This window comes from Lontra canadensis, unplaced genomic scaffold (assembly GCF_010015895.1).
Source record: "Lontra canadensis isolate GAN:19392208 unplaced genomic scaffold, GSC_riverotter_1.0 scaffold133, whole genome shotgun sequence".
Lineage (NCBI taxonomy): Eukaryota > Metazoa > Chordata > Mammalia > Carnivora > Mustelidae > Lontra > Lontra canadensis.
Genome location: NW_022631127.1, coordinates 669,527 through 739,429, shown reverse-complemented (window position 1 = coordinate 739,429; position 69,903 = coordinate 669,527). Strand labels below are relative to the sequence as shown.

Below are 69,903 nucleotides of genomic sequence, written 5' to 3'. Positions count from 1 at the left end.
TGGGTACGAGAAAGTGGGGAAGTGTTGAGAAATAATACAGCCCACCTCGGTTTCCTCCCGCAGCAGGCCTGGGGCTTCTGGGGCCAGAGAGCTTCAACTCTTCCTCTGTTTATAAATTACCCAAGAGCAGGAACAGGTCGGGGTAGGGTGTGGGAGAGGAGGCAGGGGACAGAGGGCGTGGAAGTGTCCCTGCAGCCAGCAGGCCCGGGGAGAGCACTGGTCGGGGGTGCGGCCAGTGTGACACAGGCTGAAGAGCAAGAAGACAAGGGACACGGATCATGATTACCGAACCGGAGAGGTGGGGCCCTGTCCTTCCAGAAGAGGGGTTCGAGGACGTCAGGCCCCAGAAGGCACGGAGCTGGAGGAAGCTCCTAATTCATATTGAATTCAGTTACTCTTTCCCAGGAGGGCTGCCAGGGCTGGGGCCTCGGACGCTCCACACCCCGCTGGCCTGGACCGCTGGGCCGTGGGGAGGGCCTCCGCTAAGCCCAAGGATGCCATTTGCATTGGGGGGGATTTTTCACATTTCCTATTTATGATACATAAATCTTTATAGCAAATCTATTTTTTTTGAAACATGGAAAAGTTGCCTTTATGGAAACGGCAGAGCCAGAATGTACACATTCCTAAACCATTAAACAGATTTCTGCAAAGAGCCGATGGTGCCCAAGACTGGTTCTCTCCACCGCTGAGCCTAGAGCTGGCCCAGGTGGCCATGTCTCCACAGATGGTTCCACTGGCCCAGCGGGCTTCCCTGACTAGTCTCCAGGCCCAGAGTGAGGGTGGGGTGGGGTGGGGTGGGTACTGTACTTGGTCTCTACTCGGCCTGTCACGCCCCGCTCTATGACAAACGGACATCGTAGAGGTCAGACCAACCTCCAGCCAAATCCCAGGTCTGCTGTGACTAGTTGCGTGACCTTGGGCCTTGGGCCTCGGTTTTCTCAGATATGGGACACTCATTCCTGTACTGCCTGCATCCCAGCAAGCCACTGTAAGACCCCAGCTGGGACAGGCTCTGGACACAGTGGGGCTGGAGCAGGGGCTCTAGTGTCTGGCTCTGTCCCAGGGGTTAGAAGCCTGGTAATTCCACTGACTGAGGGATGGAGGCCTGGAGCCTGGGCCTTCCAGAAGGGTCACACTCCAAGCATTTCCAGTCACCTTTTCCAGGGAGAAGAAATGCCTGCGGTTTGGATTTCCTGCTGTCCTAGAATGCAGGGCAGCCCCCAAGCCTACATGTGCCCTTTGGAAGAAAAACCCCCAAGGGAGTGGTCTGAGCCAGGCCGCCACACAGCCCAAAGAGGCTGTGATGAGGGCCCTCGCTTGCCTCTGCCTGCACAGTAGCACTGCCGGACCCTGGGACAAAGTCCTGGGCTTTAAAATAGAGAAACTAAGGCCAGGGGCCTAGGTCCCAGAGCTGAGCCTGGCCCTGCCCCTCCCCTGGGGGTTCCCAAAGCTGCAACCCCACCTCCCCCCTGCTCCCTGCACACATTCACCCAGGGGCTCAGCTGAGGGGGGACAAGCCAGCCCTTCCTTGAGGGAAGCCAGGAGGCAAGGTACCCCCACCCCAGTCACACCCCCTCTCCTCACCCTCCGTTGCCTTTCCCGTGCAGCCACTCCCTCCCCAGCCAGCCTCTGCCCGCCCTGCCTCCTGCCTCCTGTCTCCACATGGGGCTCCATGCACTTTCCTAAGGCAGGTCACACATTGCTCAGCTCAGCTCCTTGCTTGGATCTGCATAACTCCCTGCTGCCTTCAGGCTCCCTCAAGGGGCCTGTCCTGGCCCACCATGGCCTGGCTAGCCTCTCCCCTGACACTTAGCCAGCCCCAGCCACATGGGGCTCTGCTGTTCCCTGACCCTGCTGCTCCCCTGACAGGCAGACCCCCAGACCCACCCAAAAAGCCCAACTCCCCACTGTGTCACAGGCTTCCCCAAGCAGGGCCTCCCTTTGACACACAGTCCGAGTTGGGGCCCAGACCCAAAGGACAGCCCCCTAGTCCTGACGCTGACTCCCAGACCCTCCCAGGATCCCTACAGAGTACATGGAGCCCCCCACCCCGACACACACACAGCCCCAGAGACTGCTGTGTCCCATCTCTACTGGAAAGAGCAGACCCAGCCCAGAGGGCAGGCTTGGCCCTGACTGTTGCTTCCTGGGCATCCGTGGTGTGCTCTGACCAGGGCCACCTTGGGGGCCTCCCCAGCCTCTGCCCTGAGAGGGAGTCCGGGATGGGTCCCATCCCTCCTGCACCCGGGCCACGTGCTTCAGACCTTTGGCCCCAGCGGGGACTCTGCACCTGGCATCCCGCTGCGACCATTGCCTCAGTGCGCTTCCAGGGAACAAGCTGCAGACATGGAGCTTCCCAGTTCCCAGTTCAAAGCTGCTTACTCATCAGTGCAGGGTCAACAGTACTTACAAGGGAGCTGGAGGGTCTGGTGCAGTGCTGAGGGGACGTCAGGAGATGCGGATCTGGCGGAGTAGGTCCGGAGAGAGGGCGGACAGGGGGCTGGTGAGTTAGGTCCTGGAAGCTGGGTGAGTGGGGCCAGCATGCTCCAGGCTTCTGCTCGACGTGTAGTCGTCTAGCAGCCCGGTGTCCTCCAGGAGCTGGTTAGAAAGGCAGGATCTCGGTGTCCATGCCAGAGGTCCTGATTCAGAATCTGGATTATAGTAAGATCCGCAAGGTTATAGTTGGAAGAATGCTGGTCTACACAGCCTGCCCACTGGTGGCCCCTGGGCAGGCCTTCCTGTCTCAGAAGTTTCTAGGTTCTTCCTAGAAAAGAAAGCATGAAGGTTCTTGCCCATTCACCCCTGAAGTGTGTTTTCCATCCTCCGGAGGGTTGTGCCTTAATCCCCTGAAGTCCTGGGAGGGACCTTGGATTCCGTGGGGTGGGAATGTGGCTGGACTGACAGGTATGCATTTGACAAAAGGGACCCGATTCTAAGTGGACGTTTCTGAAAATAATAGAAGTCTTATGGCTATTTATCTCCAGGAATGAATCTTAAAAACAATAAAACCTCTATGCGCAGGAATGTCCACAACAGCCTTATTTCTATACAAGGGGAAACTGGGAGGCAGCCATCCCTTGCTGCAGAGTATTTTAGACCATATGTCTGAGCGTTGGAGGTAGAGGACAATCTCAACGAAGGACTGGGGAACTTGGATCTTCCTTCTGCCTTTCCACACTTTCCAGTCTTCTATGATCAACACCGACTACACTTGTCATAGAAGGACACAGTGTACTTCAGAAAAGTCATGAAAACAATGTAACATTCGAAACCGTGATGCCAGTCACAGACGGGATGCGTTTCACCCATTCTGGTCACTGTGAATCTAAAAACAAGCAAACAAGCAGAACCTTAAGGCCATTACCCCACCCAACAAAAGTAATCATAATTCCAAGTCCTCCTGGATCTGTCCATATGCAAATTCACCAATTGCTCAAAAAAAGAAAAAAAGTCTTCTAATTTTGTCTTCGGTTGTTGTTGCTAGTTATCAGATTTGGGTGTGTATCTCTTTTTAGGTCTTTTTTAACCTAGAGTAGCATTACCTTTTTTAATTTTTTCATGTCACTCACTCGGCGAAACTGGGTCATTTGCCTGTAGCATCCCCTCTCACGTTTTGAATTTGGCGGATTACACCCCTGTTGGATTCTTTAGTATGATTTTTTCTCTCCCGTACTTTCTGGAAATGGGTGGTTCAGTTGGCTTCTTGGCAAGAATAAGGGTGATGCTATTTGTGCTTTTGATCATGCCAGGAAGCACGTAATGGCAGGGTGTTTCCCTTTCAGTGTGTTGAGGATTGATCAAGGGGGTCAGATGGTGCCCACTTGGGCCTTCTCGTAAGGTTCCTCATTGGCCTTTCACCTAATGTGTTTACCATCTGTTAACCATCGCTGCCTGTCTGAGTCCTTTCATCAGGGGATCGCAAAAATGGCACCATTGGGGCGCCTGGGTGGCTCAGTGGGTTAAAGCCTCTGCCTTCGGCTCAGGTCATCTTTAAATCTTTAAAAAATCTTTAAAAAAAAATGGCACCATCTAACTCCTTCTGTTCAACTTTCCCATTAAAGTCGTCCCTTCCATGTACACTAGCTGGAATTATTTGAGCCGATATGGCTTCAATGAATTAAAATATACCGAGTGTGTGTGTGTGTGTGTGTGTGTGTGTGTGTGTGTGTTTCTTTTTCTTTTTTTTTTTTAAAGGAGAAAGAGAGACTATTTGCTTGGTCCTTGGTCTTTTTTTTTTTTTTTTTTTTAAGATTCTATTTATTTACTTGACAGAGAGATGGAGAGAAAGAGAGAGAGCACACATGGGCAGAGCGGCAGGCAGAGGGAGAGGGAGAAGCAGACTTCCCACTGAGCAGGGAGCCTGATGCAGGGCTCAGTCCCAGGTCCCTGGGATCACGGCCCGAGCCGAAGGCAGCCGCTTTAACTGACTGAGCCAGTCAGGCACCCCACTTTTTTTTTTTTTTTTAAGATTTTATTTATCTATCAGACAGACAGAGATCGCAAGTAGGTAGAGAGGCAGGCAAAGGAAGAGAGAGGAAAAAGAAGGCTCCCCGCTGAGCAGAGAGCCCGATGCGGGGCTCGATCCCAGGACCCTGAGATCATGACCCGAGCTGAAGGCAGACGCTTAACCCGCTGAGCCACCGAGGCACCCTGTGTGTGTGTTTCAGTGAAGGAACACATTCAGTGGGTTAATCCACTGAAGTCATCGTTCTTTTCAGTGCTCTCTTTATTCCATCTCTGGACACCGAGATTCCTTTCAAGCAGGCTCCCGAGTTCTTTGCCATGGCACATTGGTCTTGAGTGCTTCTTTGCTTTCTGGCCTATATCGTGCGTTTTCTGCCCAGACCTAGAGTCATTTATTACTTCAAGGAGCCACTGGGTGTTTTGCTGTTTCCAAAACAAGTTTTCAAGTGTTCTTCTGTTCTTTGCTCAGTGTTCTTTTCTTTCTGCCATTTGTTTTGATCATGCTGGAGGCTTTCTCAGCCTGGTCACCCCTAACTGCCCCCTGTATTGAAAGCTTCTGGGGAGCGTGGCTGAATGTGTGGGTCCCATGATGGGGTGGCTTCTTCCTATAAGGTAATTGGGGCCAATCTGGCTTTTCCACTAGGGAGGGGTCCTCAGATGTCTGTGCCTAGAAATTTTTTCTCCCAGGCCTTTCTGTTTTTGCAGTAAGGATCCTCTGTCTCCTCCCATGGATCGGTGGTCCTGCCTGTGATTCCAGGCCTGGAGTCTTTTCTCGGTGCTTCTGAAAGCACATCTCCTCTCTCCTGCAGGGTTGGGGCAAAATGATGGTCATGTCAAGGTGGAAGTTGGAGAGGGCGCCTGCCGATTCCAAATGCTCTGAGCCTGATTTTCACCCAGCGCTTGGTTCTCAGCCCCTAGCCTCCCCCATGATCGGATCTTAGAATCTGTGCACCTAGAAATAAAAGCAAATTCCTCTTTGCACAAACTGTTACCTTTTTAAAATATAAAGTGGTTGGTGCTACAAAAAACTTTTACTTCCTAATGTACGATTTTCTACACAGTTGTTAAATAAAAGGATAAGTTCTATTTTAAAAGTTCTGTGTGTTTTTCCTGGATGTGAACTATTCCGATTGCTTTGGTACAAGAGCTTGTAAACGAGGCATAACGGAAATATTTTTAGGATCTACATGATGGCTTTGGCACACTCTTGCTGCTTTAAAGAGTATCGTGTCATCAGTGTCGTTTCGCTCATTGGTGCAGTTTGTTACATTTGAATTTTGTTATCTTTTTTTTTTTAATTTTGTTATCTTAAATGAAAATAATGTAAAGTGGTGTCATCTTGCAGACCTTAAAAAATTCTTTGGTTTCCTTTCTGAATAAAAGTCATATCCCAATTGCATAAAGGGAGCATAGAGCCTCCTGGGCGTTCTGGGGGATGATGGGGCTGCCCCTCCTTGGGGTCCCTCTGCAGGTGGGGGGGGGCGCTTTTCTCACCTGCCCAGACAGCTGAGGTTCCTCTGCCGACTCTCCATCTTACAGAAGTTGTGGACATCACTTTCCTACAGTTGTCTCCTTCATTAACCTGGTCCTTGTGGGTTTATCCCTTTTTTACAATCATCTGGGTGGGGCTTGGGGCAGGGAGCGGGGACTTTCCCATGTGGTCAGTATGCCCAGTGTAAGCAGAGTCTCGGGAAGGTTCTGTATGCACCACCAATGCCTCTCCAAACAGCAGTTCTAGCTTTATCTGGCTTTCTGCTTACCTCTCTCATGAAGATCGATTAAGGAGGTTCAGGTGGTCTCGGTCTCATCCCTGATTTGTCAGGTTCTACCGCCAACATTTTGACTGGGTGAAATTGACTTTAGAGACTACTCTGGGAGGACTGAATCTTGCTGTTCACAAATGGGTACCTCTTTTCATGTTTCAGACCTTATGTCCTCGGTGACACTTTGTCATACTTTTTTTTAAAGATTTTATTTATTTATTTGACAGACAGAGATCACAAGTAGGCAGAGAGGCAGGCAGAGAGAGAGGAGGAAGCAGGCTCCCCGCTGAGCAGAGAGCCGGATGTGGGGCTCGATCCCAGGAACCTGAGATCATGACCCGAGCTGAAGGCAGAGGCTTAACCCACTGAGCCACCCAAGCGCCCCTGTCATACTTGTTTTTTTTTTTTTTTAAACTGAATTTTAATACCCGACTAGAGCTCTAGGTTGGTGTTTCATAAAGGGGCTTTTTAAGAGTCTTGAAGCTTGTCAGTAGCCCACAAAGGGCAGGGATGTAGAAGGAGGAAAGGCAGTGGTTAGATGCCCCTCCAACCAGAATGAGCCACTTTATTTCATATACCAGGTACTGCTTAAGGGTTCATGGGAAAATACGTCTCACAGCTAAAAACATTTGAAAACCATCACTCTAGACTTTAAAAACATTCTGATCAAATATACATAACATAAAATTTACTGTTTTCAGCATTTTTGAGTGTACAGTTCAGTAGTGTTAAGCATTTTCAGTGGTTGGGGAACCATCCCCAGCATCTACCTCCAGAGCTTTGAAATCTTAGTTCTTGCAAAACTAATGCTCCATACTTGTCCAACAACTCCCCATTCCCTCCATCCCCCGAGTCCCCACTCCAGACATTTTTTTAAACTTTTTAAAAAAGATTTTATTTATTTATTTGAGAGAGAGAGAGAGAGGATAAGAGAGAGAGCATGAGGAGGGGGAGGGTCAGAGGGAGAAACAGACTCCCTGCCCAGCAGGGAGCCTGATGCGGGACTTGATCCCGAGACTCCAGGATCACCACCTGAGCCGAAGACAAACGCCCAACCAAGTGAGCCACCCAGGCACCCCCAACTCTAACCTTTTAAAGACAAAATGAATGGGTGGCTTCAGTTACAGAATAAAACAGTCCACGTTTGTTGAAGGATCCTACATAAATATACAAAGACTGGGGCGCCTGGGTGGCTCAGTGGGTTAAAGCCTCTGCCTTCGGCTCAGGTCATGATCCCAGGGTTCTGGGATCGAGCCCCGCATCGGGCTGTCTGCTCAGGAGGGAGCCTGCTTCCTCCTCTCTCTCTCTGCCTGCTTCTCTGCCTACTTGTGATCTCTGTCAAATAAATAAATAAAATCTTTAAAATATATATATACAAAGACTTGGTTAAAAGACTTTATAAGGTAACCACACTTTCTGAACTCAAAGTAAGAGCTAGTTATTCAGGTTGCGATGCAGGTGTGTGGAGTCCTTTTAGAACCGAAAGTATCAAGTGCCTGTATTCCTGTTCATGCTTTTACTCACAGGTTGGCACCCTGAAGCTTTCGATAAGGAACCCAGCAGGTTGGCTGAACCTCGGCGCCCCACTTCTCCTTTCATGATGTCTTTGTAAACCTCACATTTTTTTCTACTTAGTAGGGATACACAGACCCAAAAGAAAGAAATAGGATTTTTATCTCTGTCCCTGTAAGAGTCTGAACAGAAACAGGATCATTGGGGCTGTCAAGGGCTCCATCTGGATCCTTCTGTGTGGTTGCCCTGACAACCTTGAGGTATTTTAATTTTTTTAAATTAAGAAGGTAATACAGTTTAGCTTTCCTCTCTGAATTTAACCCACTTCATTAGAGATCTAGCTAAAAAAAGACTTTCCCAAGATTTTGAGACATTTCGCGAAGTCTGAAGTGTAAGACATCACCGCCTACCACCTGTAGTGTTTGAAAATGAGGATTCCAGCCCTGGAGCTGTTTAGAAAGCTGCCAATCAGAGGCCCGGGGATGTCTCTGGATTTGGATGCTGTTCTTCAAAGATTCCCCAGGCCACGGACTCAACTGTTCCCTTACAGGGGCAGAGCTGAGCAGGGACAAGAGTCTTCTACATTCTGCCATCTCAGGCACACACACAAGGCGGGCTCAGGTTTTGTTTTGTTTTCTCTCTTTCTTTTTAAAGATTTTATTTATTTATTTGAGAGAGAGAGAGAATGAAAGCAAGCGAGCATGAGAGGGGTAAGGTCAGAGGGAGAAGCAGACTCCCTGTCGAGCAGGGAGCCTGATGCAAGCCTCGATTCCGTGATTCCAGGATCATGACCTGAACTGAAGGTGGTCACTCAGCCAAATGAGCCACCCGGGTGCCCTCTCAGGCCCTTTTCAAGAGATGGAGCGCATTCTTCTTCGCTTACCAAGGAATTAGCTCTCATCTTGTTAGATGTGTCATCTGTAGGGGCTGGAGATGGTGAAGGTCCTGGCTGGGAGACTGCGCGCATGCACTCACAGGAGGTGCAGCTGAGCGTATATGCAAAACACGTGCGCCCTGGCACTGCGTCAGTGGCTGGGTGTGGCTGCGGCTCAGGGCCAGGACTCAGTGTGTGCTCCCCCAACCCCCAGAGAGCCCACCCTTTGTAGACACCCTCTCGACACTGGGTCCGCCTTCTGATCCAGCACCATTAGCTTCACATAGACCTGTTAGGGCAGGCGCCCAGGAAGAGCACTGTGCCATGCCTCCATGTGGTTAGGGCGGGGCCGGTTCCTGGTTCTGGACAATGACTGCTTGCAAAAGCCATGGCTACCGCTTCTAGGCCTGGCCAGGAACATCCGTGCTTTCCCCTTCACTCTGTCTGCTCGCCCACTGGCCAGAGGAATGCAGAGGACTAGCATGGGGCTCCCAGTGGGCTCCAGGGAGCCATACTGAGCGGGACCCTAGAAGGCTTGCTGGTGAACAGCCCCCCTGGTGCAGTCAGTGGAGGGGTCCCTCCTGGCAAGGAGGGAATGGTGGCGGCAGCTGGTCAAAGTCGCCTCAGCAAATTCTCCCCATGTGGCTTGATTTTGAAAATGCAGTGGAGCTAGTGGTGACGGAGGCGGCAGAGGCCTGGTGGTGGGAGGCAGTGTCACCTTCCAGGGTGAGTGTTCTGTGGCCGTGGTGGAGAGGATGAGGGGAGCCAAATGTGAAGCCTGCGGGCAGGCCACATGGACTCCAATAGTGGCGGTGCTGGGGCTGGTGTTCCTGGCATCAGGAGTAGTGGGGTACTGCGGTCCTGCAGGGGACAGCGGTGGCCAGTGGGGGATGGTTGGTCGTGGTGGTAGGATCTGTGGTTGCTGGTTTGGTGGGTGGGGAGTGGGCGGGGACTGTGTACGTGGCTCTGTGGTGGCCACTTTGCTGGCCTGGGCCAAAGACCACTGGGACAATGCAGGTGGCAAATTGAATCTCCCAGTGCACCTATCTCCCTGGGGATTCTCGACTGAATCCTCCATTCACCATGGGAGATGCCTGCCCAGCTGCTGACAGTCCCTCTCCTCCCACTGCCCACGGGGACATCATCCTCGGCACTGGGGATACTGTGCTCCTCGGGCTCCTGGAAAGTTCTCACGGGACCAGCCGCTCGGCTGGAAGAATCAAGGCTTATGATTGCTATTGTGCCCAGACCTGTGGCTGCAGGTGTTGGGGTCAGGAAGGAGCACGAGCAGAATTTAGGGGCACCCCGCCCAGAGACTGGGGGGCCGAAGGTCCTTAGTCTCAGGAAGCTTTCAAGGTGGCACTTTTCAGGCACTTTTCAAGGGGAGCTGTCAGGGATCAGGCCTGTGAAGTGACTGTCAGAGGTCCTGGGCTTGTGTCCTCTGGCCAGTGTGAGGGAGCAGTACCTTCCTTCCGGGGTACGAGAAGAAGGACCCACGGCCCGTCCTTCATGCGGGGCCGCACACATCCTCAGTGTCAGCTTCTCCCGTTCTCACGAGGCAGCTGATCCGACTGCCGAAATCACTGACTCCCAGCCCGTGGACTCCATCCAGCTGATTACTGGGTTTTATTTGTGCTGTTGGTATTTCCGTAACAGGTTTTGGATTTAGTTGCTAACACTTGAGTCCGAGATGTCCTACACAGATGTAGATTTCCAACCCTCCCTGGAAGCTTGGGAAGACTTGGTGCTCAGGTCCACAGTCTGCAGGGAGCCTTAGGTAGAACGCCCGCTCACGGGTTTGCTGCAGGCTCCACCTCTCCCTAAAGCCCCTCCCCACCCCCAAATTTGGGCCTCCTGCTCCACTCTGTGCCCACCTGGCCTTCCCTGTGGGACCCTCCGAGCCACAGGTCCACTGCATGGGTCTCCTCGAGGAAAGGGCTTCAGTGTAATTATATCGGGGTTTGGGGTGGCCAGAACAGACCCAGCAATATTCTCTCACATGGTGGAGAAAAGATTATTAGCTTAACTGCTGGCATCAGAATTCCTCTGAGGGAGAGAAGTGTCTTATTTGAAGAATTTGGTGGCCATTGCTGGGGATGGAAGTAGGACTCCAGTTTGCGGCTGTCTGGTGTCAGCCGCCGGAGTTTCCATGAGAAAGGGAAGAATTTGTTGTTTGTTTCTGAAGAAGAGGGCTAGAGAAGAGGAAGAGGAGAGAAAGCTTATCGGAGAAGACGAGGAAGGATGAGACCAAGTGAGCAGGTGTCTTCATGGCCAAAAGGAAACAGCGGTGTGTGTGCCTTTCAAGGTTATGTCTGTCAGAGAAGGAAATGGCTCTCCTCCTCCCCACCCACGTTCTTCTGTGCCTCCTACTCTGCTTGCTGCTGTGGTGGGGGGAGAGCACACTTTCTGTGGAATTAAGAGAGGAGCTAAACGCTGATGTGACATTTGCGTGGCCCCTCTGGAGTGGCCCATGCAGGAAGTAGGTGCCAGGATGGAGGAGAGCGTGAGGACTGTGACAGCCTGGGACCCGGAGGAAGGGCTCGGGATGTCCACAGACTGGGATGGAGGGTAGCTGGTGTGGAGGAGATGGGACAATCCCCGCATTGGGGGACAGAGAAGCCCCAGTTGGTATCTGGTTATAACAAAATGGACCCAGTTTTCCAGAAAGAGCCAGACTTGGGTGCTGAAAGGAAAAATAACCAAAATTCTGAACTCGGATAAAATGGTCGAGCAGCCAGTTTATTTTGAGTTACTGGTGGCCCTGATGCCCAGGCCTGGCGGGGCCTGGGGAGGGGCTCAGGGTGACCCTGGGGACCTGGCCTCAGTCAAAGATCTCTGTAGCAGTGCACAGGAGGCCGGCCAGGAGAGCCAGGCCCAGCATGGCCACGACAATCAGCAGCACATCCCACCAGAGCCCTGGGTAGGTCCAGGACTCTGGGAGCTGCCAGCCGCAGCTCCCCAGCTCAAAGCCCGTGAGCTGGCCCAGGGGGCGGGCTGTGGCAAGCTCGGGGCTGGCGCAGCGTACATGCAGCAAGGCCTCGGGCGTGTGGTCCTCCAGCCAGAGACGCAGGTAGGTGAGGCTGCAGTCACAGTGCCAGGGGTTCTGCGTCACGTCGAGGATCTGCAGCTGGGGCAGGTGGTCGAAGGCGCCAGGGGGCACAGAGCTCAGGCTGTTATTAGCCAGCAGGAGGTGACGGGTGTGGACAGGCAGCGCGGGCAGGGCCGTGAGCCCCTGTCCCTGACAGTCCACCCACAGCCCCATGGTTTCCAGGGCCCGGCAGGTGCACTTGGTGGGGCAGTCGTTGGTAGCCTGTGCGGCAGCCCAGAGCAGCAACAAGGCCCCCCAGGCAGGCATTGGCAGGCTGGCTGTGGGCAGAGTGGCCGTGAGGGGATGGAGAGCCTGGCAGCCCACACCCCCTGCCAGCCAACGGCCAGTGGGACCAACCTGGGACAAAGGAAAACTCACCTCCCTTCTCACGCCTCAGCCTTCTCCTCTGTGGAATGGGGTGATAATGATGGCAGGAGGTGAAGTGTGCCCAACCCAGGCCTCGCTGAGCCTCCCAGGACACTCAGGAGGCAGGATGGTGAGTGTAGCTGTGGGGTGGGGTCGGGGAATGAGGGTAAGAAGGCTCTTGGGAAGGAGCCAGGAGGTCCAGCCCCTCCTCAGTGAGGTGGGGAGGGGTGCAAATGCTTGCCAGATGCTTCCCAGTCCCGACTTCCAGCCCCCAGGCTGCTCGCAGCCCCCATGCCCAAGCCCGGGGACAGGCTGGTGCTGCAGACTTCACAGAGCACCCTGCGCCATCGACGTCCGCAGCTGGCCTGTGGCCCGGTGATCTCTTCGGTGATACCCAATGTAGAAAACAGCAGGATGAAGACACTGAGATGGGGACCAGGAGGAGCCCCCAAAGGGGCTCCCTCTGGAAAGCCACGCATCGAGGCTAACACTCAGAGTTGGGGAAATCGAGGCCTGGAGACAGAGTGCGACCCGTGCAGGGTCACCTGGCGCTCTGTGTCACAGAACCGAGGCCAACTCAGGCCTCCTGAGCTCCAGGCTCTTGCCTGGGTCTCTGACTTGCTTCGCCTTCCTAAGACAGGCTCTCCCCTCAGGGCCTGGCCCACAGCAGGTTGTGAAAATTAGTTGAATCAACCAAGGAGCCAGTGTCTCAGAGCCGGTGCCCTCCCCCTGCCCCGTCTTCTGGAGGGGAAAGCTGAAGGGGGGACAGAGGTGGGCCGGTGGCTGGCCTCCTCTCCCACCGTCCCGCCCGGGTGAGGGCGAGCTGTGGGAGGTGGTCCTGGGTAATAAGAGTACCACTTACTTGTAGGCCTGCAGCCAGCACTCCTTTCTGTGCCCTGAATTGTCCTGGTCGAGGCTGAGATGACAGCTCTATGCAAAGCCGCTGGTGGCCGCTGCTTGAGTGGGAGGAAGGAAATGATGAAAATAGCTTGGCTTATCCCCCGCGTGCAGCCCTGGGGGGCTGTCTCCGGAGGCAGCGGGCCCTCGGGGTCCCAGAGAGTTGGGGCTTAAATGGTAGGTCAGCCCCTGTTTACAGAAGGGGGTCCTACAGGTCATCGCCGTGGACTACCAGTGCCTCGCTGGGCCTGGGGGAGAACCAAGGAGGCCCCTCATCAGGTCTCAGGAGGTGGGGAAGGCTTCCAGGAAGGTGAGGCCTTGGAGGCCTCCACATCTCCTATTTCCTTATCTGTAAAATGGGAGCAATCATCCCTGTCCTGCTTGCATATGCAGGGTGTGGCTGGGGCAGCTCCCATGGGCTGGCGGGAGAACAATGTCATTTTGGATTTTCTTTGGTTCTTTGGCATAGGTCAAGGAGAAAGTCACTTTTTGGTGTCACTGCATCTTCAGCACTTTCTAATAACCTCCTGATCTTTCTCTTTCATGGGATGCCGCAGGCCCATGGCTCCGTCTCCCTCAGTCATTGGTCTCTAGCTAGACTTTAAGATTGTTTTTTTAATCTGCATTTTATTTATTTCTGTCACTACAGGGGAGTGACATCAGTTTTCCATTTTCGTTAATGATACAGAGTTCTCTTTAGAAGATAAGTGGATTTTCAGTTTATTTATCTATTTTTAAAGATTTTGTTTATTTAATTGAGACAGAGAGAGAGAGAGGGAGCACAAGGAAGGGCAGAGGGAGAAGCAGACTCTCCACTGAGCAGGGAGCCCAGCGTGGGGCTCGATCCCAGGACCCTGAGATCATGACCTGAGCCGAGGGCAGACGCTGAACAGACTGAGCCAGCCAGGCGCCCCTCAGGGGCGCTTTCAACACCCCGTTTGCACACTACTCTAGACCACACGAGCGTGCCTTATGTTCACAGAGTGTGGGTGTTTTATTTTTTTAGCATCTCGCAACTTGGAGCTCGCTTCAAGGCATGCTCCCGTTCCTCGGTGTATCTGTCATCTTCTCCCCGACAGCACAGCAGCTCCCTGAGGGCTGTGTCCGTGGTCAAGCCACGCGCCGAGGTCAGCGCCTGCACCTCACAGGTCCTTCCTTAGTCTGCGCCGGCTGATTGCCGGGGCGAGCCAGCGATTTGACTCTGAAAGATTCCATCAGCAGGAGGACCCCGATCTTCTAACCCGACCCCTCGTTGTGCAGATGCCGGCAGACCACTCAGAGGGGAAGCCTGACTCCCTGAGAGATTCCTTTGCCCCCGTGGTCCCGTGGCCCCATGCATGGCCTGCTGCTTCTAGGACACCTGGGATTGGCTTGGGCTTGGTTTTAAGTACCCAAGGCTGTGCATTGCAGCATTGTTAATGGCAGCAAAAAGCTGGAAACGAAAGGAACAGTTACCGGTCATGCACACCATGGGATATTAGACGGACATCACACTAAATGAAATAAAACCACATGAATCATGTTGTTGGGGGAATTTCCATTGTGTTGCTGAGCAGCAAGAGTGAAATGCACACGAGTATGAAGTAATACCCTGTTCTGGTAGAACAAACTGTGATAAACTGTCCTTGCTCAGTATGACTTGAGAACGTGGGCCTCCTTATTTCTTACTGTGTGCCCTTCTCAGGCTAGCCTCTGTCCTCCCCTGTAGCCAGAAGGCTGGGGTCTCTCCTGCTGGCCCCGGAGAATGCTTGGATTCTCGCCCTCCACTCAGCCCAGCTCTGCCCTCCAGAGAAGGCGCTGGGCATTGACCTTCCTGTGATGCCCAAAGGGCCAGCCTCCCTAACCTTCTGATCCCTGGCCCAGATCAGGGCAGGGAGGGAAGGTGTCATTCGGTCCCCTGGAGTTATGACCGCTGTCGCTGGGGTCACCTGGCAGGTACTTGGTGACCACTCTCATCAGAACCTGGACCCCAGACCAGGAACCTCAGCCTCCACGGACCTTCCCTTCTCCCACTTGTGGACGCCTGGGCTTGTCCCATCTTCATCTTCCTGCATGCCTTTACAGTATGTGGGGAAGGAGTCCCGGTGAATGGGTGCCCCCCCAGCCCCCAGGTTGTGTTTCCTGACCTAGTTGGGCACACGCTCTTCCTCTTGGACCTCTGAGACTTCCCTCTTATTTTTTAGCATATACAACTTAAAAAAAAAAAAAAGACCAAACAAAAAGCAGCACACATGAAAACTCATTTTTGTGGTGGAAAAATTGAATGTTCAGATGAGCAGGAAGAAAACAGTAAAATTTTCTCTCAATTCCAATATCACGCAAGACTGCCTTTTATTATTTTTTTTTTCCAGTGTGTATTTCTTTTCTTACCCCGAATTGGGTCACTTGGGACCCACGCTCTCCTGGAACCTCCTTTTTCCACCTGCGAATACACCCACATATGTCACCAGTGTTTGCCATAGTTCCATTGTATGGACATGGCAACTTTTATTTAAGGAATTTCTGGGCATGAGGAGTGTGCCTCGCTCTCCTTATCTCGGTCAGACAGGACTTTGTGGGGGCTGAGGGTGGGAGAAGGGCAGCTCTTCGGGCTTCCTGAGGTGGGGATGCTCCTTCTTCCAGGGCTGCCCAAGTTGGCTGACCCAGTATCCTATGCCATTTTTCCTGTGGAGAAACTGAGGCATTCTCCACTCCTGCCCCTTCAGGCTCCTTACTAGGTCACCTCCCCAATCCCTATTTATGGAAGCCCACTCTGCCTGCCCCTTCCATCCTCTCAGTCTGTAAACATGCTTATGACCTCCTTTATTCTGGAAAAATCTGGTGTGTGTGCACATGTGTATGTGTGTGTGCATGTTTTGAACACCCCAGCACGCTCCCTGTTCTCTTCCCTCAGCCCCTTGGGTTGACAACGAACCCAGATACAGTTGCTACTTCCCAAGGGCACCAAGTCCCATCTCAGTCATGCACATTCTCTCTTGGCTTCCAGTACAACTGCCCCCGCTTGCCCACCCATCTCCAATGCCAGCCCAGACGTGCACATCCTGTCCTACCTGGACATCCCCTCTGAGTATTCTACAGGAGGCTCATACCCACCATGGCCTAAACCTGGGTGTCTTTCCCCCAAAAGCCAGCCCCCCTCAGTGTTTTCCACTTTAGAGAGGGCCACCTGCAACCACCCAGTCACTCAGCCGGAAACCTGGGGCACCATTAGGGATGTCCTCCCTCCCCCCACTGCCATATCCCATGAACTGCCAAGTTGGCCAACTGTCTTCTGTATATCTGTGGACTTTGTCCCCTTTGGGGTGGTTCTCTACTCACTCTATGTCCCCTTCTCTAGCCTTGTCTTCTACTTCTCTCAAGTAACCCTCACCCCCTCACTCCTCCTCTGACATCTTCCTCCACTTCTAGAATGGGAACCCAGCCCTCCCCCAGGACCCTGTCCTCTTGCCTCTTCTTGCTGTTTCCTGGGATTTCTCTTCCTCACTCAAACCCCAGCTCTTTTGATATGCATGTTGTCATCACCTGCTCCTGCCTGCTGCTCCCCATCCTGGTTACTCCTCTTCTAGGTGACCCTCACTTTGGGCACAGGGCTTTCTGTCCACCATGAACATTGTCTCCCTCTCTGTAATTCCAGCATTCATGCAGATGACTCTTAGTCACCCTGGCCTCATAGTCCGTTGACCTCTCCCGGAGCTGTGCTCCTGTCCTCAGGTCTACCACAGCCACTCACCCTCACGGTCCTACCCCAGACTGGCCATCATCAGCAACTGGTCCTCCTCAAAGTCTTGATACAAGTGCCCCACCTCTGGACTACACCTCCCCATTCCAGCACAAGTCCTTGAGCCTACCCACTCTGGTCCTTCTCCAGCCTCATTGAGGCCTCCGGGCTGGTGGCATTATCACTGTACTTTTATACTTTCAACGGCATGGCCTCACAAGCTGACCCAGGGATGACCACTGTCCTTCAGTGTCCACTCTTCCCTTCTTTCACACAAATAGAATTTTAGCTGAACATGTGGCCTTTAAGCTAAAGACTACATTTCCCAGCCTCCTTTGCCTTCAGATGTAGTCATGTGACCAAGTGTAGGCCAATAGGAAAAGAGGAAGAAGTGATGGTTCTGCTTCCCCCGGCGGAGGTGGGGGCTGGGAAAGCCATCTTGGTTCTTGGGGCGTAGCCCTGAATTGTGGATGGCAGAGCAAAAAGATAGAAGGAGCCTGGGTCCTTAATGGTTCTAGAACTGCCATCCAGCTCACGCATGCCTACTTGGGACTTTTCCAGGGAGAGAGAGAGAAAATTTTATCTCGGTGAAGCCTGTCTTCAGGTTCCTGTTACTGTCCCCCATCTTCCTCTGAGGGCAAACCCGCCAATCGGCCTGCAGTGGAGGCGTGTCCTCACACATTCTGCCTTCCCGCCTGCTACCGCACCAAAACGACCCGCTGCAATGAGACAGGCCTTAGGAATGTCCCCCATGATCCTTCACGCTAGTCCTCAGAACTGGTGAATCCGACGAGACAACCCTGCTGTGGCTGTGCTGTGTTCTTTGGCTCAGCTGACCTTTAAAAAGGGCGGTTTTCCAGCAGGACCTGATCTAGATGTGTGAGCCCGTAAGTGCAGAGAACTCTCTGCGACCGCCGGCAGAAGAGGAAGTGAGAGAGACGCCGCAGAAAGGGAAGTCGGAGAGGTCTGGACCGTGAGAGTGGGCCCTCCGCACACACGGGAAGGCGGGTGGAAACGGAGACGGGCACGCTAATGCTGCAGGGAGCTTGACTTCAACGGAACGAGGGTTTCTCTTCCGCATTCTTGCCCCCCCCACCCCTTCCCCTCACTTGTGTTTCTGGAGGATCCTTCCGTCCAGTACGGCCACTTCGTAACGAGACTCGCGCGGCCTGTGCCAGCGCCAAGTGTCAGACCGCATGGGAGACGTGACAAGCGTGGCGGGCAAACGCACCGGATTTCTAGCAAAACCTCCCAGATCGTGGACTTTCCGATAAGACCCCTCTCAGCCTTTTACCCCCGGCGGGTCTGCGGTTTTAGCCGGCTGCAGCCTCCTCCGCCTGGCAAAGTAATAAAACCGTCATTCCTCTTTATTCCCAAACTCCGTCTTCGTGTCCTACTTCGGCTCCGGAGCATAGAGGTCGGTTTTCGACAACAGGAAGGACTGGATGCGTGATTGCTGCTTGGAAGCTTCTAGAAGGCAGGAGCTGGATGGTGCCGACAGCTGCAGTAAGCCAGCGAGTGGATTCTGCCCCGGAGCCTCTGGGAAGGAGCATGGCCCGGCTGGCGCACCATCATTTCAGCCTGGAGGGACTTCAAGCAGAGAACCCACCTCCACTTTGTGCCCACTTCTGCCCCTTGAAAACTGTGAGATAAGGAATGAGTGTTGCTGTAAGACTCTAAATGTGCGGTGATTTCTTACAGCAGCGAGAGAAAACCAGTATGAGGGGCAAACGGCTCTGGGGCTCTGCCTTCTGTCCCCTTTGTGAAAACGAACGAAAGGAAGTCTAGTGTAGAACGGAGTGGGGAGGCCGTCATGGAGAGCGCTCGTGCCCTACCTCTCCGGTCACCTACCTCTCTGGTCAATGGTAGACCGGATAGGAAGAGAGGGACCTTGCACTTGGATGCTACTTTACTGTCCCAGCAGGTGGAACGAAGGTTTCTTCCCCCGCCTCTCCTCCCGCCCTGCAATAGCCCAGCCAATGAGAGACCATCACAACTCAGCCAATGAAAAGCCACTACACTTTGAGCTCCCAGTTTACTCCAATGGACTTTTTGTTTCTAACAGCCCCTCCCAGCTCCCCACCCCGCCCCCCCACCGCTTTCTCTATAAAGGAGCCTTCCTCTCCTCTATTATAAGGACTTGTTAAGGTTTTGTAGTACTTTGGTTGTGTGGCTTGCAGTGCTGTGGCTGTGCTATTCCCGAATCAACCTGTTTTTGCTGGCAAGGAAACTGGTGGTTTTATTTTTAAGGTTATCCTCTTTCACTTTCTCAAGGACGTTGCTCCCACAGCTACCCACTCTCCTGCATCATGGAATTTATCCTTTACTGGATCATTCCCATTAGGTTAAAAATGGCCTATAGTATTGTCCTTTTAAAAAACCCTTCTTAGTTCTGCATTTTCCTCCAGTTACCACTACTTTTCCTGCCTCTCTCCACAAAACTCCTCCAAAGATTTGGCTCTACCTGCTACCCAACCCATCAGCAATTCCTGTTGTCTCAGCCCCCCAAATATATTCAGAACTAACCCCCTGTTCTGCCACCGCCCTAGTCTTCTCTTAACTGCCTTGGCTTCCCATTGCAACCACAATGAATTCTACCTCCTCCATGTTTCATGAGGCCCTTTATGCCTTGACCCCCACCACCTAGTGGTGGGGGTCAAGGCATAAAGTGACCTTGTAATGCAGCAAGAGAAAATGCATGCAAGTGACCTTGTAATGCACTCTCCTCTTTGCTTGCTAATCTACAGCCACACGGACCTTCTTTCTGTCCCTCAATCACTCCAGTATCTTCCTGCCTCAGGGTCTTTGCACTTGCTGGTCCCTCTGCCCGTGGCACCCTTCCCCCAAACTCCACCATGGCTTCCTCCTGATCATCATTCATGTCTCAGGTCAAGTGACCTCCTTCTCAAAGTGCCCCCCCCCCCAGCTAAGGAAATTCTCCATTATTCACCATAGTATTCCATTTAATTCTTCCCAGCACTTAACAGGACCTAGGATTATCTTGTTTTTAAATTTTTATGCATTTAAAAAATGATTTTTAAAAGGTTTTTATTTAAGTAATCTCTATACCTAACGTGGGGCCCAAAGTCACAATCTTGATACCCCAAGATCAAGAGTCGCACGCTCCCTTGACTGAGCCAGCCAGGTGCCCCTAAATTTCCATGCATTTCTTAATGTTTGTGTTCAGTGAAAGTGAACTTCAAGAGGACAGGGTCTATGTTCCGTTAACCGCTGTTTGTAGCCACACCTATGCCTAGCACATAGTCTGAGCATAATACACATTTGTCAGTTTTGCTGACCATCTCTCCTCTGGTTCCAGCCAGACCATATCTTTCCAGGACTTTTATCTCCTGGATAAAAGCTTTGACCTTGACACTTGCCTGCTCAACATCTTTTCATGGCTCCTCAGTGTCTTTGGGATGAAATCCAATTCCTCTGCAGAGTTCTTCTTGGCCATTCACTCCAGGCTCCCCTGTTATCTCTTCCTGACCTGAAGCTTCATGGTAGGTCATCTTTGTCGCTACTCACCACCCACATGCTGGTTTCCTTCTCTGTACTTTTCTCTTTTGGGAGTCCCTCCACTCCTCCGCCCCCCACCCCCCACCCCCACAGTTCTGCCTGTCACTCTCTCTTCCTTTAAGGTTCACCTAGGGCATGACCTCTTCCTGGAAGCCCTCCCTGACCTGCTCCCCCAGCTGAGTTAGTGGCCCTGCTGTTTGCTTGTCTGCCCACAGTCCAGCAGCTCCTCAGGGACCCCAGTCACCGTGGCATAACGCACGAGGTTCACAGAGTGTGGAGTGACCGAAGGTCAGTTGAGTGTCTTAAGGGATTTCGGGTGGTACACATGCGTCTGACATACATACTGAGACACACGAGGGACAGAGCCACTCCTTTCCCATTCCCTGACCCAAAAGAGGGGGCCTTGGTCTGGTCATTGTATTATAAAGGAAGCTGCTCAGAAACCCTTCACGTGGGGTGGGGGGAGGATCCTTCATTATCCCCTGAAACATTTTTTTTTCTTCTGATGAGAAGCAGAGGAGAGTAAGAAGTGGAAACTATTACCTAGCATTTTTAGCCTGTGTACAACCAGGGGTCAGTGGGTTCCTCCTGCCCCAGCTGCTGGGGCCCCTTGGACCAGAAACTCTGCTGGCTGGTCCTCTGTGGATACACATCTCTGTCCAGAAAGCTGTTAGGGGCCAGGCTGTGAGTAGCACGACTGACTTACTAATTAACTCCGTGATCTTGGGAAATAGTCTCTGCCTTCTCTCTGCCTCAGTTTCCTCGTCTGTAAAATGGAGGCATAAAAGAACCTACCTCCCTGGGAAGCCATGAAGGCTGAGTGAGTATGAGGCCCTCAAGGCCTGTTGCTTGGAGCCTGGCACCGTCTGTGCTGGGTCAGCCAACGGCCGGCGAGGGTCTGCCTGGATGCCGCCAGGGCATCAAACATGGGCCTGATGCCCTTGGATCTGTCTGTGGTGTCAGAGGTTCGGTTGAATGGATGGAACAGTCTAGTTTGGCACCCCTGACCACTGAGGTGTTGACCCTTGCTTGTCCCTTCAGGCTCAGCAAATGCGTCTGGTTGGAGGTCAACAGGTCATTGTATTTTCTGTGAACTGACTGCAATGTTACCTTCTCTGTATGGCAGGTGGGATAGCTTTCTCAATTAAATGGGAGCATGTCGACTTTCCTTCCTAAAATCATTTCCATAAATTTAAAAAGTGGGCTGAGTCTAAGAAAAATATCGAGCACACTTGGTGCAAAGATATGGCGAATATCTCAGGGAGGGGTGTTCAAATGAGTTCAATCCCGGACTTGAAAGACCTGGCGCTAGGGGTAATTTTGAAGCCTGTTTATTCCTCTATTCAATGAGTGCGCTCGCCACCTAGTGGCAAGATTATGGAATTACAGGATAGTTGGACCAGTGGGGGCAATTTCAGGTCAACAGACCAATTTTGTTGCCAGAAGGTGAGAGAGGGTGTTAAATTCCTACAAAAACATTTTTCCCCCCGAAAAGTAACCTTAACTAATTTCAGACCATTTGAACAATCCCAAAGAAGTCTTTCTAGAAGGCTTGCTCCTCCTTGCTTCTCCGCTTACGTGGCGCCAGCTTTAGGGCACACAACCAGTGACCAGTGTAGCTGAACTCAGAAAGGCCCTGCGATTGGAGTGTAATGCTCTGTGGCTGCTGCCTTGAAATTCATAATTGTCTTGACTTTTAATTTGTTCCATGGAGCATGCCCCGGGGCCTTGGAGCATGCCTGACGTGCACTTTTGGTTGCCTACTCCCCTGCCCCACTTGCCCCCCAGACCCTCTCCTGCTGCCCCTCGGGGCCAGCATGCATTTTGATGTTGGGTCAGCCAGGTCTGGGCCTGGGGAACCCTTGTCCTCTTTGCAACCTGCTAGTGATTATTGTCAGGCCTCTGATGACAGTGATGACTAATAGAGCCAAACACCCAGATTATCCTGTGTTCTGATAAAGCCTATTTTTTTTTAAATCAGGAAATCTATCTTATCTTCTGCTCTGTAACAAATCATCGACCCAATGGGCAGCTTGCAGCAAAAACACATATTTATCTATTATCCTGCAGTTTTTGTGGGGCGGGAATGTGAGAGTGGCTTCACCAGGCGCTGAGGGGCAAATCAGCAAAGGTGAGGGGCCAGGAGGCCCCTGACACCAGGGCTAAGTGCAAACACAGCTTAGAGACCTTTTGTGCCCATTCTCTCTCTTTTTTTTTTTTTTCCAATGGAGTTAATTTTTTAACAGCAAAATTGAGCAGAAAGTGTAGAGTTCCCCTATATTCCCTGTCCCTGCTTGTAAGCATATACCCACTATCACCATCCCAAACCTGGGTGGTCCATTTATGACAACTAATAAACCTACATGGACACACCATCATCTTCCAAAGTCCACAGTTTACAATAAGGTCTACTGTCAGGGTGTATGTTCTATGGGTTTTGACATATATACCTATTGGGGTCTCATACAAAATAGTTTCTCTTCTCTAGATTCCTCTGCGCTCCACCCCGTCATCCCTCCCCTGCCAACCCACCTCTGGCAACCTCAGATATTTTTACTCCATAATTTTGCGTTTTCCAGAATGTGATCTAGCTGGACTCGTACAGCATATAGTCTTTTCAGACTGGTTTCTTTCACTTAGTAATCCACATTTGACATTTCCCTCATGTTTGTTGGGGGCTTAATAGCTCATTTCTTTTTAGTGCTGACTAGTATTCCCTTGTCTGGACCTGCCCCAGTTTCTGTATCCATTTCCCCCACTGAGGGACATTGTGACTGCTTCCAAGTTTTGGCAACTGTGAATAAAGCCGCTCTTACACATCCACGTGCAAGCTTTTGTATGACTGTACATTTCAACTTCTTTGGCGTAAAAACCAAGGAGCATGACTGCTGGATCATGTGGTGAGAGCGTGTTTAGTTTTTAAGAAGATGCCACACTGTCTTCCCAAGTGGCCGTACCCCGTGTGGAATTCCTGTCAGCAAAGAACAAGAGTTCCTGTTGCTCCACATCCTCACCAGCATTTGATGCTGTCTGCCTTTCCGAGCTGGGCCATTCTGCGAGGTGTGGAGCAGCATCGCCTTGTGTTAATCTGTGATTCCTCAGTGACGTCTGTCGGGGAACGGCTTTTCACTTATGTAGTTGCCATCTCTGTATCTTTGGTGACTTGTCTGTTCAGGGCCTTTGCCCATTGGAAAAAGAAATCAGGTTGTTAACTCTCTTATTATCGAGTTCTAAGAGCTCTTTGTCTCTTCTGGATAACAGTCCTTTATCAGATGTGCCTTTGCAAATATTTTTCCCCAGTCTGTGGCATCTCTTCTCACTCCCTTGACATCATCTTTCTCAGAGTAGGACATTTTAATTTTAACAAATTCCAGGGTATCAGTTACTTCTTGGAGGGATTATGCCTTTGGTGTATTTTAAAAGGCCGTAAATCCTCAAGTTTTCTCCTATGTTATATTTTGGGAGTTTTTAGGTTTGTGTTTGTATTTAGGTTTGTAACTCACTTTAATTTTTGTGAAGGGTTAATTTTAGAGAAGGGTGTAAGGTCTGTGTCTAATTTTTTTTTTTTGCATGTGGATGTCCATTTGTCCCAGCACCATTTATTGAAAAGTCTATTTTTGTCTTGTGTTGCTTCTGCGCCTTTGTCAGAGATCAGTTGACTGTATCTGTGTGGGTCTCTTTCTGGCCTCTCTATTCTGTTCCACTGATGTATTTGCCAGCAACGCATGTCTTTTTTTTTTTTTTTTTTTAGATTGATTGATTGACTGATGTGTCAGAGAGAGAGAGTGAGTGTACGTGAACAGGAGGGGAGGGAGAGGGAGAAGCAGGCTCTCTGCTGATCAAGGAGCTGGATGTGGGATTCAATCCCAGCACCCTGGAATCATAACCTGAGCCAAAGGCAGACATTTAATCGACTGAGCCTCCCAGGCATCCCAGCACCACACATCTTGATTACTGTGGCTTTATGACAAATCTTGAATTCAGGTAGTGTCAGTCCGCCAGCTTTGTTGTTCTCTTTAATATAATGTTGGCTATTATGGGTCTTTTGCCTCCCCATAGAAACTTTAGAATTGGTTTGTCAATACCTACAGAATAACTTGCTGGGACTTGGGTTGGGGCTGCACAGAGTGGAGATCAGTCAGAAGAACTGGTGTCTTCATAATGCTGAGTCTTCCTGTCCGTGGACATGAACTATGCCTGCATTTATTTAGTTCTTTGATTTCTTTTATCAGAGTTTTATAATTTTCTTCATATAGATTTTGCACATATTTTGTTAGATTCATATCTAAATATTTCATTTTGGGGGGTGCTATGGAAATGGTGTGGAGTGTTTTTTTAAGATTTTATTTATTTTTTTTGACAGAGATCACAAGTAGGAGAAGAGGCAGGCAGAGAGTGGGGCATGGGGAAGCAGGCCCCCTGCTGAGCAGAGAGCTCAATGCAGGGCTCGATCCCTGGACCCTGAGATAATGACCTGAGCTGAAGCAGAGATTTTAACCCACCGAGCCACCCAGGCTTGTTTATTGCTTGTGTATAGGAAAGCAGTTGACTGTTGTATAGTAACCTTATATTTGAAATTGTGCTATAATTGTTTATTCCAGGATTTTTGTTGTTGTTGTTGTTCCAGAAGAAATCTTTTGGATTTCTATTTAGATGATCATGTCATCCGTGCACAGACTGTTGTATTTCTTCCTTCCCATTCTGTGTACCTTTTGACTTAGTCAGTTTGGGCTGTTGCAACAAAACACCATGGACTGGGAGGCTTAAGCAACACACATTTATTTCTCACAGTTCTGGAGGCTGGATCAGCGTGCCAGGGTGTTTGGGTTCTTGGTGGGGGCCCTCTTCCTTGTTTACAGATGACCACTGTCTTGTATCCTCTACTGGCAGAGACCGAGAGAGGGGGAAGCAAGCAGTCTCATGTAGAAGGGCACTAATGATCATGAGAGCTCCACCCTCCTGACCCAATCCCCCTCTGCCTGCCCCCAACCCAGAGGCCTCAGCTCCAGCTACTATCCCACTGGGGATTAGGGTTTCAACATATGAACTTTGAGGGGATACAAATGTTCAGTCCAAAGCACCTTGTATTTCCTTTCCTTGTCTCTTGTCTTGGCTACGACTTCCAACAAGATGCTGAAAATGAGTGGGGAGAGGGGACATCCTTGCCCTGTTCCTGATCTTAGTGGGAAAGTATCTAGTTTCTCTCCACGTAAGTGTGATGTTGGCTCTAGGTTTTTCGAGTTAGGAGGTTCCCTATGCCTAGTTTGTTGACGATTATTATTATTATTGTTTTATCAAGGATAGGTGTTAGATTTTGTCTAATGTTTTTTCTGCATTTATTGATATAAACACGTGATTTTTCTTCTTTAGCCTGTGGATATGATAGAGTACAGTTAATTTTTGAATGTTGAGCTAGCCTTGCATACCTGGGATGAATCCCACTTGGTTATGGTGTATAATTCTTTTTATATATTGTTGGATTCAAATTGTTAATTTTCTTATGACTTTTGCATCTGTGTTCATGATAGAGATAGCTCTGTAGTTCTCTTTGCTTATACTATCTTTGTCTATTTTTGATTAGGGTAATGCCAGCTTCAGAATGAGTTAGGGAGTATTGCCTCTGCTTCTTCTTCTGGAAGATACTGTAGAAAATTGGAAGAATTTCTTCCTTAAATGTTTGGTAGAATTAACCAGTGAACCCATCTAGGTGCTTTCTCTTCGGGAAGGTTATTACTTATTGATTCAGTTTCTTTAATAGATAGAGGCCTATTCATATCTCTTCTTGTGCGGGTTTTGGCAGATTGTGTCCTTCAAGGAACTGATCCATTTCATCTAGGTTATCTGATTTGAGGGCTTAGAATTATTTGTAATATTACTTTATTATCCATATACTATTCAACTATAGTGCTATCTCCTCATTCATTTCTGATGTTAGCAGTGTGTGTCTTCTCCCTCTTTTTCTCAATTAACCTGGCAAGAGGCCTATTGAGTCTGTTGACCTTTTCAAAGAACTAGCTTTTGTTTCATTGTTTTTCTGTTTTCCTATTTCCAGTTTCATTGATTTCTGCTCTAATTTAAAAAAAAAATACTTCTTTTCTTCTGCTTACTTTGGATTTAATTTGCTCTTCTTTTTCTAAGTGGAAACTTAGATTTTTTTTAGATCTTCTGCTTTTCCAATATATGCATCTGATGCTGTATCCCACAAATTTTGGTAGACTGTATTTCATTTTCATTTAGTTCCAAGTATTGTTAAGTCTCCCTTGAGATTTGTTCTTTCACCTATGTGTTATTTAGGAGTGTGTTGTTTAATTTCCACATATTCCGGATTTTCTACCTATTTCTGTTGATTGACTTCTAGTTTAATTTAGTATGGTCTGAGAGCATACAGAATATGTTGAAATTTGTGAGGTGTGTTTTGTGACCTGGAATGTGGTGTATCCTAGTGAATAGTCCGTGTGAGCTTGAGAAAAACGTGCACTGTGCAATTGCTGGATGAAGTTATCTATTGATGTCAATTAGATCCCGTTGGTTGATGGCACTGCTGAGTTCAGCTCTGTCTTTACTGATTTTCTGCCTGCTGGATCTGTCCATTTCTGTTAGAGGGGAGTTGAAGTCTCCAGATACAATAGTGGATTCATCTATTTCAACTCACAGTTCTTACTCGTGTTTGCCCAGTCCTGCCCACCGGCCCATGAGGAGTATTGAGGACTTTCTCAAAAAAGCCTGGCCCATCCTACAGGACCAAGGGTAGGGTGGCCCCCCAGGAGTGGCCACTGGCCTTGGTCTCTTTCATTCCATTCCCAGAGGATCCATAGGGAAACTGGGTAGGGGCTCCCACAAGTGGCTCCCTGATGCCTCCTGGCCCCATCCAAGCTGCTGAGTGTCTGAGACCAGACAGGTCAGGAATGCCAGTCAGGCATTGTCTGTCCCCAATCCCTGCTACCCTGCTCTGGAGTGCCTGCTGCTCCCAGACTCCCCACTGGGTACCCCTTGATCCTCCTTCTCCCACAATCCCCTCCTGTGTCCTGTTGATCCCCTCCTGTGTCCCGTAGCTCTGGCTCCAGGCTCCTAGTGCCTCCTTCCTCCTGTAGTCCTGCAGTTGCCTCTTCTTCACTCCCCTCCACCTACCCTCTGTGAGGCAGCTCAGAATCCTCCAATGGCTCCTGATTGCCTGTGGGAGCAAGTCCCAGTCTGTCATCTGCCATTGAGTCCCCCTATGACCTGCTACTGTCCTTCCGGGCACCTGTCCTCACCCCTACGATTCCAATCTGTAGTACATCTGTCCTCTTTGGCTCAGATGACCCCCTCTTGGTTGGACTCTTGCAAATATTTTACCTTGATCTGGCTCTGATTTCACCCATGTCGCACTATTTGCCAATGTATCTTTCTCTCCTACAAGACATTAAGGTAGGTGAGACCAGACAGCTTGTCTTACTCCTTCGCATGACTCTGTGAAATCCAGTGCCCGCTATCTGCCTGGGAAAGAGGCGTCCCAGGTCCTGTAATCCTTTCTCTGTCCATCTAAATACCACCTCTCTTCTACAGCTAGTTCAAGGGCAGCCTCCGTCCAGAAACTTGCAGTAATCATCCCCACCTTGTGTTTCCCCCAGCCCTGCCTGGTCTTCAGCACTTCTGGGGGTGTGGGGATTCCCCAGTGGGCCAGGTGTGGCCTGGAGGTTGGGCGCAGCAGTGAGAGGAAGGGGACAGTGCTGGGAGGGGGAAAGACCCCAGGAGACCAGGGAATGGGATTCTGGGCTGGGCTGTGTGAGAAAGTGGGCAGGGGAGGCAACAGCAGGGGGGCTGATCCAGCAGCCCCAGGACTTGAATGTGAACTGTGGCACCAGGAATGCAGGGGCTGTGAGGGAACCTGGGAGGAACTCAAGGAGATGATATCTGCCAGGCTCTGTTGTGGGAGGCTTTGGGGTTGAGCCCAGTCTCAGGAGTCAGGGTCTCTAGGGTTCTGAGGATGTGATGGTGGTTGGGGTAGCCGTGGAAGCTCATCCGACGGTGGTCAGGCTGGTCAAGGAAACTGGTCTGGTCGCAGTCAGGTTGATCTGGAGGCTGGTCTGATGGAGGTCAGGCTGACCGAGGTGCCCATAGGCTGGGCCAGTGACCTCAGCAGGAGATGAGGAGGGGGTTGGCTAGTGCAGGAGTTGTGGAGGCTGGTGCCGAGAGCTCTCTCTGCAGGAGCTCACAGCCAGCCAAAGCTTGGCGCAGGGCATCCAGGATGGCTACGGGTCCACATCGCCCCTCTGGAAGGAAAGAGTGGACAGGGAAGGTAGTTCAGTTTTCTCACTGTGGCCTACATAGCCACTCTTCCTCCTTTCTGGGGCCCTCCCCAGTCCTGCCTAGCCACCTCCCCGTCTTGTTTCTCTCCCATTGAGGGCCCCAGAGAAGGGGGCTTCTAGCGCACAATTTCTAACCTCCCTCTCAATTCCAGGGACCATCCAGGGCACTGGACCTACCTGAGCCTTGCCCTGCAATGCTTTGTGAGGCCAGTGAGCAAAGGCTCATCACCAGTTGGTTGCCCCATTAGCATAGGAGGCCCTTTGAGGAGAGAGCTTGGCCTGACTCTTGATTTCACCAGCTGCAATCTGGTACTGATGAAATCCTACTGCCCTGAACTTTGTCTAAACAATGGGGGTCACTTAGCTTACTGCTTAAGGGAGAGACCCAAGGCTTTGGGTACAGCTGGCACTTGACCTTTCTCTGCTTTGGTCTCTCCATCTGTGAAATGGGTACAATAACAGCACCTTCTCCAGTAGGCTGTTGTCATGACTTGGGGGATTAAAACCACATGGGATGCCTCCGCAGAGCCCACACTCAGTCCAGTGACTGAACTTGCCTAGTGCCCTTGGAGGTTTGACCATGCTGGCTTCTGCTTAGCTCTTCTTGCTGGGACACCCAACAGCATTTTCCAACTTTCTAAAGCCCGTTCCTCTCTATGCACTATGCACATCACAGGCAGTCAGAGGAGTCATGACAGTGGCATTTTGTAGACAAGACACTCAGGGCAGAGAGTTCTGAGTCAGGCTGCTCTCTAGACACTGTCCAGGCTCTGAAAGATGGGGGAGTTCTCCTACCGGGTGGGGCGTCCTTGCAAGCATCCAGCGTGTTCAGCAAAATCTTCCCCAGGGCTCTTTTCGATATGTTCTTGAAAAGAAATGGAGACAGGGCTGGACTGCACTGTGGCTGCGGTGTCCTTGTCCAGCAGGCAGGACTTGATGGCCCCTACAGCTTCTGTAAGGCTCCCTGGGGGCACGTAGAGTCACTATCCCCCCATCCCTTCCTGGGTCCCTACCCTTAGCCTGGCCACACTGCTTGATGGGCTTCTCAAAGACTTTTGATGGGTGGATAGTGTGGGCTGCAGCGTCCATTCCCTCAAAGATCACATATTTATGGATTATCATTTCTGTGCCAAAGTGGAAGTTGGCACTTTGGAAATAAACACAAATAAGCGCATTTTTACGCATTGGGTCATTTAATCTTTGCAACAAGTCCTATTATTAGGTTCATTTTAACCAGTGAAGAAAAGCAGTGCTAAGTAAAAATGAGAAATTTGCCTAAAGCCACCCAGCTAAGAGGAGGTGGGAGAACCAGCTTCTACCCCCAGGTTGTACGGCCTGGAGCTGTGGTGCTAACCACTGCCTTCACTCTCTGCTGGTGTTGGCTGCCGCTCAGCCATTCTCTCAGGCTCTGCTGCCCTGGCTTTGGCCTTGGTTGTTCTGTCCTAGGCAATCTGGTGCATTGGCAAGAACCCATTTAAAACCCCGGTAACCTGGGTTTAAATCCTCCTTCCACCTTACAGTGGCTATAATCCCAGCTTAGTGGTTTCTCAAAGTTTTTTTTAATGATTTTCTGACACTATTTAGGAACACAGTTGATTTCTGTGTCCTGACATTTTAGTATTTACCTGGCCAAGAAATGACAATAATTTGCCTCTGGATTCTCCTGGGTATTCTGTATAGAGGAGTATGATATATGATCACCGGTAGCTTTGTCTTCCTGTCTAATCCTTACACCTTTTCTTTCTTTTTCTTGTCTTACTGCATTGGCTAGACTCTCTAGTTGGCATACAAACAGTGATGACAGGCATCACTGTCTTGACTCTGACTTTAGAAGCATTCCTTCCAACATTTCACCAATAAGTGTGAAGCCTGTGAGAGATAGTTGGCTGAGACTCCGTATCTGGTAAAGGAAGTCCTTACTGTTCTTAATTTGCTGATAAAAGGAGACTGTTCTTGACTTTTCTACATCCATTGAGATGAGCATATTGTTTTTGTCCTTTAATCTACAATGTGTATATGTCGTTAATAGATTTGTTGATCTTGAATGATCTTTAAATCACTGATCTTTAAATCACTTTAAATCCAATGTGGTCATGTTGCATTTCTTTAAACACTGCTGGATTTGGTTTGCGAATATCTTATTTAATATTTTGCATCCACATTTCCATGTGACATTAGCTTATAATTTTCCTTTCTTATATTTCTCCTTCTCTGGTTTTGAAATCAAAGTTGGATCAGCTTTAGAAAGTGAATAACACCACCTTGGGCAGGACAGAGTGGCCTTCCCTTCTTTTTACTATAACATCCCTGGGCCTCCTTTTCTGCACCTGGAAAGTGAAATTGACACCTGCCTAATGTGAGGAAACTCCGGGCCAAGTGTCTGGCAGAGGCTGGTGCTCCATGAGAGCTCCTCCCCTTGCCCCGGGTGTGCCAGCGCCCATGAGCCTACCAGGTCCCGGAGCCTTTGCAGGAGCTGCAGCACATCCATGAGCTTCTCCTCCAGCAGGGACAGCCGCACCCGCTCTGTCTCCACCATCTGTAGCTCCAGCCTCAGGTGCTCAATCTCTTCCACCTTCTGCTGCAGCTCTGCCTGTGGGGGCCAGCAGGGACTCAGCACTCACCCTGCTACCCTCTGCCCAGCACTCACTGTTCCATCTCCAGGCAGGGCCCATGACTTGCCTTGACCTTTTCATGGAGGTCATCTCTTCCGATCTTCCCTCTCTCCCTGCACCCGCCAGGGGACTGAGCAGATAAAATCACCCATATTCCCAGTGGGGGCACCAAGGCCCAGAGAGGATACGTGTCTGGCCTAAGGTCACACAGTGAGTGGTGTTAATGTAAGAGTATGTATATTTCATTTTCTAGATGAGGACTCCATTTTCCCTTCTTCTTCTGTATTCATCTGCTTTCTTTTATTTTTAATACATTTTTCCCTTCTTCTTCTTCTTCTTCTTTTTTTTTTTTTTTTGGTTGCAAGCAACAGAAAACTATCTGGCTAGAGAAACAGAAAGAGAATTCACTGGCAGGCTCTGGGTCATTCCCAGAACAGACCGGCAGCTGGAGAAGCTCAGGGATAGGGCCACAATGGGGGTTGAGATGGTAGGACAGCCTCAAGCCTCTTCTCCAGAATTCAGAGCTGAGAAGGACACTCTCCAGCCACTCTTCCACTTCCCTCAAGAGAGAGAGCCCCAGGAGGGGCCTGGATTGGGCCAGCTTGAGCCCTGAGACCATGGGTCCTACCAGGATACCCACCAGGGGGCAGTCACAGAGCATCATGTGGCTACCTGCCTTTTAAAGCAGGGATGCCAGATGAGAGGCAGCCCCTATTCTTGGCACCAATGGAGGGAAAGAGAAGCAGCTGAAGGTGTGGCATCCTCAGACACTCTGGGTCCACTCTGGGCTTTGGGTAGGACAGAGAAGGCATGGTGCTGGTGCCCACCACAGATAGGACTGGAAGGTGGGCTTGGGGACACCACTCACATACCTCAGTAACTCTCCTAACCCCCACTTCCTTGGAATTTACTTAGAAAAGGGGTGGTGGCCATGCCTTTTGGAACCACATCAGACCACAACTATGTCACAAACAGTACGGATTTCGAATTTCAGATATATAAATATAAAACTTCCTTAGGTCAACACAACAGTTTGCAAAAGTGCAGTGGGCTAGGGCTTTGTGAAATGGTAACTCTCAATAACACTCTGTACTTGATTACTGGGGAATGGAGTAGAGAGATGGAAAAAAATGCAAAGTGTTCCTATTGGAACGGAGACACCCTGCTATTGGTGTTGCCTGCCAGCTCCCTCCCATAACCCTCAGTAACTTTCCTGGGGAGAAAAAAGTCCCTCCTCCCTGTCGTCTGACTTTGATGGAGCTGCTAATCCCTGAACGTTGCCTGCCTACCACAGGGACTGGGCCAGGGACGGGCACATGACCAAGACTGGGTCAGCTGGAGTTCTTCCCTGAGATTTTATATATCAGGCTCTTAATTCCCCTGGGTGGCTCAATGGGAACCTGGAGCTGTCTGTGGTCCTGCCTTTCCTTTGACCACCACATGGAGGAAGCCCTTCTGAAGTAGGGGCAAATGAGGCCAGGACCTGGGAAACACCGAGCAGACAGAGATAGATGGAGACAATCTCGTCTGAGTCACTGGATCCCACTGTTCCTGAATCTCATCTCCTCTGCTGTTCTTCTGAAGCTGTTCTTGCCGGCTCCATATTCTATTAAATACCAGTTTTGCACTGAAGCTAATCCGAGTTAATTCCGTTGACTTGCAACCAAAATATTCTTCATTAAATCTAAGTCAAAGGAAGTTGCATGTCCTCTCTGAGTCTTGGTCTGCTCATCTGTGAACAGGGCCCAGTACTTGGCTGACATCCCTTGGGGTTCTTCTAGCTATGAGAGATTCTAGCTTTGATCCAGACCTCAACCTCTGGGGCTCAGCTGACCTCCTCCCCAAGTGTCCCCAGGGCCTTGCCACGGCAGCTCTGGGTCCCCAGCTGCTCCACCAGCGTGGTGATGTGGGTCTCCAGCTGTCCCAGGGTGCAGGCATGGTCACCACTGCCAATGTGGCTGAAGTAAGTCGTGAGTTTCTTGGCTGTCTGGTCATCACACCTGTGGCAAAGGAGAGCACCAGCACTGCGGAGTGGCTCTGCAGAGTCTGGTCCAGCCTTAGAATGTGGGTGTTTCTGCCAAGCCTGTCTCTTGAAAGCTAAGCCAGGCCATGGTACCCTCTGCCCAGTACCCTCCTGTGGCTCCCCTTTTTACTCCAAGGAAAAGCCAAAGCCCCCCCTCCAATCTGCCCCTGCAATCTCTCTGACCTCCATCCCATTCATCTTCACTCACCATGCTCCAGCCTCAGTAGCCCCCTCATTGACCCTAGAGCATGCCTCAGGGCCTTTGCACATGCTGTTCCCTCTTTGTGGAATGCCCTTCCCTTGTGTCCTTCAGGTTTTTGCTCACATGGCACCTTCTTAGAGTGACCTTCCCAGCATCTTCCTGCACCACCCTCTGTCCCTCCCCCCTGCTTCACCTTTTCTCCTCACACTTGTCACCACTCACTAGAATAGGGGCTCTGCTATCGGGATGGTGCTGTCTTGCTTATTGCTGTTCTCTCGGTGCCTCCAGATTTGCCCAGCACATAGTAGGTGCTTCATAAAAGCTTGCTGTTGACTTAGGGGTCGGGGATAACAACCACCTGGGAACACTGGCAGCACTGTACAATATAATTAAAGTCTGCGCTGGCTCTTGGGGGTGAACCGATGGGGATCAGGCACCTTTTAGGCATTTTATAGCTGCGACAGCAAGTCCTCAAAAACCTCTGCCAGACAAGTGTTGCTGGCCCATCTTAGAGATGAGAAGGCTGAGGCTCAGAGAAGTCTGCGACTTGTCTGCGGTGCCCCAGGCATCTGGTCTTTCTTCCCTCCAGGGTGGGTGTGAGGATTCAATAAGCCAGGGGGTCAGCTGGAGGAGGCATTGTAAGTGCTGTTTCTCGCAGGAGCAATGGGGAAGGAAGGGTCTGATATGTCCTGGAGTAGCACTAGAACTTGGGGCCAAGTCTTGGGATAGCGGCCAGTGGAGTGTGAGGGAACCAGTGGGAACACAGCTCCGTGCCTTTGTTCGTCACCTCATTTCATCCTTGCATATGCTGGGGGGCTCATCATCTCACTTTCCTCCTGTGGACCAGGGGCCAGAGTGTCCGGGGAGCTGGGGATGATCCAGTCGGGACTTGAATCCGGTCCTCAAGGTCAAGCTCTGGGAAGGGGCTCTGGGCCTCCAGCGCCGATCGCCCCGCCCCAGCACACATACCCACTCCTGCAGCTGGAGAGGCACGCCAGCAGCGTCTTGACCTCTGCCAGTGAGCTCCGCTCTTCCTGCCACTTCTCCTCACCTTCCTCTTCTTCATCGGAGGCGGCCTGGCCCTCCACTGAGCGGAACAGCTGCCCGTCCACTGCCGGAGAAGCAGGGGCTCAGGCACAAGGAACAAAGGGAGGGAAACCGGGCAGCCGTCCCCAGGGGCAGCTGTGGGTGGGCTGCACAGAGGGGACAGGCTCTGGCACCATCTGCCTCTTTTCCAGAGAGCCGCACTCCCACCCTCTCCGTGTCCCGACCAGTGAGGCCACCGAGGCTGGTGGGGCCCATCCCCAGGGCGTGGCCCAGGCCCTGAGCTGGCCAGCTGGAGCCCCTCCCTGGGGTTTTACACAGGGTTCCCGGGATCGAGAAGCCGTTTCTCTTCTCTGCTTTCTAAGATGACACAACCAGCCAGGGCCTGTCTGCGCTCTCAGAGGTGCATATTATTTCCATGTTAGGGTGTGACCGTCCCAGCCAGGGAGGCCAAGGGGCTGGGGTCAGGGTTCTGCACAGCAGGGGCACCAGGGTGAGCCAATTTTCAGCTCTCAGGGAGCTGCGCACCTCTACCGTTTGGGGGATGTACAGGAAGGATTGTCATACGTGTGACCCTGTGTGACACCCAGGGTGGCTGGTTGGGGCCAACATTGACCACCCCCCGTGTCTGGTTGGGGTACCTCAGTTGGGTTGTGCATCGGAAACCCTGGGGTTAGGCCACCCAGTATCAGTCTCTGTGTCTGGGGGAGGGTGAGGGGCAGCCCTCCCTCTGCTCCCCCTCCACCCTAGCCCAGGAGACGCACGAGTTCAGCCTAGTGTGAACCATGACTAGTTCTGCCAAGGCAGGGGACCCAGCGTGAGCTAAGGAGAGCCAGGCCGGAATCAGAGTCCAACCTCCAGGGAAGAGAAATGCCGTCATTCTTCTGGCCTAGGAGGTGGAGGGTGTGGGTCTGGAGCTCGTGGGGGGCTGTCTGGTCAGTCTGAGTGGAGTTCCTTCTGCACAATGGGTACCCCAGGGAGAAAGCAGGCAAGGCAGCAAGAGGTGACATTCCGTGACATCCTGGCTGTGCCTGAAGCTGACTTGGACTTTTTAATTAATCTGCTCCAGTCTGACAGTGACAATAGCCTGATCCTTGTGGACAGATAGTGCCCCGAGCAGCAAAGCTGTGTCCTCCTCCCCCTGCAGGGGGAAAGGAGAATCCTAAGCAGCAGAGCTGAGGTGGGCCTGGGCCTCTGTATTTTTAAGAGGCTTTAGGGTGATCCTGGCCACGTGGCAGGTCTAGGAACCATGGACTCAGGTCTCCTGACTTGGGACACCCATCTCTCTCCAGCCTGACAGCCCCAACGGTGGGGGCTCAGGGCCGTTCTGTTTTGTTTCAGTAGAAACTGTGCCAGACCGAACAGAACCAGGGTTGAAGGGACTGGTCCCTGACTTTTTGGTTGTGTGAGCTGCATTCCCAATATTGGCAATTCATTTTCCATGCTGGCAATTTCCTGACACTATTGTGTGTACCTGTGTTGTGTACGTGCACGTGTGTTTGTGTGTATGTGTGTGGCATCCTTGTTGTCACAGTCATTAACACCGTCCAGGTGCCCCAAGCAGGGGTAGGCGAGGGGCTCTGAAGAGGAATGGGAAGGACACCGCCCAGTAGCACCTCCACAGCTGCCCATAACTGAGCCCGGAGTGTACCGGGCACGTTCTCAGCCAGCATGGTTCCTCTTTCCACATGATGGTTCCACACCCACCAGGCCCAGGTTCTTAAGACCATGGGCCTCTTTGTGGTCTTCTTAAGGGAGGGAACCATCCAGCCCCTGCTTACACACTTCTGATGACGGGGTGCTCACTCCACCTCAGTTCCCTTGGCACCCAACCCATCCCTGCGTGGGACTAAAAGGAGACAGTTTTTTCGCACACTGAGTTGGAGCCTGTCCCTGGGAACCACCCTCTCCCACTGGATGTCTATGCTCTGCAGCCTGAGGAGGGAGCCCTTGTGGACTTGGGAAGCCCAGCCTCAGCACGCAGGGAGAGAAGGGTTCTGTCTGGAGGCCAGATGGCAGCCTCAGTGCCGACAGGGCCATGGGACTGGGACTGGGCACAGCCGACCAGTTGTGAGCCTGGCAACAAGTCTGAGTGGGGCGGAGACAAACCTTCGTCCAGGGGTCTGCTCCCGGAACCAGAACCACTGTCTGACTGCCAGGCTCCCTCTGGAGGGCTGTCTGGGCTTCTGGTCCCATTGTCCGGAGGGTCACCACTCTTGGCTTCCGGCTCTGGGTTGGCTTGTGATGAGATGGGGAGCTGGGTGCCCTCTGACCTGTGGGCAGGGGAGAAGACACAGGTGTTGAGAGAGAGGAGGGGACTCGGCCGGCTTCCCGCAGGAGAGTGTGGGATGTGGACCCACTCTCTTCCACTGCTTAGACTGCACGGGTAAGCTGTGTATGATAGGCCTGAAGAAGACACTGGGTAGTCTCTGCGGTTGACCCTACTGGCTCCCTAACACATTAGGCCTGGCATGTTAGAGTCAGCCTTCCATGACACACACTCACTCTCTCAGCACCTTTTGCACTAAAGGCAAAGTCTGAGGAGCCTCTGGAATGGATCTGTGTCTCTTCTAATAAGAAGATCAGCAAACAAATCCCTTCCTTCCTGCCTTTGGACATTGTCACATGGATATGATGTTTGAGGCTATGGCAGCCATCTTGAGACCATGAGGAAATGGCTGAAAGAATTATAGAGTAGTTAAACAAGAGCCCTGTCATCTTTCAGCTGCTGAATTTGCTAGTCTTGGAGTTACCTACCTCTGGACTTCTTATTATGGGTGAGATCTTTTAAAAAGTCTTAATTGTTTCAGTTACTTTTAACTGCATCAAAATTTAAAGTATCTCTCCTCTTTGGGCTTTGGAGAAACTGCTCATCAATCTGTTTTCTTGATAGTGTAAGGTTCTCACTTTTTGAATATTTACTTTCCATGTCACTGCAGTAACAAAGTCAAGGAAAAAATGAAAACGAATCTATCATAACATGAAAATATTCACAATGAACTAGCTGCTTGTTAAACTAGTCCTTCCCTCCTCCCTCATTGTGTACCAACATCTCTCTCATCTCTTCAGAATCTCTCATTCCTTATTTCTCTCAGACTATCAGGCGTAACAACCCCAGTACAAAGGGTGTGTAAAATGAAACTGCACATCTTGGAAAAGTCAGGAAGAGGAAGCCACTGAGAACCGAGTGTGGGGAGTGGGACAGATGAGGACATACTTTGGAGTGTTCCAAGAAATAAAGTGTGGCTGCAGGGAAACAGAGTTTCCCTAGGGAGACAAAGGGTGTGCTACACTTGTCTAGTAATTGGTATTTAACTGAGTCTGTCATTACCCTGCTGATTCAATCTGTAAGACCATGCCCATAATCACATAAATGTGCTGTAGTGTCCCTACTATAATACAAAAACCAAACCCCAACCAAACAAAATAACCCTCCCCACCATACGTCTTCCCCCAGCTACTACCCCTTTCTCTGTATCCTACAGAGCAGAGCTTCTCGAAAGAGTTGCCTCTGCTACACATTGCTGTTCCAACCTCAGCTTGTCACCCATCCCTGCCGTGCTACTAGACCCAACGGCGGCTTCTCAGTGCTTCTCTCCTTTGGCTGGTGAAGTGAACACTACATTTCATGGTGTACATTTCACAGTGTACATTTCAGAGTGCACACATCATAGTGTACATTTCACAGGGCACACTTCTTGGAGCACATTTCATGACTACTACTACACAGAGAGCAGTGAGTTCTAAATGACTCTCTCACCTGGTCACTTTCTTCCCGTGGCTTCCAGGAGTGCCTCCCTCCCTGGCACTCCTCCTTGTCTACTTTGCTAGTTCCTCCTCTTTATCCCCATGCCTCTATGCTGGCTGCTGTGCCCTCAGACTCCACCTGAGAACTTCTTTCTATCCACTCACTCTATAAGGGGTCTCAGCCAGTGCTGTGACCTTAAGCGCAGATGACTTCCAAACGTACCTCCGGGCCTGGCTTCTGGGATCCAGTGTTCTGACAACCGCACCCGGCTTAACTGCTGCCTTGGGGTCTCCACCTGGATGTCCCACAGGCGTTGCAGACGCCGTGTCTTTGTCTGCTCCTTCTGCTTCCCCTTAGTGAAAAGCGCCACCACCCACCTGGCCACCCGAAGTGGACGTCATACGTGCGAACGGACAGTCTGACCCATCACTCAGTGCCCAGCCCAGGGGTGCTGCAGGGAGGCTGCTCAGCAAAGGGCTGTGGTGTCATGCTATTTCGTGGCCGCTCCCTTGCCTGGGTTTGTGCAGATGTGGACAGAAGTGAGAAGGAGGAAGGGGGGAGAAGGAGTGCCACCCCTGCCCTTGGGGGACCTCTGGGTGGCAGGGAGCCCAGAGTCTTTGTTCTTTAGGGCCATGCACACTAGACTCAGGGCCAGACCCTCACATAGGCAAGGAGGGCGCTGGGTCCACAGAGCAGGGAGGGTGTCCTAGAGGACTTGGGGACTTGGGGTTGCGTAGAATAAAAGAGGCTTGAGTGGAGGAGTAAAGGCAGCAGGTGTGTTTGGGGACAGATGGGGGCCAGCAGGGCTAGAGACGAGGATTTACGGCAGGTCAGAAGGGGCTGAACAGAGCCTGGTTGGGTACCCCAACTTTGGGCTGGGCTTCTGTGTGCTATTTTGGGTCCTGCTCTTCCCCTGGACTTATGAGACTGGTAGCTCTCAAAGGAAGAGAAGGTTAAGTCAAAGAGGGTGGGGGGGCCAGCAGGGATCTGGACCTGGGTCTTTCTTCCAAAGCCTGACCTTGTTCTGTTGCCCCATCCCTTGTGTCACCAGGCCTTGGAAAGTCCCACATATTATAAATGGTGGAAGCCAGTGGAGCCTTGCAGGTATTAGGTTGAACCCTATGGAATTGCTGGCTTTTGCTGCTTTTTGACCTGCAAAAGGGGAATTTAAAATGGTTCAATCTGATCCGATAGGACATGTTTGTATATAATGTTTCTTGATTCAGGAGTGATTACCCTGGTTTGTGAAAGGCTTTGTTAGAATTTTCTGGCCTAAGGGCTGCCTGGCTTGCTTAGTCGGTGGAACATGTGACTTTTGATCTTGGAGTAGTGAGTTTGAGGCCCCTGTTGGATGTAGAGATTACTTAGGTATAAAAATCTTAAAGAAAAAGAGAAAAGGATTTTCTGGGCCTAGAAATCTGACCGCTATCGGCCCTAAGACTGGACCACATGGCCCAGAGGTTTAAGTAGGGTTTCCCATAAGAATGGGTCCCTGAGGGTTGGGGGAGGAGATGGAACTGCCTAGGTATGGGGCAGAGGGTCACTGTGGCCCTGATAATGATCTCGTAACCTGCAGATCCTTACAAACGTCAGCCCCAAGGTCACGGAGCTGACGCTGCATCACGTTACATCTCTCCTCTTACCCCACTCCTGGGCCATCAGCACTTGCTACCATGGCCATTTTCTGGAAGACAGCTCCAATCCTGCTCCAAAGCCCTCTGTGGCTTCCCATGGCCAACTAGAGAAGCCCAGATCCTCTGATACTCCAGCCCCTCCATGGAGGAGTTTCTGAAGTTGCAAAGCAAAGATCCCAAGGAAGAAAGAACACATTTCACTCAGGAGGGCCCTGTGGGTGCAGAGAAGTCCCTCTGCTCTCTTCCCACCCCCAGTGCTGCCCCTCCAATCCCCACTGCGGTGCCAAAGGGAGTGGAGGTCAGCTCTGGCCCTATCTCTCTTCCTTCAAAATGCTCTCTGCAGCCAATAGGAAGAACTCCAGTGTCCTAACACAACACCGAAGGTCCTCTGAGATCTCACCCACCCCTCCAGCCTGATCGCTGTGATGACCACTGGACACAGCACGGCCAGGCGCACTAAACCTCCTGTGTGTCACCCTCAGGGCCTTTGCACATGACAAGCACAGCTAACACCTATATGGCCTTACTGTGTGCCGGACACTGTACTGTTCTGAGTATTTTTGTGCCAACTCATCTAGCCTTCCCAGCAACTCTAAGGAGGAATGATTCTTCTTGCTGCCATTTTACAGATGAGGAAACTGAGGTGCAGAGAACAGAGTAATTGGCCCCAGATCACATAGATTCCTCTGTCTTCAGCGTGTACACCCAGCTTAGGAAGCTCTGTCTGGAAAATCCTACTGGCCCTTCACTCTCCCCTCTCTAATGCACATGCCACATCCTCCCCTGTCTCTCGAATGGACTCCCAGAGTTCACATGCTCTCTGGTGTCCTGTTAGGATCTGTGTCCCTCATCAGATTGGGGTTTCCTCTGGGCATATAGCACAGGGACAGAGGGGTCCAGTAAAAACTGATTGAATGAAACCACTGATAATAGTGGGGGTGAGGAAGAAGAAGGGCAGGTAAGACCTGGACCAATCCAGAGCTTGGATGGGGATCCCGGGGGATGGGGAACACTTGGATGGGGAACAATCTTAGATTGTTCCAGAAAGGACAGAGAGGAGAGCATTCAATTTGAAGCCACAAGATCCAGGCGGAGTCCCAGCTCCAATGAGCTTTACCTGTGGATCAGGAGCTAACCTCCCTGCCCACATCACTGAGGAGTGGACCCTCAAAGTGGAAGGATGAGGTCAAGTTTCCTAAACCGCAGACATTTTTTAAAAATATTTTATTCATTTATTTGACAGAGAGAGTGAGATCACAAGTAGGCAGAGAGGCAGGCAGAGAAAGAGAGGGAAGCAGACTCCCTGCTGAGCAGAGAGCCCTATGCAGAGCTTGATCCCAGGACCTTGAGATCGAGATCATGACCTGAGCCAAAGGCAGAGGCTTAACCCACTGAGCCACCCAGGTGCCCCAACCATAGACATTTTTGATCACTGACCCTCTTGCTTACTGTATGGATTTCCTTTAATAGGAAACATTATTACTACTAGTGAAAAACCAATATATTGTCATGCATAGAAAGTAACCAGAAAAATACGTAAAACAACAACAAAACAAAGTGAGTCAGTTGTAGCTAGGCCTTCTTTTCTGTCTGCTCCCGACCCTGAAGCTATTCTTTCTCCCTTAAAATGGGGGTTAGTCCTGTGAGGACCTAGAGATTTGCCCGTTCCAAATCAGGACTGAGAAGGCCCAGCGCCCTTGCTCCATGCCTCCCTGGCCTGGGAGCCCTTCCGCACCTCTGTGCCACTTTCCTTTGGGAGCCATGGAGGAACTGGGGGAAGAGGGGACTCCCGTGACTGCAGAGGTGCCTGTCACTCAGCAGGCATTAGAGAAGGTTCTGGGGGAAAAGATGGGCCCTGGAGGCTGCCCACTGTCCCCTCGCAGACTCACTCCCAGACGGGCCTGAGTCCTTGTGTGCGGTTGGGCGTTGTCTCCAGCTGGCCACATCTGTGCACTGCCTGTAGCCTGGGGTGAACCTCTAATGTCTCCCTCCTGTCAGAGGCTGACGGCCACAGCTGGCCACCAGCCCAGCGGCTTGCATAATCTGACAAAGGCCAGATGTTGCCCTTTCTCCCTTCCTCCAGTCCTGCAGCTTCTGGCCCTTGGCTTCCAGGTCTCCAGTGGACAGACTCCCCACTGGATCTGTCATGGGATCTGGCATGCTGGAGAGGGGTCAGGGGAGCCGCCAAATCTGGGTTGTGCCCCACAGGACTGTGGCTTTACAGTGTGACCCCCTCCCCAGCCTTCATTCCATTCTCCCATTCACTCATCAGGAAACACAGAGGGGCCCTGAGTCCCGTGAAGAAAAACAAGATAGCCGGCTGAGGAGGAATGACTGTGTCCGCCAGCCTTCGTTATGCCGTGTCCCAGCGAATCTGCAGGTCTTCCTAGCCATCTGCCTGTCCATCTGCTGACCTATCTGTCCGTCCATCCGTCCATCCATACATCTATCCATCCAAATACATTTTCTTAGCCCATATTCACAATGGAGTTTTATATTTCCATATGTCTTCCAACCACGGGGAGCTCCTGCCTTCACCAGCATTCGAGGCCATTTGAGATGGCGCCCAGATGAACAGCAGCGTGTGTGTGTTTTAAACAGCTAAGCATTGATTTTTAATGTGTATTAAAAAACAATTAGCCTTATTTCACTTAGCATGGGTTCCATCTGAACCCATGAGACTCTTAATCTCAGGAAACAAACTGAGGGTTGCTGGGTAGTTGGGGGGTAGGGATAGGGTGGCTGGGGGATGGACCTTGGGGAGGGTATGTGCTATGGTGAGTGCTGTGAACTGTGTAAGACTGATGATTGCCCCTGTACCCCTGGGGCAAATAATAAATTATTTGTAAAGAAAAAAAAGCAATTAGCAAACACAGCAAACAATTTTAGTTTTACCTGTATGATAATGATATACCCTTCTTTTATTTTTATTTTTTATTTTTAAAAGATTTTATTTATTTGAGAGAGAGCGTGAGCAGAGGGGGAGGGGCAGAGAGAGAGGGAGAAGCAGGCTCCCCACTGAGCAGGGAGCTGGACATGGGGCTCCATCCCAGGACCCTGAGATCATGACCTGAGCCAAACGGAGACACTTAATCTACTGAGCCACCCAGGTGCCCCAATATACCCTTCTTTTAAATAAGTTTATTTAAGTAAAAAGAGTGATATGATTTAAGGAAAAATGTTAATCAAATAATAATAGTACAGGTGCGATGCAGGACTCTATCCCAGGACTCTGACCTGAGCCAAAGGCAAACGCTTAACGACTGAGCCACCCAGGCGTCTCTGGGCACCCTATTTTTATAATGGATATTTTGGAATATCCCGGTGTGATCCCAAAATGATCTGGATAAATAATATACCTAATCTTCCCAAATATTTTAAAACAATTAATGTGATGCTCTAACAGTGATCTAAAGTAAAAAGGGACTTTATGATATATATTTCAATATGTAAATATTAAGTCATATGATTTTTTAGATGTTTAAACCTATTTAACAGGGCTAAGATTTTTTTTAATTGAAGTGTTATTAACACGCAACATTTCCTTAGTTTCTGGTGTCCAATATGGTGATTATACATTGCGCTCTGCTCAGCTGCAGTGCGGCTACCACCTGTCACCATACAGCCCTATGACAATACCACCGACTACATTCCCTATGCTGTGCCATTCATCCCCTTGACTCACTCATTTCATAACTGGAAGCCTGTATCTCCCACTCCCTTTCACCCATTTTGCCCATCCCCCAACCCCTTCCCCTCTGGCAACTATCAGCTTGTCCTCTATTTATGGATCTGTTTCTGTTTTTTTTTTTTTTTAAGATTTTTTAAGAAAGATTTTACTTATTTATTTGTCAGAAAGAGAGCACAAGCAGGCAGAGTGGCAGGCAGAGGCAGAGAGAGAAGCAGGCTCCCTCCTGACGAGGACCCTGATGAGGGACTCGATCCCAGGACCCCGGGATCATGACCTGAGCTGAAGGCAGTGGCTTAACCAACTGAGCCACCCAGGTATCCCTTTTTCTGTTGTTGTTAAAATGACTGTTTGAATTTGACACTAGGAAGGTAATATTCAATTGCATATTATTGACATTCTTTTCCTATGTTTGACATTTTGAAATAAGGACTAAGAAAATATATTTGGATGGATGGATAGATGGATGGATAGAGAGGCAAATGGACAGGCAGATAGATGGATAGATAGATATGTAGACTCACTGGGACACAGCACAATGAATGTCAGGGGACATAGACATTGCTTATCAGTTGGTTAAGCACAAGTGTGATGTGGTTCTAAAATGGTGAGCAACTCTTGGAAAATTCAAACAATTCAAAACAAAGTATAACCTTCCCACTACTCACACAGCATTGCATTCTTGGAAAATCCATTGTGCATTAAAACTATGCAAAAAAATTGTATTTTTCTAGGTAAAGCAGAGTTAGAGTCTAGTCTTAGATCATGGTAGTAAAAGCAAGTTTTTCGCAGAATGAATTCCCCGGGACATCTGGAAGTCGTGGGAGGTACAGGGCAATCCTGGGTCACACAGGACCTGTGTGGAGGCTCATATCCCAAGTGTCAGGAACCCTGTCCCCCTAGTCACTGAGACACTCCCTCCACACAAGTTCCCAGAATGTCGCTGGGGGAGACATACCCTGTGTAAGCTCTGTCCCTGATCCTCTGTTCTAGCCTCATGTCCAAATGGTTTTGGCAGCCTCCACCCAAACCTAGCTCTAGTCTGCCTTGTTGGGGGGACTGTGAGGTGCCCAACTGATGGATTTGGACTTGGGGCTGCCAGGTCAGCCACCGGGGCCGTGCCCAGGCCCTGGAGAAATACCCAGGATCTGCACCTGCCAGGACCCACTGGCATTCTCGCCCCTTCCCCATGTGGCCTCTGGACTCTCCCAGAGCCATGCAGGATTGGGGATGGGCTTGTACCTGTTCACTCCTGGGCCAACCTCTCAATCAAGGGGTGCCCTCATCAAGTCCCTTTCCCAAGTCACTGAGACTCGGCCTCCCCATCTTTCGAATGGGGACATTGCCCCCACTCATGGACGAGAGGTGGGGCTAAGTGAGGCAACCACGTGCCTGGGACACAGTAGACACACTATTCTTGTTGTTCCCATCCTCTGTTCCCAAATGCCTCCTCCTGTAATCATTTTGTTTTCCGAAAACCTCGAATAAATGCTTGAGTGCAGGGATAGGCCCACAGTTTCTTTTTCTTTTCTTTTCTTTTTTTTTTAAGATTTTATTTATTTATTTGACAGACAGAGAGATTACAAGTAGGCAGAGAGGCAGGCAGAGAGGGGGAGAAGCAGCCTCCCTGCTGAGCAGAGAGCCCGATGCGGGGCTCGATCCCAGGACCCTGAGATCATGACCTGAGCCAAAGGCAGAGGCTTAACCCACTGAGCTACCCAGGCGCCCCAGGCCCACAGTTTCTTAATCTGATCTGTTCTGTTGAATATGGCAGCCGCTAGTCACCCTGGGCTACTGAAGTTTAAATTAATTATGGGGAAATAAAACCAAAGATTCAGTTCCTCAGCCATGCTAGCCACATGGGAAGTACTCAGTAACCACATGGGGCTTACAGCTACCATATTGGACAGTGCCCGAGGTAGGCCATTTCCATCATCACAGCAAGTTCTGCTGGACAGCACTGAGATCATGTTAAAAGGTAAAAGGGGAAGTTGTAGTTCAGAGTCATTTTGTCTGGAACTGTAATGGTCACTTGTAAGCCCCCTATTCAATTCACTATTATGTTCATGCAGTGACAAATCTGCTGAAGTTGTAATTATCTGAACCTAGAACTTGACTCTGCTGTAGCGTAAACACAAAATATATCACGAGTGAGATTCCTGCCATAATCCCAGCACATCCCTCTCCACATGGAGAAAACCCAGCCTGGGTCCCTGTCTATACCACCCGAAGGGGTGGGGGCCTCGATAGAGACCAAAATTGAAGGGCAGAATTGAAGTAGAACATAAAGCAGGATGAATGACCTTGAAACCTAGGTGTGGGGGACAGCTCACATCAAAACTCAAAAGCAAAATCACAAGACCCAAAGCATTTGGTGAACCGCATTACATCAGAGAAGACATGGGAGCCTGCTGGTGTCCCTTGGCCACATTTTCTCTAAGCCCCCCGCAACCCAGGAATTCCTCCCCGGGGTATATTTTCTGGGGGGGAAGTTTCCATGGCCGTCTGCAAGGGGGCGTGGTGGAGTGTCACCTGCAGATGTGGGAGCTCGAGGCAGCTCTGGGATTGGGTGTCCGCCTCTGGGACTGGGTGGGAGACTCGCCATGGGAGACTTGCCAGGAGGAGAAGCAGAGGACAGACGTGCGCATACCCAGTGCCCCCGAAACACATGGCACTGAGCTAAGAATGCAAGAGACAGAGTGAGGCCTAGAATGCAGTGCCAACATGGACACAGGACATAGACACGAAACCACACATTTTGCAAGGACACGACAACAAGAAAAAACACGGAACAATACGAGAATGGTCGTCTATAGGACAGATAGGGAAGGGGCAAGAAAAGGGGGAAAAAAATCCATTCCTACCCCTGCTCCAACCCAAGTCTCCCATTCAGAATACACAAGTTCCCAAGTGTCAGAATAAATGTTCACCAAATGTTCAACCAGCATAGAAGTTGGAGGACATTATCATTTCACGCAGGGGCTGGCTAATGTTTCCCGGAGAGGGCCACGTAGCGAATATTTCGGGCCCGGCAGCCCATGTGGCCACTGTTGCAATGACTCAGGGCTGCCTTTCTGGTGCAGAAGCAGCTACAGATAATACAGAGAGGAATGATCATGACAGTGTTCCAGCAAAATTTTATTTACGGGTCCTGAAATTTGAAGTTCATGAAATTCTTCTGTGTCAGGAATATTGTTCCTTTTTGGAGTTTTCCCAACCACTTTAAAAGGTTAAAATCAAGAGTTTGCACCAGATGCAAAAACAGGCCCGGGGCTAGATTTAGCCCATGGGCCATAATTCGCAAACCCCTGATTTTTTTTTTAAGATCTTATTTATTTATTTGACAGACAGAGATCACAAGTAGGCAGAGAGGCAGGCAGAGAGAGAAGGGGAAGCAGGCTCCCTGCTGAGCCCAATGCAGGGCTTGATCCCAGGACTCTGAGACCATGACCTGAGCCAAAGGCAGAGGCTTAACCCATTGAGCCACCCAGGAGCCCCTATGAACCCTGATTTAACTGATGGCTTTTGTCCCCAGTGCATAGACTCCCGTCGGAAAACAGGTTTAATCAGTGTGGCAGACTGAGGTCTCACCTTTGTTCCTAAGGCCAGCCAGCCAGTACCTTCTGGATTTGCTAAGAGCCCAGAGTGAGGATACGGAGCAAAGCAACTATCTGGAAGGGGCCACAGAGCCACGCTGAGGGGAGCACAGTATGTCTGTCCGTCTGGGTCAGTAGGAGGGAGAGATGTTGTAGCTGACAGGCGAAGGGGGTGGGCGGCTGACAGTCTGTGGGATGCGCATTCACACGCAGGTGCAGGCTCACTTGAGCTCACAGGTGGCGTCTGATGAAATGGGACCTGAGCTCCAAGATTGGCTGGGTCTGCCCTGCCTTGCTTTTGGCCCGAGTCTGGCCCTCCAACCTGCACATTGACTGTATTGACCCCTGACACCCTCCCAAAGAATTCTCTTCCTGCTTCAGTGAGCCCGTGTCATGTCCTGTTGTTTGTGACATGGACCCCTGGCTGGTATGGCCTTGAGCAACTCATGTTCACTTTTCTAAGCTTCACCTTTCTTTCCAAAGAAATGTCTTGATGTGGTGTGCACCATGGTTACTGCAGGGTGGGCAGAATTTCTAGGAATGACTCAAGCTTCCACACCCTAATCCCTGCAGTCTGTGAACGTGGGGAGGTGTCATTCTCGTGATGGTGTTACGTTACGTGGTACAGCTGATCTCAAGGGGGTTATTGTTCCCATCTAGTCACACGAGTCCCTTTAAAAACAGAGCTCTAGGGGTGCCTGGGTGGCTCAGTCGTTTAAACGTCTGCCTTCGGCTCAGATCATGATCCCAGGGTCCTGGGATTGAGCCCCGTGTTGGACTCTCTGTTCAATGGGGAGCCCACTTCTCCCTCTTCTTCTGCCCCTCCCCCTGGTTGCACTCTCACTCTCTCAAATAAATAAAAAATCTTTAAAAAAAGATTTAAAAAAAGAAAACAAAAAGAGAGAGCTCTCTTGGTTGGCACAAGAAAGGTCAGGGAGAGCTGAAGCATGAGAAGGACTGGGGTCCTTGTTAGCTGGGAGGTGAGTGAGGTCACATGAAGTGGAGTGTGGAGTGTGACCCCAGGGCTGACAGCCAGCAAGGAAATGGGGATCTCAGTCCTACAACTGAAAGGAACCCAATTCTGCCTACACCTGGCCAACGACACTTTGATTTCAGCCTCCGGAGAGCCTAGGGAGAACGAAGCCAAGCCTGCCTGGACTTCTGGCCTACACCACGTGAGATCGTAAGTGGGTGTTATTTTAAGCCACTAAGTTTGTGGTAATTTGTTATAGTTGCATAGAAACCAAACACAGTTGCACAAACAGACACACCCATCTGCCTTGATGGCACACACAGCCTCAATTACTCTTTCAGGCACAGAGTGGCCACGTGCTTCTAGAGAAGAGATCTGATTGGTCTGTGCTGATCATGATGATTCCTTCCCTTTACCAAGGATTGGTTTAGGGATAGGCATGTGATGTGCCTCTGGCCAATGAGAGGGGAGGGGGAAGTCTTCCTGGACGATCTCTGGGAAAAGGGAAGTCCAAGGAGGAAGTTACGTTTCTGTCTGTGGATGTGGCAGATACCTGAGGCCATGGCAGCCAGATTGTGACCATGAGGGGCATTTGCTGACAGGTGAAGATGACAAACTGAGGATGACAGTGTGGGAAGATGAAGAACTCTGTCCTGGCCCGGGGCACCTGGGTGGCTCAGTTGGTTAAGCACCCAACTCTTGATTTCGGCTAGGTCATGATCTCAGGGTTGTGAGATGGAGCCCTGCACCAGGCTCAGCAGAGAATCTGCTTGAGATTTTCTCCCCATCCCTCTCCCTCTGCCGCTCTCCTCCTCCCACACCGTGCTCTCTTCCTCTCTAAAATAAATAAGCTAAAATCAAAAAGGAAAAAAAAAAAAAAAACCCTGTAAGCATCTTTGCAGACATCAGGTTGCAAAGAAACTGCTTTCCCCTGGGCTTCTCATTCACGATCCTCAGTGTCCTTAAGATTTAAACTGTTCGGAATGGGATTTTCTCTTTACTCTCTCTCTCTCATTTTTTTTTTTTAAGATTTTATTTATTTATTTGACAGACAGAGATCACAAGTACGCAGAGAGGCAGGCAGAGAGAGAGAGGGAAGCAGGCTGTCCGCGGAGCAGAGAGCCTGATGTGGGGCTCGATCCCAGGACCCTGAGATCATGACCTGAGCCGAAGGCAGCGGCTTAACCCACTGAGCCACCCAGGCGCCCCTCTCTCTCTCATTTTTTAAGATTCTACTTATTTATTTGAAAGAGAGAAGGCACAAACAGTGGGGAGAGACGGAGAGAGAAACTGGCTTCCCACTAAACAGAGAGCCCACTGAGGGGCTCGATCCCAGGACCCTGGGATCATGATCTGAGCCAAAGGCAGACAGTGAACTGACTGAGCCACCAAGGCGCCCCCGGAGTTGGGTTTTCTGTTTCCTGCAGCCCAAAGCATTGTTACTGAAAATGGCTCACAGCGCTGCTTGGGGGTTAAATGAGATTGTTTACGGGAAGTCCTTAGCACGGTGTCTCGTGCCCAGCAGGAGCTCAGAAATGCTGGCCTGTGTTCTTGGGGCTGCTTCCCTCAGCCTCAGCCCTGGGGTGAGTCCGTGTCCAGATGCAGAAGCGGGGCCAGTGGGGAATACTGATCTGTGTCTATGTGTTTAGCTATAGTGCTGTCTCAAGGGCCTTATCACAGGGAAGTAGCTTCTGTGATGACAGGGCTGGCTCGACCAGTGTGCCATCCATAGGAGGGGGAGGTCACAGGCAGGCTGGTCACAGGCGGAACCCCTTCTCTTTTGCAGGGGAGTCCACCGTCTTGCTTTAAAGGCCTTTCAAATGATGAAATCGGGTCCACCCAGATTATCCAGGATACTCTCGCTTACTGCGAGTCAGCTGATGATGGGCTTAAATAACATTGGCAAAATGCCTTCACAGCAAGTGTAGATTCCTGTTTGGACAACTTGGGGCTGTCACCAAGGGATACCTCAAGGTGACCCAACAGAAGACCATCACCACTTGACCCCCCCCCAACAGACTGCCCCCTAACACAGCCCATGTCCCCCACCCCCACCCCCCACCCCGGCTCAGCTTTATAGAATGGATGGAAAGTGTCACTTGTGTTTGCTTCTCTTTCTGCTTTCAGCCATCCAAGCCACTCACGTGTTCTGTGAGCTCTGGGAAGCCGCAGGGTTGACAGGACACCCAGAGCCCGGGCAGGGCCTGCTGAGGGGGCCGGGGCGGGGGGGCAGCTGCCAGGCAGGGGGCCAGGCAGTGAAGCCCGCCCCGGAGGCCTGGGGTCTTGCGCACTGGGCTTCCTTGACTGCCTGGCGTTTCCTGAGCGAAGCCTCCCTCGCAGGAGCAGGAAATGGAGACTAGCATGTGAAAACAAGAGAACAACAGTAGGAAGAAGAGCTTGAGAGGGGGGCTATGAAGGGTGAGCTGAAAATAAATCGTGAAGAAGGGAGCCTTCAGGCCTGGGAAGCGCTTCTCCATGGCCCCTCATCTCTGGCTCCCACTAGCCTCTACTGGGGTGGGTGGCAGGTGCAAGGGGACCCATCGGCTCGATGCTGCCTCTGGGGAGTCCCCAGAGGCGTCTGCCAGGCTGGCTGCTCGTTCCATCCTGTGATTCATCGGACAGACGCATTACTGAGCCTGCTGCTGCCCTGGGTGTGAGAGATCCTGCCCTCAGCCACAGAACAGCCCTGACCTCGTGGAATTTACCTTCCCCTGGGAGACGCAGATATGAATGATATCATCACAAAAGTACATTAAGGACAGAAAAGGCCAGGGGCTGTGAGTGACAGCAGAGGCATGGACTGGATGGAGCCAGGGCCTCTGAAAAAGCAAGCCCTGGCGAAGGAGACTGGCAGCGTGGACATGGGCTAGGTGGGGCAGGCCTGACAGCAGGCAGGAACTGAATGCCAAAGGAGCAGAGTAGAAGACGCTGGGGCTGGATCCATGGACAGTGGCCAGTTCATGCAGGGCTACGACGGTAATTGTGAGGAGGCCAATGTTTATTCTAAGGACAACAGGAAGCGACGGGGTTAGATGTGGGTTTAGAAAAGCTACTTCCCACCCCCAGCCACTTCGTGGCCAGTGGACTGGCGGGGAGCTAGGGAAAGCCATCACATCCGGGCTGGTGCTGGCCCAGCGGGTGGCGGGTGCAGCTGGCGGGGAGCAGGTGGGTTGGAGACATGGCAGGACTCAGAGGGGTGGGCTCTGAGATCCCAGCTCAGATGTTAGCTCCTCAAGGAAGCTTCCTGCCATGGACTGAATTCATACGGAGTCCTCCTCCCCGCCCCCTGGCCCCAGCACTTCAGAGAGTGACTGTGTTTGGAGACAGGGTATTTACAGAGGTGATCAAGTTCAAATGAGGTCACTGGGGAGGCCCTAATTCAATCTGACTCGTGTCTTTATAGGAAGAGGACCTTAGGACACAGACACGCCCAGCGGGAGGGCTACGCAAGGACACAGGGAGAGGACAGCCATCTGCACACCCAGGAGAGAGGCCGGGAACACATTCTCCTACAGAGCCCCCAGAAGGATCCAACCCTGCCGACCCTTGACTCCAGGACTTCCGGCCTCCAGAACCGTGAGACAATCCATGTCTGTTTAAGCCAGCCACCCCATGGTACTCGTCCTGCAGCCAAGTTCACTGATACACTTCCCTGAGGGCCACAGTCAAGCAGTCTCCCCCACCTCGCCCATTCCCCCTCATTCATCCTCTTTACTGTCTCCCCCAGTGAGGAAGTCCGTCCCATGAGGGCAGAGACTTTGTCTTGGTCATGGCGGCCAACCCAGCATCGGCACTCTCTGGGGATGTGACAAAATTTGGGTGAATCAAGAAAAGTCAGTAGTTATTTCTGACAGAAATTGTGAAGAGACTACGTGAAGAACCTCTGTCCCCTACTCTCACTGGGTCTCTCACCACTGTTGGCCCCAAGCTTCTCCAGCTCACCTCAGTCCTCTCAGAAGAGTCCCCACTGCCCCCCCATTCAGAGCACACCAGGGGAAACCCCGGATGTTTCTGATAGTCCACGCACTTGCCAGTCAGGAGGAAACCCTTGTCTTTCCTGGGCTTAGCCCTCTGCTGGGCTCAGTGGCAGCAGGGACAGAAAAGAAGGGCGCTGAGTACCATCACTGCCTGCAAGAAGCTTCCAGTCTAGGGAGAATCCACCTTATACCATGTGACCCAGACCTGGTCGATCATAGAAATTGGTCCAGAGTATTTACACAACCCCCCTTGGACCAATCTGCACATTCATGTCCCTGGTGTCAGTGCTTGGTTCAAGGATGGTCATAATCATGTCAGGATAATCAAAGCTAATCTAAGGATTTTGTTGGAACTACTAGAAAGGAAAAGCTCTTTCTCTTGGGGATGATTGGGAGGATGGGAGCTCATCCTGTGTTGGCAGCTGTCTGCTCCCATGTAGGAAGAATGTCTGAATGTGGAGCCAACTAGAGGAAAGCAGAGATAAGAGATAGATCCCATGTGTCATTGTTTGGGCTCCTAGATGCAGCCATGCCTGAAGCCATACTCTCAAACTTATGAGTAGATAATGCCCCCCTACCTTTCAAGATTTATTTAGTTATTTTGAGAGAGAGGTGGAAGAGAGAGAGGGAGAGAGAATCTACAGCAGACTCCCCACTGAGTGCAGAGCCTGACACAGAGCTCCATCTCAGGATCCTGAGATCATGGCCTGAGCTGAAACCAAGAGTCATACCCTCAACTAACTGAGCCATCCAGATGCCCCAATGCCCCCTGACTCTAAAATTTAAGCAGTTTGGCTTTATTTTCAGCCATTAGCAACAAGTCTCCAATATAATACAGTGGTCCCTCTACCTCGAAAAAAGCGTACATTTATTTCTCACCGTTTCCTCTACACAAGGGCACCATGATTATTTATACCCCAGGTCATCCCATCAGAACATCCCAGAGACCATGGTGCTGCTCCCTCATGTGCTCCAGAGTTTCTCTGGCTTGCGCCTCCAGCAGAAGCTATCTCTAGCCCCCAAAACTCGAGCCCAAGCAATGGCAGGATCCTGGTTCCGGAGCAACGAGGCACAGGAGGCCTCCTCACAGACACGGGCCTCTTCTTCCAATGTTGCCTCATGGGTAGGCAGCACATTCTTATGTGGATGGGACCACCCTAGAGGAGGGGAGCCATCCACATGTACCAGGACCTCTGACTTTCTAGAACATCATGATACAACGTTACACAACAGACTCCCAAAAAACTTTCAACATCTGGCTCTGAGGCCCAAACGTCCGCTCTCGTTTGCCCTGTGCTGGGTGCCATGTTACAGCCTTTATATTTCTTTGGAATTTTGCTTCCAGAAAGGAAGTTCCCTGGCTGGACTTTTGCTGGTTTTGTCTGACCTGCATCCTTCTTCTGTCTCCTGGAAACAGCCCCCTTGTGGCCTTGCGGAGCGGCCCCCGCCCCATCTTCCCCAGACTGCAGGGTGGCGGGCACGTTTTGGCCCTGGTCCCACGGAGTATGCCAGCACCCTTGCCTCAGGCGCCCTAGCCCTGGGTCTGTCACCCAGGCTGGGTCAGCCGGCCCTCTTCCCTGGGACTTTATGCACAGGCACTGGAAAATAGTAGGTTGGGCCACCAAATTTGAAAAGCAGTGAATCTGGGGTCACTGCGGCCATGTTCCCTACCATGTGGAGCAGGAATGAGTAAAGCCAAGTGGGGACAGGCTGAGATACAGGACGCATGGAGTGTGCTGGTGGCACGGGGCTTTCAGTCTGCTCCAGAGTGTGGAGTGGATGCATGAATGCCCCCGCACAGATGAGAGGTCTCCAGCCGCGAGAGGGCCAACCCCTGACAGTGACATCTGTGAGTGCTAAGTACGTGCCAGGCACAATGTGAAGTGCTTTTTAGATCCCATTTAATTCTTGCCTCATGATGTAGGCCCTAAAATGAACCCCATTTTCCAGGTGAGGAAACTAAGGCACAAACAGGTTGAGTCAGAGTTTCCCAAGAAGTATCAAGGCACCAAAAGAAATAGAGAGCATTTCAAGGTAAGTAGAGAAGGCAGGTCATGGCCAAAGGCAGCCAGTCCAGCCCCTCAGGCCACCCTGGGTCCTGTGTGTGGCTGGCTCTGACTGAGGACCCTGGTCCACTTGGAACCCATCTGCAGGCCCCAGGACCCCACCTGGCTTGAACCTGGACAAGGTGGGACTTGAAAGCTGAGGATCTCAGAGCCCATCCCCTAATCTAACCCCAGAGACACAGGAACTGAAGCTTGTTCTGAACCCACCAAAGGAAGCAGCACAGACAGCCTCAGACTCTGGGACACTTGAGGGCTGTGCCCTCTCCTACCAGGTGGCCTTTGGCAGATCACTGTCCCTCTGTGGGCTCCAGCTTCCTATCTGAAGGCCACATCTGCTGCACACATTAGTTGGTACAGTCCAGATCCCTCCCACTGGTAGGGGCACAAAGCCCCAGACCCTGGGCTGTCAGCCAGAAGTGTGGGCTCAGCTCCTTCCTCAGAGAAATCCAGCTGGGGATATGCACTTGAATGAGGGTTGACCTCTCTGGGAGATACTATTAATCAATGAACGCCATGGTTCCTCTGCCCAGCTGTCTCCATTCTTGGGGCTGAGAAGGCCTGTCTCATTCTCTGGGTCCTTCTGGCCCTCTGTGACCCCGCTCTGGCCACGGTGTTCACGTAGACATCCACTAGTGGTTTCTGGGCAGGTTTTGCTTTTCTGGCCAGAAAAGAACAAGATGTCCTCTTTCTTTCTGCCTTCCTTAGGGTTGTGGAGCCACTCCCAGACTTCTAGGTGAGGTGTGGACAAGGAACCCCCAATATATTCAAACCACTGTTAGGTGAGTTCTCGGCAGTTTGTAGCTGAAAACATCCCTAATTGATAAATCCAGCACTAGGGACTTCCCAGCTGCCTGCAGCATGGCACCCTTCCACAGGTGTGGTGTGACTGCCCACGTGCAGTGCCGGGCCAGAGTATATGACCTGTGGACGATGTGGCAAGAGGCTTCAGGGAGGCGGTACGAAATTGTACCTGGAGGTTGAATTGAGATCTGGGTGGTGTGGCTTGCTAAGGACGGCTTTGCAAACTCTGGCTGCAGTTTCAGAGGAAGGTAGCTGGGGGATAAAAGGTCTGGTGACCCTCCCCTCCTCCCCCAACTCAAGGCTTCATGCGCTCTGGTGGGTCCCCGACCAGCCGGGAGAAACCAGTCACGGAATACTGTCCACCCACCTTGGGCCGTGCCTGGTGGTATCCTGAAATGGGCTCCTTTGAACTTGTCACCATAAACACAACCCGTGTAAGAACCATGAGGCAGGAGGCTCACCCTCTGACTTCTGAGGTCTGAGCTCTCAGTCTATTCCATGCTTTTCTAGCATGCCCACAATAATAATGGAGTGCAGGAGACTCTGTCTTGGAATAGAGAACAGCAGGCACGAGGCTCCCCCCAGCTCCTGGCAAGGCCTCCAGGTATGGGGCTGGTGGTCCATCCCTTATCAGGTGCTGGATGTCAGGCCTGTGTCCTCTCCCTCTGGACCCAGATATATCCTCGACACCTGCCTCCTTGCCTCTAGTCATCCCTCCTGCCTGATCTGTCCTCCCCATGCAGCCAGAGGGAAGCTCAATCTGTGAAATTCAAATCTGATTACTTTGCTTCTTGCATAAGCCCTTCTCTATCTCCCTCGTTGTCTGGGGTAAAGGCCTCATGTTCGGCCTGGTGCTCAGATTCTTTGCCACCTCCTGCATGCCTCCCAGCTTCTGCTCCTGCCACTTTCCACTTTGAACCCTTCACCACAGTACATCTCCCTCTTTCCAGGAGGCACCAGGGCCCTTCACATCTCCAAGCCTTTGTATTCACAGCAATCTGCCTTTGCAATGCCTGAGAAAACTCCTACTCATCCTTCAACACCCATCTTGGATGATGGCATTCCCCCAAGAGATGTCCTGACCCCTAGCCAGTCATTCATGCCTCCTCTGTGTTTGTCTACACTCTGCAGCTTTGTTAGCATCCTGTCTATAACCAGCTGAAACTGTCCATTGTTTGCTAGGGGTCTCCACAGATAGAAGGCTCTCTAGGGGCTGGACTCTGCCAATATTAACAATACCAGCCACCACCGCCTTTACTAATGATGGGGGGTACTGTGATGAGGGATCAATAATACTAATTTTCAATATTTATTAAGCATTCTCTCAGTGCTAGGTACTTTATACAGATTAGCATTCTGAATCTTTATGCGCCCTAGGAAGTGGATATTATTATTAGTAGTAACATTCTCGTCATCCCCATTTTACAGATGAGAAAACCGAGGCTCGTGAAATGAGAATAATTTGCTGCAGGCCGCACTCCCAGGGCTGCTGCCACTTCCAGCTCCTACACCCCACTGTGTCCCCATGTCTCACTGGATATCACCCCAAGACCCAGAGGAAGAGGACCTCATGCCTACTTGGTGGATGAGGAGGTTAGGGCTAATAGAGAGAAAGGGAAGGGCTCAAAGCCCCACAGGAAATATGTGGAAGAGCGAGGATTCAAAGCCCGGTCAGGCTGGGCCTCCTGAGCCCAGGCCCCCACCCGCCACGCCTGTCTGTGTAGGGTCTCAGGCCGGAGCGTGCAGCCAGTGCCTGACCCAAACTACCCCTTTGTGAGCCCCGGGTATTGTCGCCAAGAGAAAGGCCTCAGTTCCCACCAGCGGCCACCCACACACCTGCTTCCAAGACTAATGGAATCCACGACCAGACTCCTCCCAGCTCCAGATGGTGCCCCATGCCCCTGCTTGCCTCCCTCCCCTGACCTGCTGACTCGGCCCACCCCCTCCCCCCACCCAAGGTCAGGCTGGGCTGCTGCACTGGGGCAGAAGAAAGGAGGTGTGCCTCCAACGGCCTCATCTTCGTGTCCCCTCCATGGTGGTGGGCCAAATGAGCTATCCTACCCGCATGGCCCCCCACCCCCCTCCAACCAGGCCCTTTCATCTTTTCCTCCCAGACAATAAAGCCACAGAGGCCAGGCGGAGGCCCCTCCTCCCTGCTCCAGCTGAGCTGGGTTTTTCAGTCTCTTTTTCTGTGAGTTTGAGCCCAGGCCCAGCCCAGTGGTGGTGGCCTCAGGCTGCCTGTCCAGGTGTCCTGGAGGCCCGGCTGTCCCTCAGTGCAGAGATGGGACAGGCAGATGGCCGACTCCCCGGGGCATCCAGAGAAGGTGGAGACGCCCACAAAACCCCAGTCGCCCCAGTCAAGGGCAGCTCCTCCAGGACCACCACTCCCCTTGAAGCAGGGTCTGTCTGCCAGACCACTCGCTCAGGGCTCACCTTGTGCTGGGGTCCCGTATGCCCACCCCCCCCTCACCAAGATGTGTGTGAGGTCAGTGTCCAGCTGCAGGCTCATGCCTCCATTCATTCGCCACCTTACTGTGAGCCTGGGGCTGGGTGCTGGCCCAGAGAAATGCCAACACGGGCTACTTTGGGGAGGACACAGGCCCCTGTAGCCAGCCCAAAGCATTCAGCACCCTGGGAAAGCCAACTTTGAGATAAGCCTGTTCTGTGTCTTACCAGACGTCCTCCTGGGGCCTCCACCATCTGGAGAGTCTCCAGTGGCCCCAGGTGGCCTGTTTTTTGAGACAAGAGAAGGGAGTCAGGCCACAGGCTCCAGATAGAGGCCTGTGTTGTTTAACATGTATGGGCTAGGCTCCTCCTTGATTCTCCTGGGAGCTCAGTCCCAGAGTTCAATGGGGCTGGCTGTGGCTCCAGGAGTGGGTATGTGACTAAGGTTTGGCCAATCAGAATGTCAAATTGTCTTGGCCGCCCCGATGCATTCAGGGAATGAACCTGTTTCCAAGTTGTTCAATAATTTCCAGTTACAGGCATTCAGTGGGACAGCTCAGATGAGAAATGATCTTTCTACTGGACTCAGAGCTTTGAACAGATAAGCGCCCCAAAGGCTACCAGGCTACCAGGGGGAAGAACTTCCCTGAGAGCAAAGCAGAGCTTCTATATTCTGGTAACATTATTTGAGTACCTGGATCCAGCCATGCCTGAAGCTGGATGGCTACCCTTTCCTTTTTAACCACCTTCTTTTTTAACCCAAGTCAGGTAGAGGCAGGCGTTCAGGCACTTATCTAAGAGAGATGGCTAATAAGGAGAAAGAGAAAACAGAGAAGAGAAAGGTGGAGAGTGGCTGGGTATGGTTTGGGAGAAGTAACAGTGAAACACCCCTGTTAGATGTGGGGTCAAATGACATCTTATGAATCGTGATGTCAACTATTCATATAAAACTATCATTGTAATGTAATCTGTACCCCCCCCCAAATCATCAGTAAGGTCCCCTGTGCTCAAAAACGTGTTGGGAGGAGAGATTTTGTGGGATTAGAAGAAGAGACTGAATCCAGCTGTGGGAGGTGGGAGCCCAGAGGTTGATGATGCTGTGATGGAACAGGTGATCCTTGCTGGCCGACTGGACTGGGTCAGGTGAGCCCCTGGGTTTTTGCCTGGTTCCAAGAGGCCTGAAGAGCGCTTTATTCCTGGAATACTTCTATATGATCTGGGACTCCCACAGCTGGGGCCCTCTGCACCCAGCACATTTGTGTCCTAACATGCGTGTTCATGACCTGCTTCCCTCAGGTCCCAGAAGAGCCTCTGAGGGCAATGGGCACATCTGTGCCATTCCTGGTCACCCGAGGTATCCATTTTCTCCATGGAAGCTGCATACGAAACGTGGAACTAAGAAGTATCCCTATTGCTTAAATATTTACTGTCCATTCTCTTATGTTCCTGGCCGGGATGGTGCATCGAGGTGCTCGGGAAGGTTCCCTTTCCATGTACAAATACACAGAAGTACTGGACAAAATATAACCTTTTAAAAGAATACAGAGCCAAGGGGCACCTGGGTGGCTCAGTCGGTTGAACGTCTGCCTTTGGCTTAGGTCATGATCCCAGGGGCTCTGGGATCCAGCCCCGTGTTGGGCTCCCTGTTGGGGGGGGAGCCTGCTTCTCCCTCTCCTGTTATTTGTACTCTGTCCTCTCATTCTCTCTCTCTCTCAAATAAATAAATAAATAAATAAACCTTTAAAAAAAAAAGAAGTCAGAGCCAAGGTCAAGAACAAGGAGGAAAGACCTCCAGCTTGCGTGGAATGCAGGAGATAGACCTGAAATGCCCAGAGAGGGGTCAAGACTGGGGTTCTAATGCCCAATGAGGATAGGTACTAAAGACCTCACCTGGTGAGTTCATACAAGGAGGCTCCAGCATGAAGCTGGGGGCCCCCCAGGGGCTGTCTCATCCAGAAACAGAGGTGAGAGAAACCCTACTTACTGGCCTTGGGATGGTACGGAGCTGGTACGGAGCTCAATTTCTCCCGATGTAGTTATGAAACTTGAAGCCAAGAAATGAAATTAGAAACTGTCCTAGAATCAGGCCCTGGTGGGAAGCTCTGGACGGAATTCCACAACCTGGGTGATGGGTGGATTCTCCAGGATCATGGCTTCTGCCAAAGAGGGAGGGGCTCGCTGTGGACGATCACAATAGCACACGGAGAACTTGTCATGATCACAGAAAGCAGAGATGAAACACCAGGGAGAGCTCAGATGCCACAGCAATCCCAAAGAGACTGGAAAAGAAGAATGTTTAAACGGGAAAGAGATGAAGGACGGGAGAGAAACCACAACACGAGGACTGGGAGGGACGGAAAAGAATGTCCGGTTTTGAAAAAGAAGTACATGGAAGTCCAGGAAATGAGCAAGGGAGTCTTTGAGATATTATGTAAAGGTGATGGCAGAGAAGGGGAAAGGACGTTTTTTCGGAGTTGGGAGACTCCCCAGGGTGCCGAAACAGTGAAGTGTTGATTAGGAGACCACCCCCAGGGCTCTGTTCCCTCATTTGAAAAAAGGTGGCATAATACCAGCCTCCAAGTGTTATGAGAAGATCAGAGCAGGTCAGTTTCTGTGACATGGCTGGAAAAGTGTGTCGGGTCATTCATTCTAACCAAATGGTTTCAAGCTGTCATTCCCGGGAGGGATTTTAGTCCTTGCATGGTTTTCCCCCCAAAGATACATCTGCAGAACACCTGGAGGCATTTGAGAGTGACGTCACTTAAGAGGGCATGCTGGGGCTCTAGTCTTTGGGGTGTGGTGCGTCTTCCAACCCCCAGCTCCTCTAGACTGCAGGTCCAATAGGTCAGGCCACAGAGGGAGGGCTTTCAGCTTAACAAACAGGGGCATCTGAGTTGCAGCCCCTCTGCAGGCTGTGAAAGGTCCTGCAGGTGTTTTAAGGGGAGGGCTGGAGTGAGGGAGTCGGGGAGGACTTGTGCGCTGTTGCCATGCTGGCCTGGGGTATATGGCTTTGGGCTCTTTGGGCTGAGGTCTGGATTCTGGCTTGTCACTTGCTGTGCCACACCAGCAAGTTGCTTCCTCTCTGGCCTTGGCTTTCTCGTCTGTGAAGTGCAGATCATGACACCTTTCTCTTAGGCCAGTTGAGGGGCTCCTTTGAGCGAATGTGGGGAAAGGGTCTGGCATCATGCCTGGTACACAGGTGATGCCCAGTGCATGTCCTTGGCTGTTCTGTGCCCTCCCCATCCTCTCTTCAAAGAAGGAGAGCTTTGGGGCAAGTTAACCCACAAACTCTGCCCACAGAAAGCGGGCAGAGGAGGTCTGCCTCCTGCCGGCATGTTTGTACAGGGGCAGGGAAACAAGGACAAAGCCATCTCACTGTGGCCTGTGGCCTTCATTCGATGTCACTCAATCTCTGGCCCCCAGTTTTCTCATACACTGGGCCTCTCCTTGGGGCCGCTGAGGTATTTTCCTCACCAAGAGAACCTAGTTGTGTTTGGGGCATCACTATGGTCAGATTTTCCTGCAGACAGGAGTAGCCACGTGACACAGTTCTGGCCCAAGATGGAGGTCCGAGTTCTGATGGGGTAGGGGTATCTCTCCCTGAACACAAAGGCAAAGCTCACTTGAAGAAAATCCTCCCCACCCTCAATCTTGCCCGTCCTTCTTGCGCCTGAACAGCAGACATGAGGCCTGGGGGTGTGACAGCCATCTTGTAACTGTGCGTCAAGAACAACAAAATGGTAAGGTGGAAAGAAAGAAAGACACAGGCTGTAGGGGCAGGCCGAACTTACTTTTCCACTTTCTGGCTGGGGGGCCTTGAGTAGATTAGTTCACTTCTCAGAGTCTCACCTCCCACCATCTGTAAAATGGGGATAACACCTCTACCTTGCACAATTCTTGTGAGGATTCAATGGCGCCATGGAGACAAATCCACCTTTTCTACCAGGAAGTGCTATCTGGATGTTCACAGTGGCTCTTACGTCAGGCTGTAGAGGACAGTTACTTTAGGGTATCACAAAGAAGAGACCCTTTATTTCTTCTCTTGGAGAAAGTTCCAAGGCTGGACATGGGGCCCCAAGCCAGCCAGCCCTGCTCTTGAGCTGATCAGCTATGCAAACAGGAAGTGACTATCCAAACATTTGGAGCTGCAGGAGGCTGACCCAGGGTGGGCCTCTTCATGGAGGCCTCTCTCCACATTGTGGCTTCTCATCTCCCAGCTGTGAGCCCCTCCGAATTCAAGAAGGAGGCCCTCCTCTAAGAGGCTAGGTTCAAAGCCTCCCCTTCTGGTTGCCCTGCCCACCAGCCTGGGCCAGACCCCCTTCCTTTCCAGCTGGAGGCTGGAGGCGGACCATAGCCCCCTCAGTGGACTCCCCACTGTCTCTGGCTCTTCCCCCTCCTCCCACCTCTTCGTCACAACTGTAGCCAGGATGATTTAAAAAAAAAAAAATGCAGATCAGTCACTATCACCCTCTTGCTGAAAACTTCCATGCTCTCTTTGAGGGAAAGATTAAAGTCCCTCACACAAGCTTCCAGGCCCTGGAAGGCCTGGCCTCTGCCTGCCTCTCCAGTTTTCCTCCTCCAGACAGTCTGGCCTTTGAGTTTCTGGAACGTGCCATGGTCCCTCCTGACTCAGGGCTTTGCTCGTAATGCTCCCATTTTCTAGAATACTCTCCCCTTCTCCCCTCCTCCTCTCCCAGGCCCATCTTGGCACATAACATCCTATCCTCGGCTCTCAGCACAAGTGTCACCTCAGGTTCTGGCTGAACCTGCAGCAAGCATGGTGAAGGTCCTGCTCTGCCCCCAGTTCATGCGGCCTGCCACCATTCGCCCAGTCATATGCTGATCTCACACGCTCTGTAGTAGCCCCTCAGAGCAGGGACTTCGGGTTGCCTTGTTCCCAGTCACCTCCCTGCCACCCGGCACAGCCTCTGCACACAGCCGGTGCCTAGTTAACATGGATATTAGGCAAGCAGGTGTGCCTTCTGGTTCAAAATGGAGAGGGAGCTGTTTACTGAGCATCTACTGTGTGCCAGGCAGGACGCTGCTGCCTCTTCACAGTCACCCTGGCCAGCAGGGACTCCAATCTGTGTTCTGCCAGAGGGGGAAACAGAAGCTCCAAGAGGGGGCAGTGACTTGCCCAAGGTCACACATCTGGCAGAGGCCCCTAGGATTTGAGACTTGGTCCCACGCCCAGCTTCCTGCCTGTGTGGCTAGCACCAGGGATCATTGTACATCTGCTTCCTCATCTGTAGAATAGGGATGAGGTGGGACCCACCTCAAAGGGCTGTTATGAGGCTTAGCCCAGAGCCGGGCACACAAATCAAGCGTTCAGCGACTGTGGGCTGTCATCATCATCATCATTATTATGTCGGTAAAAGAACAAATAAAAATAATAACCATATCCTCTTGGGACCCACGAATGGGCAAGTGGAAGGCCTTTGTGCGTGAGCGGGCACGTGAATGGCTGGGTGAGTGGAAAGCCAGTGAATGAGGGCATGAATGACCAAGGACGTGGAAGCACAGCGGAGGGAGCGGAGGGACTCACGGACAGACGTTGTGAACGAACAAAGGAACAGGAGATGCAGTGTGTGTGCGGGAAGGATGCACACCTGAGATCTGAGAGACCCGGAGCTGACTTGGGGCACCCGGGCCGTCCCTCCTCACCCCGTCACCACCACCCCCCCCCCGCCTCCCGCTCACCTGTAGCGCCGCAGCTCGCCCTCCAGCCTTCGCACCCAGCGCTGTAGGCCCGGCACCTGTCGCGCCAGCGCCTCCAGCTCGCGCACCCGGCCCAGGCTGCGCAACACCGCCTCCCGGGCCTCCTCCGCACGCCGCCGCACCTCGGCCTGGCCCTGGCGCAGCCGCCCCGCGCGGGCCTCGGCCACCGCCAGAGCGCCCCGCGCCTGCCGAAGCTCCTGCGCCGCCGCTTCGGGCCCGCCGCGCCCAGCCTCCTGCGCGCCCGCCTGGCTCTTCCAGAGGCCGACCTGCAGGGGACAGGGCCGCGGGGACTGCGGTGAGCACCCCGCGTCGGCCACCGGCCTCGACCTCGGCCACCGTTCCGGCGCCCCCCACCACCCACCCCGAGCACCCGCGGTGAGCCTTTATTGTGCGCACTGTCTACCGCTCCCTGGGTGGTCTGAATTCGTGTAATCCTCGCAACCACCCAAATGAGGCAGGAGCTCTAATAATCCCCTTTTTCCTGGGTGGGGGAAACTGAGTCACAAAGCCCAGTATTCTCATCTCTGCGCGGTACCATTAATTCCTGAACTTCACGCCTCTTCTCTGCCCATCTCCTGCCTTGGTAGCGTTCAACCTTCTGGGACTCCTCCGATCCCTGGAGTCGAGAAAGAATCTGAGCGTCTCAAACAGGTGTTTCTGGACCTCCCTGGTGTCTGGTCAACAGACTGTTCTTGAGGGTGGGGTTTTTGTCTATCTTGTTTACCGCTGTGTCCCTTACGCCTAAACCAGGTTTGGCACAGAGTAGGTGCTCTAGAAATGCCTGGAGAATGAATGATCCTGGACCATCTTACTCGGCACCACGGGAGTCATTTCCCACTCCCACCCTTCACTTCTCTTGTGCTCCCAGGCCCCCAGCCCTTGCCTGTCCATAGCTATGACTCCTGAAAGCAGCACCTCACCACCCCTCCGCGTGCGCAGCCTGCCCTCTGCCACTCAGGGCTGGTGACTGGGCAATGTGCAGAGTGGGGCTAATACAAGTCAACTCCTTCCTGATTTAGGGTCACTTGGGACAGAGGCTTTTCTTTTCCTCCTCCCACCCCTATGGCCCTTGGCACAAGGCTGCGCCCAGTGCTGAGCGCAGCACTGAAGTGTTTGTTGACTGAATCTCAATGCTCGGGCTGGATCCATAATCACTCAGTGCTTCCTTTTCAACATCCCAGAGGTCTGGCCCCCACAGGTGCTCGGTGACCAGCGACTGCCTGATGAAGAGTGACACCATTTTAGCACCTGCCTTGGCCATGAGGGAGGCCCATAAATATTTGCTGAACGACCCAGTGAGCTGCCGGTCTACCCCATTAGGCAAGAAGCTCCTTAAGGGTGGGGACAGGGCCCTTTTCACCCCTTATTTCCTAACCTACCCCCTTCACCACCTCCAGCCTGGCACCAGGGAGAGCTCAAGATGCCTATTGAATGACTGGATGTGTGAGACGGCCCAGGTTTCCCGGGAGAGTTCAGCTACTGGGTTAGAAGAGGCAAGACGAGATAGTGAGGGTGGGGAGATGGCGTGGGACGGTGATCCGGGTGGGACAGGGGTTTTGGAGGTGGGATGGGTGTGGCGACCCATTGACCGCAATGGGGTGGGATAAGGGGAAGTGAGCCGAAGTGGGGTGGGGCTGTCCTCCCCCCCTCTTCCACTTTCTGAGAGGGTCCCTGGCTGTTCAAACGACCCCCGCCCCCCCTCCAGTCACAACTGCCCCCCCGCCGCGTCCCTCCGCGGGCGTGCACCTGCAGCGCTAGGCAGCGCGCGTCACTGCTCTGCAGCGCGGCACGCAGGTCCTCCACCAGCTCGCGCAGGCTGCTGTTCTCCTCCTCCAACCGCGCCAGGCGCTCGCCGTCCCGGCCGCCGTCGGGGTCGCGGTCCGAGGCTGGCGTGCGGGGCGTGCGGCGGCGGCGGCGCGGACGGCGCAGGCGGATCTGCGTCTCGATATGTTCGCTGAGAGCACCGCGCGGCAGCCGGGGCCCCGCGCGGGTGCCGAAGTAGCCGCAGAGGCGCGCGTGGAACTGGCGGAAGGTGAGTTCGGGCGGCTCCGCGTGCAGCGCCAGGCGCGCCTCCTCTTCGACATCCGTGTCCCCGTCGGTGGCCACCCCAGCGGCCGCGACCCCGGCGGTCTCGTCCCCTGGGTTTTCGTCTCCCGCGGCCGCATCCCCGGAGGCCTCCCCGGCGGCGGCCCCCTCGGCGCGCAGCCCCAGCACCGCGCAGAGAGCGCGGAAGTCAGCGCGGGGCAGGCGGCCAGCGCCGCGGCAGTCCAGGTGGTGGAAGACCTCCTGCAGGTACTGGTCCAGGCCGGTGGCCAGCACCACGATCTCGTTCTCCACGCCGCGGTCCAGCCCATAGTGGTGAGCCAGGGCGCTCAGCAGCCACTGAGTGCGCCGCGCGGGTCGTCGGTACGGGTCCCCAGCCGCGCCCTCCATGCCGGCCTCCCGGCCCCGGCCGCTCGGCTCCGTCGCTGCGGCGCGTCGCTCCCCCAGTCCCTCCACCCCGCCACTTCCAGGGGGCGGCCCCAGAGCTCTTCAAAAGGAGGGGCTTAGCGGTCGCGGTCTGGTTGGAGCGGCGCGGAGGGCGGTGTCCAGCAGCTGCTGGCTTGGCGGGGCGTCTGTGTTTACTCGGCTTGGTTTGGAGGAGGCTGGGGCAGGGGACCTGATCCCTCTCTCTGTGTCGCTTCTCCGGGTGACCCCCGCTTTCTTCTCCCCTCGTCACTCCCGGGGCGTTCCTGGAGTTTCCTTTCCCCCTCCTACTCCCGGCTCTGTCGGCGTTCAGCTCCCGCACCGTCTGTCCCACCCGCCTTGCGCTGAGAGTTGGCCCTGGGACCCGCGCGAGGCGTGGGCGCAGGATAGGAAGTTCGGGAGGCCTGGGAGGGTAGCTGCCAGCTCCTGTTTTGTTGGGGGCGTGTCCCCCAAGCCCACGTGTCACTCCACTTTCTCCCGGGAAAGTCTTTCGAGGGTAGCCCCGCGAGCTGGCTCTAACCGCCCTCTCCCCGCGCAGGTGCGCAGAAGCCACTCTCCCTTTATGTTCAAGTACAGGGTTCCCAGATTCACGTGTCTCTCCACGGTAGATGGTGCCGAGGCTCACGCAGTAAACTAGAGCAGAGAGGGTTGGAGAAGTTAAGGGGACTGCTTTGGGGACATCCCGCTGGTAAGAAGTCGATCTGAGATGGACGCTCGTTCTCTAATCTCAGTGTGTGTTCGGTGGGGTGTTGGGGTGGGGGAGGCGGGGATAGAAAAGTGGTTTCCAGCCTTCATCTTTGTGCCTGTGGATGGTGAGTTGGCGGTGCAACCTGAGTTCCGTCTCTGAGCTGGGGTTATGCTAACAGGGCTGTTTGGCCAACGTTTTCTCTGGTGCCTTACAGCACATTTCTGGAAGGTGGAAGAAAAACCACCTTCTTAGGGGAGACCTAGGCTGTTTTTCCTTTCTCTTTCAAGAGCTGTCCTGCACCTGTTACCTGCACTGGGACGGGTTACCCAGCCACGCGGGAGCCAGAGGCAGGCTTTATTGAACCGTCTTTGGCTGTAAGAAGGGCAGAATCTGGCTTTCTGTATAACTCTAGGAATTTAAATGCTAAATCCTGGAATTTGAAAAGGCACTAAAATTCTGTCTCCTGGGCTGCAGTATCCCAGAATTGTCTTTTTATTTTTATTTATTTATTTATTTAGGCAAATCCCTCCTCATTCTTGTAGATTTTGCCCAAGGGAAGGGGTTAGATGCTTCTCCCCAGCCATTTTGGACATATATATATATATTTTTTTTTTTAATTATAAAAGCAATAGCATTTCGACAAAAAGTTTTACTTCAATTTCACTTCTTGGTTCCTGCCTTAGGAAAAGACACGTGCACAGGATGTTCACTGTATCATTGTTTATAGTATGGACAAACTAGAGACAACCTGGTACTCATCAGTGCATCAGCCAGGTGAATCACCGAAAAGGGATGAGTGAAATAAGCAAGTTGCAGCCTCTTCTGTACCACGTTATGACCTCGGTAACAATAACAACAAAACCACACCAAAGGGTATTAAATATTTTCCATAAGGACATGCGTATGTAATTGCATAATAAAAGATGGAAGCAGGGGCGCCTGAGTGTCTCGGTTGTTTAAGCTCCTGCCTTTGGCTCAGGTCATGATCTGGGGGTCCTGGGATGGAGCCCTTCCCCACCCCCACCCCCCCCACCCGCCTTGGGGCTCCTTGCTCAGTGGGGAGTCTGCTTCTCTCTCTGCCTCTGCCCCTCCCCTCCTCACGTTCTCTCTCTAAATAAATAAAACCTTTAAAAAAATTAAAAGAAAAAGAAAAAGATGGAGAGATTCAAAACTGACACAGCGGTTATTTCTGGAGATCAAGAATGCTTAGCTTTTGCTGTAATATTTCTCTTTTTGCCAAGGTGATTTCTTTCTTTCTTTGGGGGCGGACACACCTTATTTACCATTTACATACCATAAAATTCATCCACTGAAGGGTGTAAATCAATGCTTTTGGTACGTTTCTGAAGCCTAGAGCCATCACAATCTAACTTCATAAATTTCTCATCACTCATTTCCCAAAACCCTTGCACGGGTTAGCTCATTTTCTCCTTCACCTTTTCCCCAGCCTCCCGCGCTAGGCAACCACCACTCTCTGTTTCTATGGATTTGTCTATTCTGGACATTTTGTATAGATCGAATCATATAATATGTGACTGGCTCATTTCTGAAAACACTAACAGTAATGTTTTCAAGGTTCACCCACCCTGTAGCATATATCATTACATCCTTCCTTTTTATGGCAGAGCAATATTCCATTGTGCGGCTAGACCATGTTTTTGCTTCTCTGTTCATCAGCTGATGGACATTTGGGTTGTTCCCACCTTTTGGCTGTTCTACATAGCACTGCCGGGAACATTTGTGTGCATGTTTTTGCATGGACGTGTTTTCATTTGTCTTGCGTGTAGACCCAGGAGTGAGACCTTTGCTTGGAGGCTAGTTTTATGCTTTAATTTTTGAGGAACTGCCAAACTGTTTTTCATGATGGCTGCACCATTTACCTTCCCAGCAGCCGTGTTTTCATGTGTTTCCTGATGGGTTAAGTAACACAGATGTTGGACGCCTGGGTGGCTCAGTTGTTACGTGTCTGCCTTCCGCTTGCGTCATGATCCCGGAGTCCTGGGATGGAGCCCCATATTGGTCTCCCTGCTTGGCAGGAAGCCTGCTGCTCCCTCTTCCACTCCCCCCTGCTTGTGTTCCTGCTCTTGCTGTGTCTCTCTCTGTCAAATAAGTTTTTTTAAAAAATCTTAAAAAAAAAAAAGTAACACGGATGTTCTCAGTCCTCCATCTCACCTCACTGGGCCCCTAGCCTTCCTCAGCAAGTTCCTGCCATCTTCCATTCTTCTCTGTGTTTACACCCTGCACCCAGGCTGTCAGGCTGTCCCTCACTACACATCCTGAATCCCACTCCCCCGCCCCACTCCCCGGGGACCACCCTGAGCCAACCCCCCCAGTGTCTCTCACCTGTATTCTTGCAGCAGTCTCCGCCAAGAACTGCCTGTGGACTCCTACGGCCTGTTCTCCACAGCTGGAGGATCCCCTCCTCTCTGCTCAGGAACCCCTAATGCTTTCCCTCTCCCAGGGACTGAAGGCAAAGTGCTCACATAGCCCCCCCACCAGCCTCCCCCTCATCTCCTGCCATTGCCGCGCCCCCCTCCCACCTCCTCCTTGTTCTTCTAACTCACTTCAGGGGATTTGCAGCTGCCTCCCCCAGATGTTTACCTCCTCAGGCCATCTCCTCCTCAGTGAGGGCTTCGGTGACCCCAAAAGACTCTGTCTTCCTGTGCGTGCTGTCTGTCTCCCTGTGTCGAACTCGCAGTCAGCCATGACGGTAGCAGTCCTCGTCTGTTCCCCTGGACCGGTGTGTGGCACACTGAAAGGATTCAAGTAGTCTCCAGCTTCCTTCTCAGTGGCCTCCCTGGTTGCCCTTGGGAATGGTGGTGTGTGTAGCCTTCCACGTATTTTTCTTTGCCTACAGATGATACGTATATTTTTTATTTGAATTATTTAATATGCATATTTTTTCAAGGCAGCTGTTATGCCTTGGTCTGTGGCCTCACATGAGGTGTGAGCTTCCCAAGGCCAGGAACCTGGGGCCCCTCTGTCTCTGCAGGGGCCTGGCACAGCGTAGGCACTAATAATCTTTGTTCGCATGAACACACATTTGTTGGCGTAAACTCACTGCATCAAATGGGAAGATGGCCTCTAGTTGGCCTTGGTGGGACTGGGTGTCTTTGATCCAACGATGATGTTGGAATCAGGGAGACTCGAGAGGCTGGTAGTTGATTGGACTCCCAGCGGGACTGTAGAAGCTTCTAGGCCTGGAGCCCCATGGCCTGTGTACATTTAGGACAGGACTCTGGAACTTGGCTCTGGACCTCCCAGTTGTTTCTGTGCAGTTGAATCTGATTTGATTTCATGAGTGCTGAGAGCCCGCAACGCCACCAGACTGCGGCCCTCCCCCCACCCCCGACGGTGCTGCAGCTGGGGACTGCTTTCCGAGGCCAGGGAATCCTTTGAAAAGTAACGTTCCTGGGCCAGTCAACATTGAAAAGAAAGCCTTGAAATATCTTGCCCTGGAGCGTTGCCTGGGCCTCTGCTCCCCGCCACATCCCCCCCCCCCGGCTCAGCGGGGGGCCAGGGAAGTCAGGGTGGATAATGGGGCGCTGTCAGGCCTGTCTGTCTGCGGGGCAGTGTTACCAGGCGCCTCTGAAATCATTCCAGTCGGACCCACAAGGTTTTTGTTGAAGGCTGGAAGTGAGCAAACTTAGAGGTCTCCTGGGCTCTTTTGTCTGAGCTGGTGGGGGGTGTGTGGAGAGGGGGGTGTGGGGGGATGGGTGTGTGTCTGGTC

At 51.9% G+C, this 69,903-nt stretch overlaps 2 protein-coding genes across 2 annotated transcripts; both read right to left on the bottom strand.

Annotated features, from left to right (window-relative positions):
* Positions 1–11,334: 11,334 nt before the first annotated feature.
* On the bottom strand, positions 11,335–13,272 carry GP9 (glycoprotein IX platelet). Its single transcript, XM_032842823.1, has 3 exons — positions 12,933–13,272; positions 12,083–12,210; positions 11,335–11,982 (listed from the first exon to the last, which is right to left on the bottom strand). Exon 3 carries the CDS (start codon positions 11,969–11,971, stop codon positions 11,438–11,440), a length of 534 nt encoding a protein of 177 aa, XP_032698714.1. The 5' UTR covers positions 11,972–11,982; positions 12,083–12,210; positions 12,933–13,272; the 3' UTR covers positions 11,335–11,437.
* A 14,223-nt stretch (positions 13,273–27,495) lies between these two features.
* Positions 27,496–68,694, bottom strand: EFCC1 (EF-hand and coiled-coil domain containing 1). The gene is made up of 9 exons (XM_032842850.1): positions 68,657–68,694; positions 64,766–65,549; positions 63,002–63,285; positions 36,483–36,646; positions 34,299–34,440; positions 32,939–33,104; positions 30,942–31,082; positions 29,288–29,357; positions 27,496–28,456 (listed from the first exon to the last, which is right to left on the bottom strand). Exons 1-9 carry the CDS (start codon positions 68,692–68,694, stop codon positions 28,320–28,322), a joined length of 1,926 nt encoding a protein of 641 aa, XP_032698741.1. The 3' UTR covers positions 27,496–28,319.
* Positions 68,695–69,903: the final 1,209 nt, after the last annotated feature.

Excerpts from the sequence above, each read along its gene's own strand:
- GP9 (XM_032842823.1), bottom strand. The coding sequence starts at position 11,971 with ATGCCTGCCTGGGGGGCCTTGTTGCTGCTCTGGGCTGCCGCACAGGCT.
- EFCC1 (XM_032842850.1), bottom strand. The coding sequence starts at position 68,694 with ATGGCAGGAGATGAGGGGGAGGCTGGTGGGGGGGCTAT. Across the intron at positions 65,550-68,656 it reads GAGGCTGGTGGGGGGGCTAT|AGCTCTGGGGCCGCCCCCTG; the intron begins GTGAGCACTTTG and ends CTCCTTTTGAAG. Across the intron at positions 34,441-36,482 it reads GAGCAGACCCCTGGACGAAG|TGGACGGGCAGCTGTTCCGC; the intron begins GTTTGTCTCCGC and ends CTTCTCCGGCAG.